The sequence below is a fragment of the Nannobrachium achirus genome (genome assembly GCF_963921795.1).
Source record: "Nannobrachium achirus genome assembly, chromosome: 16".
Classification (NCBI taxonomy): Eukaryota; Metazoa; Chordata; class Actinopteri; order Myctophiformes; family Myctophidae; genus Nannobrachium; species Nannobrachium achirus.
The window spans coordinates 61,069,280-61,141,368 of record NC_137823.1 but is presented as its reverse complement, the minus strand read 5'-3'; the positions used below and the strand labels follow the sequence as shown (position 1 = coordinate 61,141,368).

At 42.5% G+C, this 72,089-nt stretch overlaps 3 protein-coding genes across 6 annotated transcripts in view; 2 read left to right on the top strand and 1 right to left on the bottom strand.

The window, feature by feature from the left end:
• The first annotated feature begins 5,229 nt into the window (after positions 1–5,229).
• Positions 5,230–29,793, top strand: max (myc associated factor X). 4 transcript variants are annotated; one of them, XM_080745230.1, is made up of 5 exons: positions 5,230–5,377; positions 5,741–5,767; positions 21,509–21,616; positions 26,580–26,718; positions 28,207–29,793. In XM_080745230.1, the coding sequence occupies exons 1-5, from the start codon at positions 5,342–5,344 to the stop codon at positions 28,392–28,394; spliced, it is 498 nt and encodes a 165-aa protein (XP_080601356.1). In that variant the 5' UTR covers positions 5,230–5,341; the 3' UTR covers positions 28,395–29,793. The 4 variants fall into 4 exon arrangements, with proteins under 4 accessions (XP_080601356.1, XP_080601355.1, XP_080601358.1 ...); XM_080745229.1 differs by having other exon boundaries at positions 26,580–26,730; XM_080745232.1 differs by lacking the exon at positions 5,741–5,767.
• A 2,236-nt stretch (positions 29,794–32,029) lies between these two features.
• Positions 32,030–63,458, bottom strand: fntb (farnesyltransferase, CAAX box, subunit beta). Its single transcript, XM_080745105.1, has 12 exons — positions 63,242–63,458; positions 61,974–62,038; positions 57,623–57,695; positions 55,525–55,616; positions 51,564–51,710; positions 47,542–47,625; positions 46,039–46,125; positions 45,366–45,495; positions 40,172–40,307; positions 37,926–38,037; positions 34,192–34,306; positions 32,030–32,511 (listed from the first exon to the last, which is right to left on the bottom strand). The coding sequence occupies exons 1-12, from the start codon at positions 63,338–63,340 to the stop codon at positions 32,320–32,322; spliced, it is 1,332 nt and encodes a 443-aa protein (XP_080601231.1). The 5' UTR covers positions 63,341–63,458; the 3' UTR covers positions 32,030–32,319.
• A 3,212-nt stretch (positions 63,459–66,670) lies between these two features.
• The window catches only part of rab15 (RAB15, member RAS oncogene family), a gene marked incomplete at both ends in the record, with an annotated part of 19,107 nt that continues 13,688 nt past the window's right edge, over positions 66,671–72,089 (top strand). The window contains one exon of the mRNA XM_080744427.1: positions 66,671–66,794. Within this exon, the coding sequence (XP_080600553.1) occupies positions 66,671–66,794 (124 nt within the window). The remainder of the gene's footprint in view (positions 66,795–72,089) is intronic.

The window sequence follows — 72,089 nt, the reverse complement described above, 5'->3', positions numbered from 1 at the left end:
TTTCCCTGGATTCCTTGGGTCATGACGCATCTCCCCATATAGGCCACGCCCATTTGCGCCATGATAGATTTTCCGCCATCTTGAATTTTCTCCAAAACACACTTTTTGCTCCTTTTCCTACATATTTTCTTCAAATGTCACAAAAATCGGTACACATGATCCACACACACACACACACACACACACACACACACACACACACACACACACACACACACACACACACAGCTCCACTTCACACGGGTGTGATTTTTCTTACTTCTCTGTAACTTGTAACCTTAACTGCTGTGCTGCCTCTGGGCAACTGAATTTCCCCTGTGGGATAATAAAGGTGTCTATCTATCTATCTATCTAAACACAGGACAGATACAGATGGGGTTTTCACCGTTATTTTGGTCCGTTTTCTAGCCCAAAGAATGTTTTTCATGCAAAACAAATGCTTGCAATGGATTCAGAATCCCCAAGAACCCCTAGTTTGACCCCTCACATGCTACTTAAAGCATATTTTTTTTGGTGTGTTCCTTTCCTGTATATTGAAGTCGACGGAGTGAATATACAAATGGCCATAACTTTTTTTCGCAGAGTTTCCGGCAGAGCAGGCCTCTAATTCTGTGTACCTTAATGACCAAATGAATAGAAAAAACAAAAATAAAAAGTATGTCATGACGTCACAGGTAAAACCCCATTCTTTGAGCTTTTGGGCCTGTGGCTCCCCGGCTATCAGTGTATTTTGGATTCATGTCAATTTGTGTTTTCAGATATAGCAGACAGCAGCTCACAACGCCTCGCAGCGCGAGGCGTTGTGAGCTGCTGTCTGCTATTTTTTTGTGTCTGCTATTTTTGGTTACAGTTCTCAGAATATGGACACTAGGGTTCAAGTTGTTAATATAAAAAGGATTGGAATATTTGGAGGACCCCCTGTAGTAACTCTGAGGACCCCCTAGGGGTCCCGGACCCCCTGTTGAAGACCCCTGATTTAGAAATAAGGTTACACATATACACACACAAAAAAAACATTGCAAACGAAAGAGATGCTAATCTCTTTTATTATGCAAGAAGAAAACCTTTACATGGTTCAAGTCCATGAGTTTCAAGTGACCACCCTCTGCTAAAGCTCAAGGAAGACAGAGGAGGGGGGCTTCATGTCACGGCTGTGAATGCATTATTGAGGCCCAACCTTATTGTGTTGTCATGCCTTAAATAGGCTATACTGTTACAGACCTAATTTCTAACGTGACCCTGTTTGTCTGCACAGCTGCGGGACATATAGCTATGATAATAAAGGGAATGAGAGAGGGGTGGACGGACGGACCAGAGGAATGGAGAGGGAGAAAAGGGAGACGATAAAGACAGAATGACAGAGGGATACCGCCATGGGGTGTCGCACCAAATTCTGGGCCCTGGGTACAGGGATTCACTGTGGGGCCCCCCATGAATGTTCTTCATAGGGGGAGGGGGTTTAACCCATTTGGGGACCGCATTATTAGGCATTATTTTGCGCTTTAACTATTGAAAAATAACAGATATACAAGCTTACAGCGCGGCACTACGAGCTTGTAGATCTGCAATTTTTGAAAAATCTTGGAAAATGTGTGCAAATCAAAGAAAAACCTATACATGTTTCTATGTCAGTGGTGCTCACACTTTTTCATGTCAAGGACCCCCAAAAGGATATGTATTTGGCCACGGACCCCCATATCAAAATATTTAATTCCAGGGACCCCCAGAAGCAAATATTTTCAGTGCGGCACTCGGTGCCGCGCTGTGAGCTTACAAGTATATCTGCAATTTTTCAATAGCTAAAGTATAAAATAATTAAGGCCCCTCCACCTTGGGCCCTGGTAAGCCAGTCCAACTCCTCCCCCCCTTGTGACACCCCTGACACCGCCAGCTAATAGCAGGAGGAGGAGGGTCATAGCAGGTCGCTATTATGTACTGGCTGGGTGTCGGCAGCAGCTGCTGTGGCCCGCTGACCTGCCTGGGGAAGGGTTGAGGCAGCTCTAGGCTTTGTTTTTACGCATTTGTTGATCCACTGTTGCAGGGCAAATAATCCACTGTGTAAGCTCCTTATGTACAGCATGAATTTTGAGGAGAGAGGAAGGGGGAAGAGAAAATAGAAAACAGATTATTTGCTATTTGGTCCAACACCATCCCCCCCACCCCCACATGCGGTTGTTGAGCTACAAGCAAAAGGGGAAATATAGTGTAATAGAGACTAGGAGGAGAGGCTTAAGCACGATCTATACGTTGTTGTATGATGGTGTTGTACATTTAAAATAGCAGAGCTACAAGCAAGCGTATAGGTATATCTGCTATTTTATGACAGAGATTATATTAGGCATAATACATGTTGAACCTAGCCTGAATGCATGGGCTATCCAGGGTTGAAGAATAATTCAGAAAACAAAGATATTGTATAAAAATGGCCACTCAAATACAACTGTGAACTGTCTAGGTTTGGTCTGCATAAAAATACATTTATGATAGTCTTCCAAGGCCTAGTGTGTGTGTGTGTGTGTGTGTGTGTGTGTGTGTGTGTGTGTGTGTGTGTGTGTGTGTGTGTGTGTGTGTGTGTGTGTGTGTGTGTGTGTGTGTGTGTGTGTGTGTGTGTGTGTGTGTGTGTGTGTGTGTGTGTGTGTGTGTGTGTGTGTGTGTGTGTGTGAGAGAGAGAGAGATAGAGAGTGTGTGTGTGTGTGTGTGTGTGTGTGTGTGTGTGCGCGTGTGTGTGTGTGTGTGTGTGTGTGTGTGTGTGTGTGTGTGTGTGTGTGTGTGTGTGTGTGTGTGTGTGAGAGAGAGAGAGAGAGAGAGAGAGAGAGAGTGAGAGTGAGAGTGAGAGAGAGAGAGAGAGAAAGAGATATGTCTTCAACAACCTAGAGGGATAAACTACATTCCTCACTGAATGTCCTGTCCTGAGCAATCCAAAAATAGGCTTTTCACCAAATTAGCTTAATACCAAAAATAGACAAACAAACAAATAAAAAACATATTTCCACTCTCAGCAGCCTAATTGACAACCAAATAAACAAGAGACTACGTGATCCACGTCTATGGTCCTTCTGTCACACAGTGATTTGAACTACAATTTCCGTGGTGCAGCGGAATGACGCCTAGCCTACAACACAACAGGCTCCTGGGTCTTGTAGTTTTTGATTGATTGAAGAATTTATTAGAAGTTTGCAATAGAAAAAAGTACAGTTTCATGACAGTACAAATCACTGGTACAAGGTCAACTAAAAGGAGATCCTAGAAAGCCGAGGCTTATTTCCACAGGAACCACACTTTAAGTATCTCATATAACATTGAAAGACAGACGGATAGAACATAGTACTTTATCTAGGATAATATCAGTTTCAAAAGCATAACATCAAATACAAAAGGCAGAATACAAAGAAAAAGGGGGGGGGGGAGCATGGGGGCTTAGTCTGTTTACAAGTCACGGGTAGCTGCTGTCTGAAGGTGACTTTTCATACCAATTTTGAAGGAGGCTAGGGATTTGCTCTCCTTTAGGGCTTGTGGAAGGGCGTTCCACATGTTGATGGTATAGCAGGAGAACGAGTTAGCGCCTTGTTTAGTGTTAAATCTACGCTGATGATGATTAGTGGAGCTGCCTCTGGTGTTATGATCGTGAACATCCTTGACCTTTAAGAAGTAGTTTGTCAGGTACATGGGAATCTTGGAGGTGTAGTGTATCTTGTACACCAGGCCCATTGCAAGATGCTGTACTCTGTCAGCTACTTTGAGCCACCCCACGCTTTCGTGGTGATGCTCGGTAAGGTGGGTCAGAGGAGGGAGACCAAGCACAACCCTAATTAGTTTGTTTTGGGCTGTTTGGAGCTTTAGCTTTAAGGCAGCTGGGGTGTCGCGATACCAGACAAGGACTCCGTAATCAATGAGGGGCCCAATAAGAGCACCTCCTAGTGTCTTTCGGGATTTAATAATTCTAACTTAAAGATACATTTTAAGTAAATATTAAACATACACCATTTCAGGAGTTGCCCTTTTTTAATCCGCGCTTCACTTGCGGCTAAACAAAAGACAAACGGGTATATGATGTCAACAATATCGTCAAATTACGTCCCAAGTGAAAACTAACAGCGCAACGAAACGAAACTCAAAAGACTACAAGTCCCGGCGGCCGCGCGGCGCGGGTCGCACAGGCGTGTCGCGGAACAGTGTGTGTATTAGAGATGGGATTTATGGCTCTTTGAAGTGAGCTGGATCTCTGGGATCCGTTCCTTTCAAAGAGCCGTTCAAAAGACTGGCTCGTTTTAGTTACTAGTAGTTAGTATAACGTTGGAGATTTTGATTATAATTACAAATCAATTCAACCCTATATACATTTCGGCCATATATAGACCTACATTTACGCCATTTGAAAATAGCCGATCTAGTCTACAAGCTCACAATGTGTCGCGTTGCGACGCATTGTGAGCTTCTAGATCTGCTATTTTCAAATGATTTTTCAAATTTTTATTTGTTGGAAAACCTGTGAAATGGGACATTCTGCTTCTGCATAATGAGTAGGCTACTTTAGTTTCTACTATTGGTACTTTTGGTACATTTTGATACCAATACCAATACACTTGTACTTTTACTCAAGTAGGTCGACCGTCTACATTCTAATTCCGCTTCTACTTCTACTTGTTGCACAGTATTAATACATTGCAACCACACCCTAGGTGCATGGGGTTGGCTTTCTGTGTGGAGTTTGCATGTTCTCCCCGTGTCTCCTAGGGTAGATACTCTCACAAAAACATGCAGTAATCCTAATCTCCATACTGTCTCCGTCTCCCCCTGGCCAGCCGGGGCGCCTGATGGAGGGGAAAGGAACTGGTTGGAATAACGTGTTCCTTCCATGCGCTACGTCCAAACCGGGGAAATCCCCACTGTCAGGTGAAAAGAAGCAACTTGGACTACTCATGCATGAAGGAAGCATGAGGTCAGTCCGTTGTCTCCCCAGGCGCGGCAGAGGGAGAGCAGAGCCCAGGATTAGGCTACATAGGCAATTGGCACTGGGTGGTTACAAACGGATGGGATAAATGTTAAATAAAAAAAATAATAAAAAAAAGAATTCACTCCCCCTCCTCAAAAGAAGGAACGACCGGATCCCATTTAAAGAGCCGTTCAAAAGACTCGACTCGTTTCACGAACCGTCCCACCTCTAGTGTGTGTCCGCGTGGAGTGAAGTCACGTGTAATCCATCCCTGCTCTTGGCTGTCTAAACACAGAACGGTGAGTCTGCCTGCTGCTGGAGTAGAGCGCTGCAGCTCGCTGTTAGAACGTTGATTCATGTTGTTTTCCGCTCGCCCGTTCCTTTTAAAATAGACCTTTTCGCCGAAGAATGAGTGATAATGAAGATATCGATGTCGATAGTGACGTGAGTATATCCAGAGATAGTTTATTTCCTATGTTTCTCCCTCCCTTTCCCTTCCCACCGTTGAATGTTATTTTCTGTTTTTTTGAGCTAGCCTAGCTGGTTAGCTTGGCGTTAGCAGCCAGCCTTTAGGGCAGAGTAGTAGACTAGCTTTTGCTGTTGTTTTCTGTGCTGTGAGAGTCAAGTATTTCTTCGAGGTTTGCAATTTTGGAAGGCAATGCTAATTTGTTTTCGCCCCCCAAATCCTTTTTGCTTAAATTTGCTAAACTGTTTTTAGAATCTTGGTTTAACTGACTGTAGTGTAGGTTGAAGTGTGGAGAAAAATCGTGGCTACAATTGCACTTTTTTGTTCTGTTTTCTTTGCAGGAAGACTCACCGAGATATCACAATGTGGTGCGTAATAATGATGGGGGATTTTAATGCCCCCCGACGTCGAAATGTTTATTTTTTTCCTCCTGTACATCATGTTGCATTTATATCTCATTATTTCTGTTTTATTCAGTTGCTTTATAATCAAAGGTTGAATCTTGCTGTGTGTTGTTGGTTGGTAGAAATGTGACGTTAGACTCACGAGATATGGAGACGTGACAACTACTGCTGCGTCTATAACTGAAATATGAGAAGAGAATAACTGAATTCATTCATGAAATCGATAATAATGACTGCATGCCAAGTTAATGTGTTTATTTGCGTTGCATTTGCGGGTGTATCTATGCAATTTGTGCCGCGATTTGAACAACTGTGCAAAGCCCAAAGCCAAGCTCAGTGCAATGCAGGGTATCCCCCATCCGTATGTGTGTGTGTGTGTGTGTGTGTACGCGGCCATAGGATAGGGAGTTAGAGTTGGTTGGTGACACGAGATCTATATTTAGACCAAAGCTTTATAATGCTGGAATAGCTGCTGCATTGCTTTAAGGAATGCACAATAAAGCATTGCTGTGTCTGGGAGGCTGTCCTCCCGATCAGCGTTCCCTTTTCACGGGGATTCCGTTCATATCATGATCAGATGCGCCAAGCACATTATTATTAGTAGTAGACATCTAGGTCATCTCGGTACAAGAAGATAGTCACCGTTTAACATTCGTGTTCCGTCGATGATTTTGTTTGTTTTCTACTAGAAAACTGAACGTGTTGTAAAAAGCTGCAGCCGCGCCTGCAAACTCGTATATTCTAAAGTGTCGTGTCAGGAAGGGTTGCTGCATGCAGGATGTTTTCCTGTGTTGCAGCCAGTGATTAGAGCCATCTTCTCTCTCGACAGGCCACTGAGTCCTGGCAGGCTAAATGAATGACGTAGCCTGCATCGCATACCGGCGAGAAAAACACCCTGCACGACATTTTTTTTTTTTTTTTTGCACAGCCCCAGAACGTAAAGCCATATAAACCACCCCGCTCGAATAGATAAATCATATGCACACACTGTGAATGCCAAGGGGCATATAAGGGTAGGCCATCATCACCAGTGAGTGTGCTGCTTCAGTGCTTGCAACTGATAACTGATTGTTGTTTTAATCAAACCTGTGACTTTTATTGCCCTCCAAAAGGCATGATGAGGTCATTCTGTCAGCTAATGTTGGGCTTTTGCATTCTTGGGTATGAAAGCACATTTGGAGAACATTAATTTACAGTTAATATTATAAATACAAGAACTACCAGCTTTCAGTCTTAACAAATACGTTACAAATTATTTATTTCATTTGCGAATACATGACTATAATGCAGGGGTCTTCAACGTTTTCAGGCCAAGGACCCCTTAGTTGAGAGAGATATGAAGCAGGGACCCCCACAACCTTATCATAGACTCCATATAGTTTCATTGTTTGACAGCACAATCATCAGTGTATTTTGGATTCTTGTTAATGTGGGTTTTCAGATATTTAACCACTTGAACCGTACTTGATGAACTTGACGTTTCACTGTACTGCTCTTTTCCCTCTCCAAAGCTCTTTGCCAAAAATAGCCGATCTACAAGCTCTGCGAGGTGTTGTGAGCTTGTAGATCTGCTATTTTTGGCTAAAGTTCTCAGAATATGGACGCTAGGGTTCAAGTGGTTACTGGTTAATATAAAAAAGGGGGAAAAACAAGTTTCTATCACACAAAGATTTGGAGGACCCCCTGTAGTAACTCTGAGGACCCCCTAGGGTTCCCAGACCCCCTGTTGAAGACCCCTGCTATAATGTATGCAACGTGAGACTCACCACTACAGTATAGTTGAAAGTCAGGCAATCGCGTCTAGCTTGGCCCACCTAGTCCCCTAGGAATGCTGCTGTGGAATAAACACTTGGCTTACACACAATCGAGATGAGAGAGGAATCATTAGTGCAGTGGACAGAGAATTGCAAACATGGGTGGGTGGATGGGCATCTAAAATGGCAATTGGTTCAAACCAATAAAGTTGTCTTCATATGGTGTTTATATCCACCAGAAGAGTCTTTGGAACAGCATTCCAACAAAATATCGTCATTGTCGGGTGGAAACCTTGTATGTCCAAGACCTTCAAGTTCAAAAATGAACTAAACTAGTGAAAATAGCAGATCTACAAGCACGCAACGCCTCGCACCGCGAGGCGTTGTATGGTTGTAGATTGGCTCTTTTCACTACCTTTGTGCGACAGCCTTGTATGATGAAGCAAGGCTTTACTTGGTGAAAAAACATACAAACTTGGAGATACGAGATTTCTGCCCGACAGTGACGATATATACCATCATTTGGTGTTTTGATGATGGAGGTGGAGAGCACTGTCTTAACTCGTCAGTCCAAAATCTGTAGGTGTTCATGTGAGTTGAGAACTGGTGACTGTGAAGGCCGTAGCATATGATTCACATTTTCATACAACCATTCAGTGACCCCCACCCACAGCATAATAGAGCCGCTGAGCTGCCTCAATGACGGTGTCAAGCATTCAGGCATGTACCGTACAACACGTACAACACGCATGCACTCACCCACTTGTGGAGAATAATGTTGGAAAGATTACTCATCTGACAATACCACATTTTCCCACATTTCTCTGTAGACCAATGTGACGTATGCGTATGGTTTTTGTATGTTTATTCACTGCACAATGTACCACATCTTATGTAGTTGTTATTGGACTCTTCTTACTAAAGCAGTCTGATCGCATCTTGCTTTGACATCTTGGTCACCTGAGGAAGAGTTGCTCTTCTTTTTTCCCATCACATATCTCACAAGCATCATGGTCATCCAATGTGGGCTTTTTTGGCCACAATTTCCGACTCCATTTACTGATGTCTTTCCCATAGATGGGATTGCATACATCACATTCCTTTTGAAACACTACCAGTTGAGCGGCCTTTGTGCCTCAATCATAAACCATTTTTCATAGTCTCTCTTCCCTTCTGCTCAGTATTTTTAGGGGGGAGGGATGTTAATTGCTTAATTGCATCATGCAGTACACCTGTATGGAAGCATCTGCATTTATTGTTGCTCCACTCAATTGCAAGCTTTTACTTTTACTTTACATTTGTCAACTCAACTGTCTGTACTTCATTTATCCGTCTGTATACAGTACATGTCATTAGAGATATAATTATTAATTGTATACATTTTAGTCAGAAAACATATTTGTGTCTAAATACTTGTTAGTCAGCAAGATACTTACTTATCTGTCTTGTATTGGAGAGAATTAATGTAGTCTAATCAGAGATCCTGTATAGTTATAAGACACTTAAAATAGTACAATTCAGTATATTGAGAAAATTTAAACCACCATACATTAGGGCAAATATATATATATTTTAATATAGCGAGCACAAGACCATATTCACACCGTGGCCATCTTGGATCACATGACTTCCTGGGGTAGCAGCCTGCACAAGCCTGCATTACAAACCATTGTGAACAATGGAGCGATGGTCCCAAAATATGACTTCTATTCAACCAATTTATTTTTACCAAATTGACAAATGGGCAGATGACAACATCAACATCCCCAAAATTATTAACTCATCCTGTGCCGATCCCGAACTAGTTTGGCTTTATTTCAATCCAATACAATTTATTTTTATTAATTCACTTACCCCGAGCTGCTTGTAGAGTCGTGGGTGGTCCTGGCTCGCTAGCCGCTAGCCAGCTAGCCATTCTACTCTGTCCGACGATATATTCCATTAAAAATGGTTTAAAATACATTTTTGAGCTCCCCAATGTTCACCCAATGTTCGGCGCCGCTTCCGATGAGTATACGAGTGTGCCGATCCCGAAGTAGTTCGGCTTTTTTTAATTAAATGAATAAAATGATAAGAGGCCTTCTGAAGCCTGGCCTGATTTTTCTAGCTACTAGCCGAAAGCTAGCAACCTCCCGGCCGGCCGTTATTTGCGAACGAAATCGCCAATCTCCGCCTAATCCAATGAAAGACCACATCTTTGAAGGCTTATATCTCTGGATTGTGTCTTTAGGGAAGCGGCGCGAGGTTTATTTACGGCGAAATCGCCCAAAAATGATCTTTTAGATGACAAAATGGGAATAGCCATTCTGTTAGCATTATCATCCGGGACCTTTCCATGACGTGCATGAACGTGAGCACGTGAGGTCCTGGAAGGTGAGGTCCTGGAAGCTAAAGCGCTCGCCTATGAGAGATACCCTGGCATTCTATGGCCCCTAGAGGGCGCTGGCACTAAATGAGTTAAATAGAAGGGTATTATCCACAATATTCATGGTAGTTAGGTTGCAGTGTTACTCTGTACAAAGACTTGCTACAGTATGCAGACTAGTGCTTGCTCTGCCTTCATGTTGTTAATATTACAACTTTTTCTTGAAAAACGGATGCTAAAATAAAAATGTTTCAAAAATATTTTATAAAAAAATAAGATTCATACATGTGTTTCTATTCAAAAATGACCACAAAAAGCATAAAATAATGATAAAATAATCATTTTGGCCGTTATCGGACCGACACTTAGTTTAGATTCTAGTCTTTTAGACTAGCATCCTTTTTTCAAGAAAAAGTTGACCATAGCTCCTTTAATATGATATAGTGGAGCAAGCACTGCACAGATAGCTTTGTACACAGTAAGGTTGCAGCCTAACTACCATGAATATTGTGGATAATACCCTTCTATTTAATCATTTTGGGGATGGTGATGTCATCTGCCCATTTATCAATTTTGTAAAAATAAATTGGTTGAACAGAAGTCATATTTTGGGACCATCGCTCCATTGTTCACAATGGTTTGTAATGCAGGCTTGTGCAGGCTGCTACCCCAGGAAGTCATGTGATCCAAGAAGGCCGCGGTGTGAATATGGTCTATAAAGATTGGTTATGGAAGGTATATTGCAGTGTTGTTGTTTAACAAAATAAATACATTTTTGGGGAAACCAAAAGTTAACATCTTCGATATTTAAATTTTGGTACTAAACTCAGTCAATGTAAAAAGCTTTCAAGAAGATTGCAAGGAGCCCACTGTTAGCTGGGAAGTATAATAATAATATTAATAGTTGCTTACTTCCTCCCGAGAGGGAAATTCAGTATTTTCAGCCCAACCCAGCTGATTCGCTGCTCACAAGGAGCTCACAAGGTACTCCCTAATCATTCAGCTATGCCGCCGCCCCTAGTCGCTATGAGCTCCTCCATTCAGCACCTGGAGTACAGGAGTAGTAGTTATATAATGTCTCAGCCAGGTATGAATAGAATGGAAAGGCAGGTTGGCTACCCTTCCCTCTGAGACAGCCAGTAAGAGGGATCAGTTTATATGATGGCAGGCGTGATAATGGTTGCTCTTAGGAAATGTGACACTTGTTTTCGAGGTGCTTAATGACCCAGATACCATATCCCACTCACAACCCAGGTAGCATGAAGAGGCAAGTGTAGAGAGTCATTGAGTAGAGACTTGACACCTGTAGTAAAGTTAACCTGGCAGTGGCAGTATACAAAATTCAATTTGGTGTGTTTGAATGGGGCAGGGGTTCCCAAACATTTTTTTGTCTCAGGGCACCCCATACATATTTGTTTTAATCCAAGGCACCCCTACATTATAATTTTCACTCCCAGCATCTTATATTTATAGCATATTGTCCTTCTTGTATGTCCAAAACCGTTTGTTTTGTATTCATCTATAAAATGTACTAAACTAGTGAAAACAGAAGATCTACAAGCACACAACGCCTCGCGGTGCGAGGTGTTTTGTGCTTGTAGATCGGCTGTTTTCACTAGTCTTGTGCGACAGTCTTGTATGATGAAGCTTTACCAAAAGACGTACACATTTGAAACTTGAGATACGAGGTTTCTGGCCAGACAATGACGATATTTTAGTGATTATGTAGCGAGGAAAACGTTGAGATAATAGCCATTTTGGTTAGAACTGACTGAAAATAACTTTGTACTTCAAGTTTAAAATTATACTAAATATTTTTTCAAGTGTTCAAATAAATTCCAAATATTATCGAATGATCTTGCGGCACCCCTGGACTGCCGTCACGGCACCCCAGGGTGCCCCGTCACCCACTTTGAAAACCCCTGGAATGGGGCACTTCGAGCAAATGTCTGTATTTGGATTGACACTGTAAGGCTTGCCCACCTGCCCCCGGCAGGTAAATAAAATTATCATTTAGATTGAACCAAACGTCGTCGGTTGGTGGTTTGGCTATAACTGTATCTTACTTGGTACTTGTAAAGAACTGAGGTAGGGCATGATTGGGACATGTACTATTTACTTTCGGGCAGGTGAAGTTTGCTTTCAGGTTGCCCGACTGGGCAAGTGCTCATTTGAGAGGGGACGCAACCGTCTATAACACAACACGAGTTATCTGTCTAAACACTTAAATGTGGCCAGCGTGCTCTGTCTTCTGGTCTGTGGAATGTAAAATAAGAGCACTGTTTACCTATAATGTGCTGTTTTTATTGTTGCTACACATAAAAAATGTAAATAACAAGGGTGAAACCATAGACATATTCAATCATAGCTATGTAGGTATTAGGTATTTGTATTTGGAAGTATTGAAGTACAGTATACTATGACATTTTCATCACACAGACCCAGAAAGTAAAGAAGTGTTAAATTGAGCGGTTATTAAAATCTTTTTAAACATTTTACTTTTCGGGCAAGTGGGCATGACCTTTGGGCAAGTAGTAGAACATGACCTGTACTTGCCTGACTGGCAAGTGCCTCTGAGACCTTAGTGTCAACCCCTGATGGTATACTGGGGTGCTTACTGTTGATCTCACTGCACCATTTACAAGGTTGTAAGTCGGCTGAAATTCACTAGAGCCCATAGAACGTTCACTTTGTATGAGGTTTTCAGTCTGAAACGGAATAGCCACCTTCAAATTGAATTGTTATAACATGATGTTTCTGCAAGTATTGCAAACAGAAAGGCACATTATTTAATTCCAAAAATGTATTTGAGAAATGTTCTGATGCTGAATTGATTTTATAATTAATGGACCATTTCACCTCTGGGACAACCAAATCTTATTTTATTGTTGTTTGGGACACAATCAACACAATCCTCAGTTATGTTTTGTGTTCAATCTGTGTCTTTAGATATTTTAGTATTTCAGCATGCTACAAAGCATCATATGATGGATGCATCATATGATTGTGTTGATCGTGTCCCAAACCACAATAAAATAAGATCTGGTTGTCCCAGAGGTGAAATGGTCCTTTAATTGTTTGTATATCTACAGTACATGACAGGGCAGTTCAGCTTTATGGCGGATTGTTTATTTACATATTTCCACCTGATACCAGTTGGGACGTGAGACAACCATCTACCTCTCATAGCCTCATATCAAAATGGCTGCCAGACTCATAATTGCGCATGCCATCGATACCAGTCAGTCATCTGTTTGTTTACAGCGGGGTTAATGGAGGGAGAGCGGTCACGCCTCATGGTTGAATTTGTGTATATTATGAAGAAGAGGAGGCACATGGCCCTCGTAGTGGAAACGCCTCTGCTAAATGTTTTCTTTTTACTCTTGTGCAATAGGCAGCAGCAGCTGTCTCCATACTTGCATTCCACAATCTAGTGCCTTGTCATGGAAGGCATGGTGACTGGGTTTTGCAGATCAGCAATTATTATTTTTTGTCTGCAGGCCACAGTGGGTGGTAAATGGCAAAAGTCCTCTGGTCTCAACTCTGATCCTAGGCGCCCAGAGTATAATATAGGCCTACTACTCTGTAGCTGTTTTTCATTGCTGCCCTATAATGGAGTAAAGCTTCATTTATAGTACTTAATAGGGGTGGGTGATATGGTGATAATTATCGTTGAGACGATACAATGTCTCCACGATATGCCTTTTCAGAGGTATCGTATATATCTACTATTACATTTTTCTTAGAGCCGCATCCCACTTCCAAGCCCATACACGCCCATTTCGCCTCCACTTCAACTCATAGCTAGAGCAGATGTCGGTAGAGCGTAGGGAATAAAACCGCCCATAACTCTATCATTGGCCCCCCGTTGCCATGGTGACCGCCGTCCATTGGCTCGTATTCCCAGCTATGGGACCGGCGGATCCAATTTCAACCGAGGGGGGCGTAGCTAGAACACACACACACACACACACACACACACACACACACACACACACACACACACACACAAAAATAGCTAATAGTTAGCTCACAAACTTCCACTTTTCTCTTTCACCTCAATCGCAGTAACATCCGTATACACCACGTCAGCGCATCACCAATACGTTTTATTTATTATTATTTTATTTTTTTTCTCAAACATTTTTTTTTCTCAAACATTTTTTTTTTTCTCAAATTTTTTTTTTCTCTAAAATTTTTTTTTGAGAAAAATTTTTTTTTCTCAAAAAAGATTTTTTTCTCAATTTTTTTTTTCTCAAAAAACTTTTTTTCTCTTTTTTTTTCTCCAATTTTTTTTTCTCAATCTTTTTTTCTCAAATTTTTTTTTTCTCAATTCTTTTTTTTCTCAAAAAAATTTTTTTTCTCAAATTTTTTTTTTAATTTTTTTTTCTCAAAGTTTTTTTTTTCTCAAAAAATTTTTTTTTCTCAAAAAACTTTTTTCTCAAAAAAACCAGCAGATCGTGGCCACCCTGTACCTCAGGGATTTGTTTTCGACGAATATTTACTCCTATAGACGCAACGCGACGACCTAGAGGGGAGGCCGGCGTAGCCGGCCGACCTTCTAGTCGTGATACAATTGAGGGAGCCTTGTAAAACATCCTGTTTAATTAATCGTTAATACAGAGATTCGTTGCAGAATTCAATTTAAACCTGCATTTTGGTCTAAATCAGTAGTTCTCAAACTTTAAAATGTTAAAACGTCTCCACTTAACTCTTGACGGGTCCATTTGGTTTCATTTGTATACTGTCAGAGAGTTACATACTTGTAAAGTTCAATTTAGACCTCCCAAAAGGAACCCAGAGAGTCTAGTTTTTGTCAAGTAACTTGAAAAATAACCATGAAAAACCAGTGTGAAAAAGAATCGTGATAAAATCGTGTATTGTGATACAGCTTGGGAAAATATCTTGATATTGTATTTTTCCATATCGCCCACCCACCCCTAGTACTTAATCGTACGATTGTTTGCATGAAAATCATTTAGTTTTGTTTGGTGACACGTCATACAAGGAAGTATAAATGGGCTTAATTGAAACTTTAGGTAACCAGGTGAATCACTGACTTTAATCATAATGCTGAAGTTCTGCATCCTCCATGACTGCATAGAGCTGCATATCGCCGTTGTCGGGTGGAAACCTCGGATCTCCAAGTTTCAAATGTGTACGTTCTTTCGCAAAGTAAAGCCCCGCTTCATCATACACGGCCGTCGCACCAAACTTGTGAAAACAGCAGATCTACAAGCACACAACGCCTCTCTGTGCGAGGCGTTGTGTGCTTGTAGATCGGCTGTTTTCACTAGTTTAAATCATTTTTAAAATGACAATTGCAAAATGAACAGTTTTGGACATGAACAGTTTTGGACATACATCCACCCGACAACGACGATATGTTTAGCTATAAAGTCCCCAGTGGTGTAGTTTAATGTGAACCGTGAATCTGCATGGAGACACCGTTTAAATGTTCCTACCTGGCTGTCCTTGTCGGACACGGTAGGATGATGATGATGCTTCATAAGTGGGTCATCATATGTTAGAAGTATCGCTAGCATAATCCATGAACTGTATGTTGCACAGTGCATGTTTTATCCACCACCTTTTGTCATATGAAATACTACATCTGTAGAGCATGATTTGTTGTGTGATGGTGGTGTTTGCTGAAAGAAGTAGATCTATAACAAGCTCACAATATGTTTAATATGTTTTTTATTTTATTTTATCAGTCTACTTCACAATCCTGTTTTAATATAGAGGTACGAGAAGTGTATTAGAGCAACAGTATGTGGATATAACATTTAATAAAAGTAAATTCAAATTGCATCCTACACAACTGTAGATTGTGAGGCTGTAGACTGTAGTGAGTCTGTGCTTTGTCCAGAGCATGTAATCAATTAACCCATTAAGGACAGGAACCCCTTTTGGGGTTTTTACTTTCAAGATTGGAACCGTTGTAGCTTTTATATCTGCTATTGTTGCTAAAACTTATTGCCATTCCCAGAATCGGGACATTAGGTTGTGGTTAAACTCTACAAACAACACTTGAGTTTAAATGCACACAATATAGACATGAACTAAACGGTGGCACTTTTCTGTCATCAAAAAGTACTGCTAAGCCTTGTGGCCTAGAGATTGAGTCATACCAGGCCGTGGTCCTTTTCATGGTAGACTGAAGTGCAGCTTTTTCAAGTCCTTTTGTGAGGATATTCACAAACACGTTATGATATTCACCATTATTCTGATAATGAAATTCACCACGATTGATAGCATTATCTTGAGTGTTTTTGTTGCGATAAAAGATGGAATCTTACATCCTTCCATCCCTAGTTTTGCCATGGCAGTCAAATATTAATGCAATCAAAGCACAAATTTAGGATGTCGCGTGACTTTTAAAAAGTTACTTCGACACCATAATTTGAAAATGATTTATGACGGCACAGATATGATTATAATGGTGCAGCAGCTCCTTGCTTTGGAGGGAGTCTTGCTATGGGAATAGGATTTTTTACTTCCTGGTCTTGTTAATCGGACTGTACAAACTGTTAACTGGGTCAATTTCAGTCTGCTGTTGTACTTTCAGTTTTATTATGACTATGGAAATGACAGACACTGAGTGTAAATATAATTGAACTATTTTATGCTTATACCTTAAAGGCAAATTTAGCCTATACTTTAGAACGGGCAACAGTTTTTGTCGTACAGCATGGTATATATACTTAAGTGGTGACACACAAGACTTGTTTTCTTATCTCTTGTACTGGTTGTGGTTAGTTAGGTTTTGTGATACAAGGGCAAAGTATGAGACATTGAGAAATTGCCACCAGCCATATGCTGTTATGCCAGTAGCTTGGTCAGATAACGCATGCACACACACACACACACACACACACACACACACACACACACACACACACACACACACACACACACAATCGACAATCCCTAATGATGGTCATGTGACTTTACCATGTCTCCCCAATGCTTTAAGATATGACTTGAATGCTTTACGATAGTTACTAACTAAGCTTGTTGGGAATGTATTATCATTTGGATTGGACCAAAAAACGTTGGTTGGTGGTTTGGCTAAAAGTTTGTATCTTACGGGGTTTAAAGGAGGACTTAACCACTTTTCAACCTATCTTCATATAATTGGTCCTCACTAAAGAATAGCTTTTATTTATTTATTTTTTCTCAAGAGGGCTGTGGGCAGGTCAGAAACCCATCGTCTTGTGACTTCATCGATTTGGAATCCAAGCTAATAGAAACTGCAGGCTCTCCTGAAAAGTTGCAATGTTAAAGTGGAAGCCATTGTTCTCGCCATAATAAAAATCTAAATATATTTTTCAAAAATATTGATACTTTTTTTTTTTTTTTTTGAAAATGATGATGTCACAAGACGATGGATTCTGAACTTCCCACAGCTCTCCTAGGAGACTTGGACCGAGTAGAAAATAATTGCGCTATTTTATTATGAACATTAGTGAGGACCTATTATATGAAGATAGGTTGAAAAGTGGTGAAGTCCTCCTTTAAGTAAAGAACTGAGGTAGGGCATGATTGGGACATCAATCTAGTGTTTTCTTCCTAGCTTGGACTGTCTGCAGTCTGTCTGTTTAGGCCTTTATTTATAGTTTTACAGTAGAGAAAGATAGGAAACGGGGAGAGAGAGATGGGGAGAGACAACATGCAGCAAACATCGTTGAGAACGGGACTTGAACCTGCGATGCAGTGTCGAGGCTACTTTGGAGCCTGGGAGCGCTGACCGCAAGCAGTCCGGGCCAGTAGACCATTCTATTGTCTCATGGTGATGGTCAAGTGACTTTGACAGCCATGTTCTGCCCTTATGCTCAAATTGAAATGCAAATGTCCTGTATGTTAGAAATAATGTGGTCACTTGGACACTGTGGATATAGTAGTGTAGTTGGTAGTTACACATCTCAGTGAAGAGCTTTAGAAGTGTGGATTTGTTTACTGTATTATATTGCATTGAGCTCCAGGAAAAAGGAAGCTTAATTGGTTAACCCTGTGACACTAAATACAATGCATACTGGAGGGGCCAAGTGTTCAAACATTATACATTACAACAGAGCTGCTGGGAAGGCTTGGCCAAACCAAGATACTCTATTGAGAAACCATAAACTCCACTGAAAGAGAGTAAACATGGCTTTTAATCAAATACCATTTAACTACTGTACATTCAATATAGCCTCCCTATTTGGGGCTTGCCATTAAGTAATTATAAGCGAAATTTGTAAAGAGAAGTACTTATAATAACTGTAGGCCTACTTATTTACTCATAATTGTCAAAAATGGTCAATGGTGCTAACTGAACTCAATATATAGCACTACAGGTTGGCACAGGAATATGTGAAACGGCTGAAAGTGAAAAACGCTAAAAATACTCAAGGGGGGCTTTAAGAACATTGCATAAGCGTTCATTCCATGTGCAACGGCCTTTGCAGTTGAGTTAGCCAACCGGCTTGCTGCTTTATTCAGTTGATGTAATCCTCAACGAGGATCTGGCAGCCTCCAACTCCTCCTCTGAGTCATCTCCATAGCTTTAGTGTCTTCACTTTGACTTGACCTTGGCTTAGAGCAGCCTCTCCTGCTTGGCCCGTCATGAAGCGCAGTGGTGGTGGTGGGTACTGGGTAGAGACAAATAATTCAGAAAGTAGGCTACGAACATGTGACAATAATAAATATTAAACTAACCGAGACAAGTACAAGGATGTCTCTCTTGCTTACTGTTAACCTCGTCACCTTGAGGCCACAATGGGCACTGACTGAACATGCCTTTGCTAGTTTGAAGTTGGTAGCTTCTCTGGTAGAATGTAAAACACTTTATTTAAAGGACAACTTTGTTTTTTTACAACAAGGTTTCATATTTTAGATTGTAATTAGAGAAAAGAAAAAGTGAGTGTTAAATTGTTTTTTACTTCATTCTATCGTTTTAGCACGTTTAGCGTGCTAAAACGTGGAGCATGCGTACACATGGGGGCATGTGTACAAGTGGCTAAATATGTAATTTTAGACACAATAAGCCTGCAATTTCTTTATCGCTATTTAGTCACATCTGTCCATGAAAGATTGCAGTGCATCTTGGAAATGGGCTTATTCTGTGTAAAAAGACTATATATTTAGCCACTTGTACGCATGCCCTCAGCCACTGAAATCTAAATCATTAAAATCTCTAAAACGAAAGAAAGAAGTAAATGAAAACCTTTTAACTCATCTTTTATATTCTTTAATTACAATCTAAAATATGAACCCTTGTTGTAAAAAAAACAAAGTTGTCCTTTAATCACCAAGGCTTGGAGAATCCACAAATTCAATAGCTATTTTAGTAGCAAAATGGATGTGTTCCTTTTTTTTAATCGTTTAGCCTAGTAGAGTATAACATGCAACACAACTCTTTGTCAAGTCCAGCGACCGAGCTAGCATCCCCCAGAGGTTGTTCTCCACATTTGAGCAAGGTTTCACCTGATCAGGGCCCCATTGTCTTATGTTAATACAACATTATTCAATTAACATATTTCAGTTTAAAATGGAAAAATAATAACTAGTGGAGGTATGTACTTCTATAGCCTACTGGCTGTGTGCACAAGACATTTGGCAATGATTGGTCCAGCGTTTTGCGGGATTAGATCCGGACACGACACACATGCACACAGGCCCAACTCTCTTAAAGGGATATTCCACTTTCAAAAACACTTTTTGTCATTGTATGGTCTAATCAGGCTTGTATGAACACCCTGAACAGTTTTTAATTTTCTTCATTCAGTATTTAGATATTTGATGTAAAAGTTACCAGGCCCGACACGCCCATGCCTCTCCCCACACACACTCATTGTAACTTCAAACTCCATTTTAACCATGATAGATTCATTAAAAATACCCATTATTTTTTCTGGTGACTCATAATACCCTCCTAGTACGTGAGCAGGCCGTGTTTTTTCCATAACGTTTTTCATGTATTTTTTATATATTTTTATTGTATTTAATTTTTTCCATTTTCACAAAGAATTATTAAAAATACATGAAAAACGTTATGGAAAAAACACGGCCTGCTCACGTATTAGGAGGGTAGTTTGAGTCACCAGAAAAAATAATGGGTATTTTTAATGAATCTATCATGGTTAAAATGGAGTTTGAAGTTACAATGAGTGTGTGTGGGGAGAGGCCCTGGGCCTGGAGGGCCAGATAACTTTTACATCAAATATCTAAATACTGAATGAAGAAAACTAAAAACTGTTCAGGGTGTTCATACAAGCCTGATTAGACCATACAATGAAAAAAGTTTTTTGAAAGTGTAATATCCCTTTAACACATGGTGTTGTAAACTCCCCCTGGAGTGCCGCAGCCCCTTTAACCCATTCAGGTCGGGTACACATTTTAGTGTATGGGAGGGGCTTACAGTACATGTACAGTATGTTGCACAACATATTTGTTTTTGTAGGCTAAATTCTGATTTAGGCCTAACTATAGGTTAGGCCTAAATTAAGACATCCACAGACATCTTAGCTGGTTACCATGGTAACAAAAAGCCCCCACAAAAAACTCAATTTCCCATGATGCCTTGCAAAAGCCATTTCCGGCAACTTCCGTTTGGCCATTCACATTCAATGGCTGCAGAAAAATTGACATCTCTCCGCTTCTTTTCCCGTTTTGGTCAAAACAGCCTGTTTTCTATGGACGATAACTTACACACTTTCTTCTCCGTGCGAAAGAAAAATACTTTTGCGTCCGTGAACGGGTAATACATGTAAATACAATAGGAAAAAGCCTTGGCAGTTAATCTACTGTACATGAGTTATGGCAAAACTATGTTTTAGACAGCTAGACTACTTTCATAGCCACGCTGTAAAAATCACTCAGACCTATAAAAGTTGCTTGGACATTTCAACATTTGCTGTCAAATTTCTGATGTCTTAACTTTTGAACATGCTTCCTAGTTTATCTAAATTATATTGATATCACGGATTTACAATGGTTCATTGGATTATTATGGAAGTATAAATGCTGACCGTAAACTGAGATGTAGACTGCAGGACCACCCGATCTACTATGAATCTACTATGAATCTACTATGAATCCCTCCATTCAATGGGGAGAAATTGCACAAAAATCCACTCATTCAAAGGTGTGGAATTGTACAATTTCTGCAACCCAGCTCACCCAGATTGCAGGAATTACTCTCTGTGACATACAGTCACAGAGACATCATGATACTGTCTCTGTGACATACAGTCACAGAGACATCATGATACTGCGCTGCGCTTGCCTACAGGATTATAAAAGCCCGACCCAACCCAAAGCCCGACATATACGTGACAAATTGAGCCCGGCCCAGCCCACACCGCGCCGACCCGTCGGGCTCGGGCTGAACTTTTAAGCTCTACTCCCAAATGGCAGGACGGTATAGGTGTTGTTTTCTCCTGTCTTGTCCTCATGGTATATGATGGGTCTCTGATGTGAGCCAGTGCAGTGCAGGGGACTCGGAGGCGGTCGGCTGTGTTGCTCCAGCCCTCCAGCCCCCCCCACGCTGGGTCTGCTGCCAGGCTGAAGGCCCCCCCCTTGTGACTCTTCTCATTGCAGGCAGACAAACGGGCTCACCACAATGCTCTGGAGCGCAAGCGTAGGGACCACATCAAAGACAGCTTTCACAGCCTACGGGATTCCGTGCCTGCCTTACAAGGGGAAAAGGTTGGTTAAAAGCCTGCGCAGGGTCGCTGTAACCCAACAGGAGGTCAACCCAACCCAACCCCGTTTGGAATAAACCTTTGGAGCGGTTTGGGATTTGTATAAGATGTTTTTTTTCTCAATTGTGTCTTGTTTTTTCTGTACTGTTTGCATATTATGATTGTTTGAATGCTTAAATTTGCTAGATGATTTAACCTGTACATTTAGTTACAAAATGTAATGCATTGTCTAAGTAAGTTGATTTAAAGGTTAACTTTGTTTTTTTACAACAAGAGTTCATATTCAGAGAAAAGAAAAGATGAGTGATAAAATGTTTTCATTTACTGCTTTCTATTGTTTTAGCGGTTTTAGTATTTTGATTTCAGTAGTTGGGGGCATGCATACAAGTGGCTAAATATATCTTCTTAGACACAATAAGCCGGCAATTTCGTTGTTACTATTTACACCTGCCCCCATAAGTCACATCTGCCCAGGAAAGATTGCAGTGCATCCTGGGAATGGGCTTATTGTGTCTAAAATGACATATTTAGCCACTTGCATGCATGTGCCCAACCTGGGGGCATGCATGCAAATCAAAATTGTTAAAATCACTAAAACGATAGAAAGAAGTACCGTATTTTCCGGACTATAAGGCGCACTTAAAAGCCTTTAATTTTCTCAAAAAACTACAGTGCGCCTTATAGTCCAGTGCGCCTTATATATGGATCATTCATTGACATTAACATTCCCTTTAGCACAGCTCCATCTGTTTGATGCATAACACAACGGTAGCGTCTATTATGTGCGCCTTATAGTCAGGTGCGCCTTATATATGAAAACAGTTTGAAAATAGACCATTCATTGACAGTGCGCCTTATAGTCAGGTGCGCCTTATAGTCCAGAAAATACTTGTAAATGAAAACATTTTAACACTCTTCTTTTCTCTAATGAATATCTAAAATATGAACCCTTTTTGTAAAAAAAAACTAAGTTGTCCTTTAACCTGTACATTTAGTTACAAAATGTTATGCATTGTCTAAGTAAGTTGATTTAATTCTTCTGGTGTTCACTGCTGTTGTTCCTGAATCTGTATGTCAAACCCTGAGTTATATTTAATTGTGCGCTGGTGGTGTCGCATACTGAAAATAGCGGATCTACAAGCTCACAATGCATCGCGACACAAGCGTGTAGATTGTGGCAGTTTTTTAGTGCGCAACACCAGCGTGCAAGAAAGTATATAACCCAGGCTTGAGACCCACCCAGCTGCTTGTTGCTGGGTGCACTTTGTGCTCGTCCGTGGAGAATAGGTGATGGAAACAGGAGACTAGGAAGATGAGGGCAGATGGTAGAAGAAGGGTTCAGAATGGAAGCCAGCGACACGGTGGTGATGTGGTCTGAATACTTGGCCCGGCACCAGGAAGTTATCATGAGGACATGTTGTTGGTGTTTTCCTGTTTTGACATTTGACAGTACAGTAGATGTGGAGAACAGGCGTGGGGAGATATATAGTGTTTCTCAATAATGTTGCATTAACAACACATAATACATTATTTTATTATGTTACAGTATTGTCTGATAATGACGTCCAGAAATCCCTCAAATTTACTGCAGCAGACAAATACATATTCCACCAAAAAGAGAAACTTTATAGAGATAAAACAAAAACATTATAACACCTTTAAATATTTCAAGTGACAAAATAAAAAATAAAAAAACAGTTTTTAGTTTTTCCTTACTTTTTGGGTTAGGGTCACAGAATATTTGTCCATTTTTCAATCGATCACCTACACGTGTTCTCTGCTTCTGTGAAGAAGAAAGCTCCACTCATTTGACCAATCCATAGTTATTGGTGATTGAATACTCCACCACCGTCTGTTACATAACGAGACGCAGAGAAAATGGCGATTCTGTGAAAATAATAAACAGGAAGCGGGCGGAGCTGCGGTTTCCGCTGTGATTCTAATGTTTGTACACTAGATGAGGCTGATCGCTAACTTGTGGAAAATGCAAAAAAAAATAAAACTAGTGTCCAGCGGTCTGGGACCTGGAAAAAAAGATGTGGGGAAACGTGTACGGCAGTGAATGAGTTAAAGTGTCAGCACAGGGCCAGATAGTGAGTGGAGGTGATGAGATAAAGGTCACATATGGACAATGGCATGTAGTCGGGGGCCCTAGGGAGATAGAATGGTAATTTCGTGCTAATCGGTCATAAAACGATGTTTTTTCTGGGTATTTTCCTCCTGTGTAGAAAGTCGATGGGAGCCCAACTTGATTTGGCCACTGTGGCGACCCCGAAGGTCGTCAGCTTGGGCGCCCTAGCTAAATCATTAGAGCATGCCCTGGGCTACATCTGTGCAAAATTTGGCGCTTTTAGACTGATTAGCACGAAAAAACCCTAAGGCCTCAGACTAATGGTACAGATGTGCTTTATTGGCATTGATTAGAAATCTTGCAAGTGTTATACAGTAGCTGCTGAATCAAACCGAAGAATCTCAAGGAAGCGTGATTTGGGAACTAACCAGAGGTTTCTCGCTAAACGCCCCCACGGCCTCCTGATTGTATGCTGTGAGAACATAGGCTAACGCAGTTACTGTATATAATATATGATGGCGATGACGCAACGCAATATATTTATACTTAAATAATATATAAACGTTACGCCAGGTCAGCTGCCACACTTAGTTATTTCAGATGGCCTTTTAAAACTCCCTTCTGTTGGCTGCTGCCTTCAACAGTCATTATTTCCCCCCTTTCTCTTCTGGCCTTTTTAACGCGTGAAGTGAATGGTAGTTTGATCTCGCAAAAGTATAGGATAACAGATTAACACGCTATCCATACTACATTATAGCAGTAAGACTCCTAAGGGCGACAAGCCCATGTCTTGGCCATCTGGTTAGTGATGTATCGGACCAGTTACCCATACATGGAGACACCTGGTACCCCTATATGGAGATCCATGTACTGTATATGGACGGAGATATGCTGTGAAACCCCAAACATGCTTACTCAGTTATTTTTGTTATGTGAAAGTCCTATGACGTCTATGACATCTGACAGCATACACACAATCCCTTTTATGCCCATATATGGAGATCCCTGTCTGTAGAACCAGCCACACAGATATGGGCCTCCATATATGGGCATATGAAGTCCTGTTAGATATATGGGCTTAATATTGATGACATCAGGGTCTCCATATAAGGGCATCAAAGGGATTCTGTTAATGTGGTTCCCCTGACATCATAGTGATGTCTCAAGACTCAAGGTTGTGGGGAGCGTGTTTTGTCCAAAACCTCCGGTTGGTTCCCAAATCATGTCTCAAGGACCCGTTGACCGCCTGTTGGCCTTGTAGTAGACATGAGTAAGCCAGCCCGACCGTTTACCTGGGTGTTCGCCTATAGAGAGCGCCGTCGCCATTTTCGCGGTGTAAACGGTGGTGGAGTAGAAGTAACACTTTTGAAAAATGGAAATAATCAAAATTGTACTTAAGTACAGTATTTAAGTAAATGTAGGCTACAAGTTGCTTTACACTACTGTTTCCACCGCAGCTAATGGCGGCGGCGCCCTCTCCAGGGTGTCGCTCAGGAAATCGCTCCATAGGATCTGTTCACCAAAGTGGCTGAATCACTATTTATTTGGTTAATGTGATGCATAAAGGCATTCAGAACAGTTGTGTCACATGCCTAATTTGGTGACATGGCATTGGTCCGACATCTCATTGTTCCTACATCCCATTAGTCTGAATCTGGTGAATGTTAACCTGGTGTAGGACCAATGAGATGTAGGACTAATGAGATGTAGGACTTGTGGGCAGTCCCCGCCTAATTTATACTTTGACGTTTGAAAGTGTCGCGTGCAGAAAACGGGCAATCTACAAGCTAACAACGGGTTGCAAATGTGGCACATTGTGAGCTTATAGATGTACTATTTTCAGTCCGTGATGCCGTCGCACGACGGAGCATAAATTAGGCTCTAGTCTGTGTCTGAAGAAGAAGCCTAACATCCTGAACTGTTCGGAGGCAGGTTGTACCAGGAATGGGACGATATGAAAATTTCATATCACGATTATTGTGACAAAAGAAAAAGCGATTTACGATAGTATCGCGGTAATCAAAATCCATTATCCTGGGGGCGGAACATTTGCCAAAAAAATTGCAGATCTACAAGCTCACAACGCTCTGCAACGCGACACGTTGTGAGCTTGTAGATCGGCAATTTTTTGGCAAAGACATTTGATAGAGTGAAAAAAAGACCGTATCAAGCACCTTTTACCAATTAGCCTTATTCACGGCCCGCCCACTCAGCATCCCCCGGGTGCTGAAGTCACGTTTTGAAGGGGAAAATCCTACTATAAGCCTATAGAGGTAACACAGAAATCGCAAATTTAATGCAATTTCCGAATAGTAAAGTATAAAATTCGGCTAGCATGATCAAGAACACAAGATAGTAAAAGGCACAAAGCATTATAATTTACTTTACCGTTCGAAATAATGATTTGTTGGCTTTAAGTCCAGCTATTTCTGTTATAGTTTCCCCTTCTAAATTGATGTCAGCACCCGGGGGATGCTGAGAAATTTGCTGAGTGGGCGGGCCGTGAATAAGGCTTATTATATGGAGCCGATATGCAGCTCGGCAAATAAGGTGAATTGATCCCAGTGCATGACGGAGGACGACATCATGATAAATTAAATCTAAATTAAAGTTTTTTTATTTATCACGATAAACGATAATATCGCTTATCGTCCCATCCCTAAGTTGTACACAACTTGCCTCTGAACAGCTAGATTATATTGTTGTCCTAGATTTTCTGCTGCAGTACAGTCAGTCGTCCCACCAGGCGGACTGCAGCCTTGCAGGCCAGCCTGTGGTTCTTTCTGTCTTGTGTTTGTGGCGTGGCAGAAAACAAGGGCTTAGTTTGTGTTGTAGAAATGTGATAAGGACACTGCAACCTTGCGTCATGCTTTAGGTTTTCATTTGTCGCTGACAGCAATCTATCAAACAGGCGTCCCGAGCCCAAATCCTAGACAAAGCCACAGAGTACATCCAGTACATGAGGCGGAAAAACCACACGCACCAGCAGGACATCGACGACCTGAAGAGGCAGAACGCCCTGCTGGAGCAGCAAGGTAAGGGCATAAGTAAGTAAGTCGTGCAGCGAGTGAAGACCACCACATACTGTAGTGTACACTCAGGGGGTTTCAGAGTGGGTGACGCTGACGGGGCACCCTGGGGTGACGGTAACAGGGTGTCACAATTATTACATAATCGTCTAATCGTGATTTTTTGAAATAATCGTGATTATTTTTCATAATCGTCATAATCGTTTCCACGTTGAAAAACGTTCATATATTTTTTTTTAAAAAGAGTAAAAAATAGTGGAAATAGCAGATCTACAAGCTCACAACGTGTGAGCTTGTAGATCGGCTATTTCCACTATCAAAGTAATTTTTTAAGTAGTAAGTTAATATGTCAGTAATTTCTTTGTATATTTAGGTTATGTGTCATATCTACCATGTACAACTTCAAAGCCTAAAAGCCAAACAGAAATGTAATTATCAACGTCAAAAACACATTAAATCGTTAATCGCCAATTATTTGAGTGACAATTAATCATCATGTAAAATGTCATATCGTGACAGCCCTAGCCGTGAGTAGTGCCAGTTCAGGGGTGCCGCGGCGAGATCATTAATTTGATCATATGGTTATTTGGAATTCTTCGGCTATTTGGAATTCATCAATATCACTTCACTATGCTTAGTAAAACAGACCTGATTTGCACTGTACTTTTTCCATCTACGACAACTCTCTTCACCAAAAATAGCAGATCTACAAGCTCAACGTGACACGTTGTGAGCATGTAGATCGGCTATTTTTGGTGAAACCCCCCCCCCCCCCCCCCCCCCCCGGAATGGAATGGGGATACTTGGTTTCAAGTGGTTAAATGTCAAGTATAAAGTTATGTTCGGTCAGTTCTGATGGAAACGGATATTTCCCCGTGACATAGCCTACCGTATCTCAGGTGGAAAGATGTGCATATTTGCATCGCTTATGTAAGATTCTAAAAGATTAACAGTGTAAGGTGCCCTACACACTACAGGCGGTTTCCGTCGGGGCTGCCGCTAGGATCAGCGGTGGCCGCACCGCGGTGAGACACAAACACGCTCGCTCGGTGAGTAAACGCTGCACGGTATTTCACAAAGATGAACAAAATCCATCTTTCACCGCCCGCGTACGCATGCACAAACGAGCACGCTCGTGGGGGATTTCACGGGGCCGCGCCCGCTCTCCTCGCCGCCCCCAAAACTTCGCTGCGCCGCTGAAAAAGCCGCCCGCCTCCCGTTGAAAATGAATTGCTAGGAGGCGGTGACCGCGGCTAGTGTGGAACCCCCTTAACTCAGGGGTGACGTAGGATGAAAAAGTTATTTCCAGGGGTGCCCTGAGTCCAAAAAGTTTGAAGTCCCCTGATGTACACCCTAATGTTCTTGTTTTTCTGCTTGATGAAAGTTATCTGTGTGACCTTAACCTCTTCCCCCACCTTGGGTGGTAGTTTTATCCTCTCTCCCTTTGATGGTCTCACCGCCGCGTCCTTTCCTCTTTGTCTCGCTGTGTTGCAGTGCGTGCTCTGGAGAAGGTGAAGGGCTCCACCCAGCTCCAGGCCAGCTACTCGTCGTCCGACAGCAGCCTCTACACCAACCCCAAGGGCAGCGCCGTGTCGGCCTTCGACGGAGGCTCCGACTCCAGCTCCGAGTCGGAGTCGGAGGAGAGGCCCAACAGGAAGAAGCTGCGTGGGGAGACCAGCTAGAGAGAGAGAGAAGAGCACACAGCTGAACCAACCTGAACCCCGTCCTTTTTCTCTCTTCTCTTCTTCTCCATCTCTTGTCTGGGGTGGGCTCGCACTGGAGACTGTTGATACCTTCAATCCCTCCTGAGAAGTACCGTCTGTCCCGACCCCCCCCCCCCCCCACCCCCCCCAGTCCTCCACACAATCTCATAAAGAGAGGAGGGGGGGAGCCAGCAGGGTGGTAAGAAGACGACTGCAGAAATCCTACATACAGAAGTAGAGCTTTGGTTTTTCTCTTGATTTTATCAACCCCTTCCTCTTTATCTCTCTCGTTTTCCCCCTCGGTCTCTCGTTGACCGCCCCCCCCCCCCCCCCCCCCCCCCCCCGACCGACATCAACAATCCAAAACCCAAAATGAGGCAGCTTGGCTACTTAAGGACTTGATGCTTTTTGTACCCTCGTCGATACGCTCCCCTCTCGTCCCAATGAGGGGCAGAGGGCGAGCCAGGGGTACTCCTCCAAGCACTGCTATATATATATTTTGTTTTGTTTATTATTTTGTTGATTATTCTTGATAAGAAACCAGTTTAGAATTTACACACACACACACACACCTAGATGATGATGACATGTCCTGGAGAAGTTTACCTTTTTAAAAATGATTAAAAAAAAAACACGTTTGTAGCCTAACTTTTCCACTTAAAGAATGTGAAGATGCTTTGAAGCAAAATGTCGATGTTAAAAAGTGACAACCCACCTCAGGCCCACTGGATTGCAGATGTTTTCCATTTTGACACGTTTGTTAACAGATGACAAAAAGGACGTATAGCTCCTTTGTTGAAATTGATGTTTTGGAAAAAGAGGAGGAAAAATCTCCTAAACTTGTATTGTATTTTGTCCTTTAGCTTGAACTAGTGAATGACTTTAGATGGCTGAAAATATGTTAGGCAATATCGGTTTTATATATTCTACAGCATTAATTGGATGTTTTCAAGTTCTCTCTAAAAAAGTATGTTATGCATTTTGTAGTATTCTCACAAATAACGGGGGAAAATACCAATTTGTCACGTGTTGTTTTCCTTAAGGGTTATAAAATAGGTATTTGAATGTTAAAAAGTAGTTCCCATTTTTCAGTACGAGAAGAAAAAAGTCTGTTAATGTGTTGTGCTTTACAAAGTCAGATCTGTAATGTTGCTGAATCCCCCCCCCCCCCCCTCCCTCCCACCTGAGGAAAAAAAGGAAGCATTTTTTGCTTGTCTAGGAAATGTGTGTGTATGAATATCGTTTCCATTTTATTTCCATTTAGGAGGATATAATTAGTGTTATATAGTCTTTGTTTGTCCGATTCCATTCCATGGAAACTACAGGTATGTTGTACATACTGCCAACAATTGTCTTGCAAGTTAAGGCCTACCTTTACTATGAGACTATAAAATAAACTATTTTATCCTTTAAGATGATTTCTGTAGTTATTACGATCTTTTTTTGGCTATAGCAGTAAAATCTTCAAAAACGAAGATTTACCTTCAAAGACCTGGAGTCGTGTTAGATTTTAACCACTTTAACCATTATGTTATGCTCTAACTATTGAAAAATAGCAGATATACAAGCTCACGGTGCCGCGCTGTGAGCTTGTAGATCTGCTATTTTTGAAAAATCGTGAAAATGTGTTCAAGTCTTTGAATATCTTTGACCCGACTTCTAAATCATTCCTCTAAATCAGTGGTTCTCAAACCTTTTCATGTCAAGGACCCCCAAAATTAAATGTATTTGTCCGCAGACCCCCCCCCCCCATCTCAAAATGTGTTGTTCCAGGGACCCCCCAGAAGCAGAGATTTGAGTTACAAAAGTTTCCTTGTGAAAAATGTGCACACATTTTCACGATTTTTCAAAAAGAGCAGATCTACAAGCTCACAGCGCAGCACTGTGAGCTTGTATATCTGCTATTTTTCAATAGTTAAAGCATTCAATAATTCTAGGCCTTAATTTGAGTTGGTGGGAACGCTTTCTAGTCTCTAATTGCCACTTTTAAAGGTGCCCTTTTTTCATGAATGTGGTGACAGATATTGAGAAACCCCACAGAATCAGTAGTTGCCACCGTTTCCCCCTGTTGCTTTCATAGCCTCACCGTTGAGCTCAGTTGGACTTTGAGGCTATCTGAAATGTGATCGTCACCTGCGTGCTACGGTGTGTTGTGTAACTACGGCGCACAAACAAGAGGCAGGTTTTTCTGGTTTACATCGAAGCCCGACAGGTCTGTGGTTTGGAGAACTGAGGCAGACCGACGTACTTTGATGTGTGATTGTGTAATAATATCTCCCCTTAATGGTATGCATTTAAAGATTGTAAAGTAAAGAAAAACTGTTTACTTCGGGTCAGGTTACCCATCCACTCTTATGCATCAGTTGTCAGACAGAATGCCCTCTCCATCATTGTGTCACATGTCTAATTTATACTTTGTCGTTTGAAAGTGTCGCGTGCAGAGAATAGGCAATCTACCAGCTAACAACGGGTTGCAAATGTGGCACATTGTGAGCTTGTAGATGTACTGTTTTCAGTCCATGATGCCCCATCATTTCCTTCAGATTGTGCTTTCATCCCTGGAACGTGGCACTACCATGGCAGTTATTTTAGGTCTCTGTCCAAACATAACTGAGTCGATTCAAATAATGTCCAGAGCAAACCAAGGCATCCTGGCCAGTAAAACATCAGGTCTGGTTTGCATCTCCACGTGCAGTCTAAGGTAGTGGCCTCTTGGTCATTAATGTCTGGGCTAAAGATTTCATTCATATTCTCTTTCAGAACATAGAGGACACAAAGTCCATTGAGTTTGTGAAGTTGATCCACATTTTGGGGTTAAAATGCCTGGACTGGGCCTTTCCTGTCGCTCTAACCCATTTTGTTCAATCTTTGACAGTACCTGAGACGAATAACAGTAGTCCACATTTGAATTTAATATTTTTTGATTTGCCAGACTGTAAACCACATACTAGTCATTTTTAATCGGTTAAATTGTTAATGCACCCTCCCCTCATTTTGTTCAATTCTGTTTTAATGTTATCTGCTCCCTTTGTCTGCTGAATATTGCTTGTACGGACTTGTACTTGTTTTTCCACTTTCCATAAGTGTTGTGTCTTATTATTCCTAATATATATGAGTTAAAGCTAGTTTGTGGTTTAGTCTGGTAAATCGAAAAAATATCTATATCCAAAATGTTAAAATATGGACTTACAGACTTTTTCGTCATTGTTGTAATGAGGATGTGTATATGCAAGTGTATCACAATGACTCAATACTAATCAAATCACAACGCAATGCTGTGAAACAAGTTGATATCGTCTGACAATGCAATTTAGTGGTCAAGGTCAATTATCCTTAACTTCTGAACCAGTCTTCATAGGATGAGTCACGACTGCAGTTGAAAGCACACGTGTCACCAGCCATTTAACTTCTGTTTCCTTGACTGTAGAAGTTTAGCACTTTAGCACTAATCACTACCAGACCCTCCCAAAGGAAAGATGAGCCACGCCGCTCAACAACACACCTTTTCTTCATGCTCAGTTTGATCATTTACCTTCTCACACCATTCTGAAAAAGCACAACATAGTTTATTACTACCATCGTTTGTGGTCAGACTGAAACACTGTACATTTTTAACTCAACACAGCCTTACAAAAGAGGCCCTTGATGAAACCTTTATGGCTTTACAAACAAAAATGCAGTCAAACAGAGTTTCCCCACACAATTCTACTCCTTTTTATTCAGACCGCCCACCACCACCCTACAATCCCGACCCTCTGGTCTGCCGACGGCCATCCCAACATTTAGAGGCTTGTTGTCTACACCTTAGGCCTGACCGCTGCCTGTAGGAGGCTTCAGGACGGTGCACGTCCCCAGAGCTAGCTGGCCAACAGCACGGTCACACAGCCTACTGGTCCCTCCCTCCCTAGGACTGTCCTTCTGCAGCAGAGCCACAGGCAGCTTCTGATGTCTCTGATGGTTTGTGAGCGTTGGAGGCTTCTTGTCTCCGGTACGACTTCTCGCACCACTTCTTGTCGGGGACAGGCAACTGGTGAAAGTGCTGCAGGGCCTGCGCCACCTTTTCCGGGCAGATGTTGTAGACGGGATGGGACGGGGCCTGGAGGCGGGAGTCCAGGTAGAGAAGTTTAACCCATTTAGGCCTATGATTATTGAATGCTTTAACCAGTGAAAAACAGCAGATATACAAGCTCACAGCGCGGCACCGAGTGCCGCGCTGCGAGCTTGTAGATCTGCTATTTTTTGAAAAAGTCATGAAAATGTGTGCAAATCTTTGAACATATGTATTTTCAAAGCGAACCTTTGTAACTCAAATTTTGCTTCTGGGTGGTCCCTGGAACTAGATATTTTGAAATGGGGGTCCGTGGCCAAATAAATATAATTTTGGGAGTCCTTCACATGAAAAGGTTTGAGAACCACTGACATAGTAGTCTCTCAAGAACGGACTAACTGAGCTCCAGTTAAGTGAAAAGGACCTTTTCTTTGACGATGGCTGGCCAGATTGCTGACATAGAAACATAGGTTTTTTCCAAAAATCTTAGAAGGATTCAAAAGACACTTATAGAATCGGGTCAAAATTCTAGTTTTCACGATTTTTCAAAAATAGCAGATCTACAAGCTTGTATATCTGCTATTTTTCAATAGTTAAAGCATAACATATTGCGTCATAATGTATTCAGGCCTAAATGGGTAATTCGTTACATTTACTATAATCAACACAGTGACAGTGCTGAATACCAAGTCTGACTGAAACCAAGGCCTCCAATTATAAACTTGGTACAAAAAGAAAGGAAACTTGACTTCGGTCCATTATATCTCCCCTTTAATAATACCAAATTGTATTGTGTTTTATATCATTTGTATCGTTGATTCGTCACCTTTACAACGAGGTACATCTTGCCATTCGTGGAATGAGCAACACAGCCAAACGTGTGGGTAGCGCCCCTCCAAAAAGCATTGAATGATTGCACTCAACACATTTTGGCAATTTTTACACTTTGTTAATTAAGCTCAGTGTCAGGGAAGCCCAAAACGAGAGTAAATGCCAGAAAAACAGTATTGCAATTATGGTCCACATGTTTGGCTGTGTAGCTCATGCCTCGAATGCCCGATACTTACAAGTTGTACATCGTTGTAAAGGTGACGAATCAATGACAGAAATGATATAAAAAAAACACCATACAATTTGGTATTATTAAAGGAGAAATATAATGGGGAAATATAATAGACCGAAGTCAAGTTTCTTTTTTTTAGTGCTGACTGCTGAGTTTATCTTGCAACTCGGTCAACCATTTCTATGTGCTGATCCATGCCTCCGTCCAGCTATTCTCTCAGGGGTCTTCAACAGCGGGTCCGCGACCCCTAGGGGTCCGCGGAGGTACTGCAGGAGGTCCCCGAAATTATTGCTTAAAAAAAAAAAAATCTACGTTTTTTTTTTTCACATTTATTTTAAAAAATAAATCACGATTCTATCCATTTTGAATAGCTTGACTACATGATTATATGCAATTGACAGATTGTTGATATTATTGACATTGGTTCTCAGTTAATAAGTAGTATGTTTAGAAATGGTAGTGGTACGGCCCACCCTGCTCGCTGTAACTTGTACATGTTTAAAATAAAAAAATATGTCGTAGCCCCGACCCCCCCACCCTACGAGGTGGTAGGGGGTCCCTGCTCCATCTCCCCATCAGTTTGGGGGTCCCCGGCCTGAAAACGTTGAAGACCCCTGCACATCCATCCATCCCTCCCTCCAACCCAACCCCTGCTGCAGCCTCACCAGTCTGTTCTCCTCCTTGCCAAGGATCATCTCGTGGTGGAGGTCCATGTTTCCAAAGTGCTGCGCTACAGAGAGGCCACTCAGGCAATAGCAGGTGTGATAAAAATCCCTGGACCTGGAGGACAGTAAGACGAGAGCAAGACACCTTTAAGCAAGACCATCAACACCGTCCATCACTACTGATTTTGTCTGAGTTGCTGACAGCCAGGGTGATGTTCGTCTACATGAGCCAAGTGTGGAGCATTTACTGGCAGCAGGCATCAGTTCTGAAAAAAGTATGTGTTTGTGCCATCCATAATGTGTCTATAGGAGCTGGGCAATTAACCAAAAGTATCCACAAGTTTCCGCGGGAGTTTACTGGAGACTATCGGGACCAAACTTCCGGGTTTAACAGCAGACATACAAGCTCACGTCGCGTCGCAGATGCAACCCGTTGTGAGCTTGTAAATCGGCGCCGGAAGCTCGGTACAGACGTCTGCGCAATGCACTATGGGGCGTTGGAAACTCGTGGATAGCAAAATCGATATTTAGAACCAATAACCACCTGTATAATAACTAGATAATCAGGAAGCAAGGTTTTGCTTAATTCTTGTATACATTTTGTTCGTATACATCAACAAATCAACTAAATTGATTAGTCTGATTAACCACTTAACCTTGTATTATACTTATTTTTATGCAATGGTGGCATACAACAATAGTCGATCTAAAAGCTCACTCTGCATTGCACATGAGAGCCTGTAGATCTTCTATTTTCGCGGTAACCTTTTTGCGCTCATATCGTAAATCAAGGCAAAAGTTTGAACTAATGGCATAGTGTCCCATCATCCAGCCCTAGTCTATTCACCATATTCCTGGCCCCGCCCCCGGCTTCCTGTTCATATCCTGAAAGAGGCGGAGGCTGAAAAAGCTGGCCTGAAAAACATAATTTGGTTTCCTGTTGTCCTTGCATTAAAGTGTCAGTAGTTGGCATTCTGGGCTCTGGGCTCTGAATGTACCTGGGTTGCCATGTCTGCAATGCATATAATAAGCAATTTGTGTATTTAAAAAAAATGGTATAGTTGCTTATTGGGCTTACTTTCTAATATTTTTTAAACCAGTGGTTCCCAAATCTTTTCATATCAAGGACCCCAGATTAACATATTTGTCCGCAGACCCCATCTGAAAATATGTGGTGCCAGGGACCTCCACACAGATTTATGAAATTGAGCGGGTCTATGAAAACAAATTCTTAGGTGTTGTCTTGGATCACAGGATCTGCTGGAAACCCCACATAAAGCATGTGGGAGTCAAGCTGGCAAAGAGCATTTCTGTCATTAACAGGGCGAAACACATACTAGACACCAAATCACTACACATATTATACTGCACCATGATATTACCATATTTATCTTACTGCGTAGAAGTTTGGGGAAACACTTACAAGACAGCAATACATTCACTAACTATCCTACAAAAAAGAGCTGTACGAGTCATACACAACACTGGATACCGTGACCACACAAACATTCTCTTTTATAACTCCAACATTCTAAAGTTCCCTGATCTGGTCAAACTCAAAACAGCCCAAGTCATATACAAAGCAAAACATAAAGCACTTCCGTCCAATGTACAACATAGATTCCCAGACAAGGAGACAACCTATGACCTGAGAAATCCGTCAGACTTCATACAACCGCTAGTCCATACCACCCTCAAGTTTATGTGTATTTCGTCTTGTGGAGTGTCACTGTGGAGTGGGCTAGCCGATGAAATTAAACAAAGCACAAACATTTATCAATTCAAAAGGAAAATGAAAAAAAACTTTTTGGACACTTACAAACAGCAAGAATCATCTGATGGCTACTAGAATGAGCACTACTTATTGTTATTATTATTATTATTACCCTTATTATTATCATCATCATCCTAGTCTAACATCACATCTATATAAATAATACCTATTAAGATATAGGATATATATTATATAACATAAAATGTATAATCTTATTATAATTGCGACCGTAGGTCGCAGTTACTTGCACACTATCCAAACCTCCACCGGCTGTCCCTCCGTCACTCCGTCACTCCCTCTGTCACACGTCACACGTCACACTTTTGCCCTGCTCATATCTCTGCAACCGTTGCCCCGATCCATGCCAGATTTTGCACACACACTCCTTGCCTGCCAAACTACAACCTCCAAGGACCCCCGGAGTTTCGGGGACCCCCAGGTCCCTGGGGGACCCCCAGGTGTAAAAAATTACCAAATGTGCAAAAATGACCAAATGACCACCCCAACGGGGCTGCTCTCTCTGTGTCACACACACACACTCTCTCTCTCAAACATGTGTGACCTGCCAAGTGGCAAGGAATGTTGCCACTGTCCTCTCTCTCTCTCTCACACACACACACACACACACACTCTCTCAAATATAATGTGTGACCTGCCAAGTGGCAAGGAATGTTGCCACTGTCCTCTCTCACACACACACACACACACACACACACACACACACACACACACACACACACACACACACACACACACACACACACACACACACACACACACACACACACACACACACACACACACACACACACACACACACACACACACCAGGGAGTCCAGGAAGGATGAGCCTCCATGCTTAAATAAACAGACCTGGGTCCACTATCAAGATCTGCCTGTGGGTGTGTCTACTTTTAGCAGGAGAGCTTGCATCTTGCATGCTAGTACACAAACCACTACACAGTATCTCTACAGTCACCCTGCTCCTACAGATTTTGCCCTAAAATCATGCACACCAGTACACAGTATCTCTACAGTCATGTAATCACAACGCATCTGTCCCATCTAGCGCCACCATCAGGACGATTTTGCACAAACTACTTTTTGGCCTATTTATGGAGATAAGCGACCAACGGTCGCTTATCTCCCGATTAGGGAGTCTTACTGGTATATAGGTAATTAATATTGTCATACTCCTGCCCAGTCCACAGTGACACTCATTCTATGTGGAGCTCTTTGCCATCTTGACTCTCACATGCAAGAGAGTGAGTTGTGTGTGTGAGAGAGAGATAAAATGTGCGGGAGTACATGCTGTATACAGTACGTAGCTGTAAAAGAACAAAAAATATATATATTGTATTTTCTTACTATTTCTTACCTATTTTTCTACTATTTATTACTTTTGTCATGAGAATGAGACAGGGGTAGGGCTCGATAAGCAGTATGCTTCTCCCTACTCCTTTTTTTGGCACCTTGGACACTTATTCATGTCAAACGAACTCTTGAACTTGAACTCTTCTATTTTTTATTCATTATCTCTTGAGACTATTCTATGTTCAGATGCACAGATATATTTGTATTGAACTGTCCAAAAGTGCTGAAAAATAAAATGAACTGAACTGATGTTGTTGAAATGTTTCAAAAATATTCAAAATATTTTTTCCCCCCTCAATTATGTTTTAAATAGCAAATATACAAGCTCACAATGTGTTGCAATGTGACACATTATGAGCTTGCTGATCTGCTATTTTCAAATGTAAATGTAAAGTAGTATAGCCTACTGTAGTTGCTTCTGTTGGGCTTATTTCTTTTGCAAAATCTGGCAACAGACAATTCCATGTCACTTCCTTACTTGGGAGGAAGTGAAAAGATGCTTTGCCCTCTGTAAAAGAAAATGGCAGCCTCCATAGAGAGGCCCAGGAATATGGTGAATAGTGTGTCCATATGGCGAGGTACTGACTTGCCAGGTTTATCCAGAAGGCCTCCTGCTGGGTTCTGACAACACAGGAGGATGTACTCCTGCAACGCCTGCTGCTCAAACATCCACTTCTCTCTGCTCAGCTCAGAACCCCCTGCAGACGGACAGGTACACAAAGCACTGACCTGTGATAAAGGTTGCTAACTACGCATAGGGCTGTCACAATTATTACATAATCGTCTAATCGTGATTATTTGACATTATCGCAATTATTTTGTCATAATCGTCATAATCGTGACTGCTGAAAAATGTCCGAAATAGTGGAAATAGCAGACGCGTTGTGAGCTTGTAGATCGGCTATTTCCACTATCAAAGTTATTTTTTAAGTAGTAAGTTGTCAAATATGTTGGTAATTTCTTTGTATATTTAGGTTATGTGTCATCTGCCATGTACAACTTCAAAGCCTAAAAGCCAAACAGAAATGTAATTATCAACGACAAAAACACAATTAAATCGTTAATCGCCAATTATTTGAGTGACAATTAATCGTCATGTAAAATGTCATATCGTGACAGCCCTAACCTGTCATAAAGGTTGCTAACTACGCATCCATTCTTTTCTTCAACATTATTCTACAGATTACTTCTTGGATCCATTGAGAAGCGCATAAATAGGACAGTCACTCTCACTGTATGGAGAAACGGGTCTCAAGATCAAACTTTTAGCACAAATGAACACAGATGAAACAGATTCAGATAATATGAAACAAAACGCGATGGTGTGGACTGACTGTATCAATGTTATATAATCCTTAATGGAAGTTCTTGCAACATCAGTTAGTTATCCGTTTTAGTCAGCATAGAACAGGGGTGGGCAACTTAAATGACTCTAGAGCAGTGGTTCTCAACCTTTTCAGGCCGCGACCCCCAAAATAATCATATTTTAACAGGGGACCCCCACCACCCAGACGAGCACTTGGAATTTTAAGAGTTGAGGCATTACATTCTGTATAAGACGGTTCTATTGTGAAAATAGCAGATCTACATGCTCACAACGCATCGCGTTGTGATCATGTAGATCTGCTATTTTCACAATTTCTGTCTCTAATATTATGGTATTATGGCCAATGATCGAGTATTAAAAGGGTCTTAAAAGTCCTTCAATTGTCACTTTAGAAATGTGCAGATACCCTCTATACACTTACATTTTATATTGGGTTGTTTACTGTTGAGTGAGAAAACAATGTTGCACGTTTAGTCAATCATCTGGGGACCTCCCAAAATAATTTGGGGACCCCCCTGGGGGTCCCGACCCACAGGTTGAGAACCACTACTCTAGAGGGCCATATTGTATCGGGCAGTTATCTTGTGTTTTAACTTTTTCATAAAAGAATGCCCTACTCCGTCATTCTACATTCATATTCTACAAAAGTAGCAAAAATAGCCGATCTACAAGCCCAAAAGCATGTAGATCTGCTATTTTTCAAATGGAATCCAGACAATTTTTTTGCCATTTGAATTGGAATTCTGAAAGTAACATTTTCATTTCAAATGCATTTAGTTATACTTATGTTAACTTTATGAACTTAAATCCATTTGACATAAAATACTATTTTTATTCATGTTCGCATGTTTGGAATTGTAACAGCTGAAATGGATAATATATCAGTATTCCAATATTAACCTGCGGGCCGCATTAAGTTAAGGTGGGGGGAGCATGTGACCCCCAGGCCGTCAGTTGCCAATGTATGGCACAGAGCAGGGGTGGGCAACTTTGATGATGGCGAGGGCCACTATATTTCCACCTTCACTCCAGAGGGCCACATTGCATATTGCTACGTTCTACTTTGTAATTCTAGTATCTCATACAAAAGAAGCAAAAATAGCAGATCTACAAGCTCAAAACGCATCGCAGCAGATCGGCTATTTTTGCTTCTTTTGAATTGGAATCCTGAATTATTTTTTGTTGTTTTTGAATTGGAATCCTGAAATGTAATCTTTTATCTAATTTCAAACACATTCAGTTATATACTCATGTTAACTTTATGAACCTAAATACAAATACATAAAAAAACAAAGAATACATTTGAATACTACTATACTGGTCATTAAGCTACTAAGATAGACTGACGTAATTAAAGCAGGTCGTGTTTGGAATTGTAACAGCTGAAATCGATAATATATCAGTATTCCAATATTAACCTGCGGGCCGCATTAAGTTAAGGTGAGGCCATCAGTTGCCCACCCCTGGCATAGAGGTACCACAGGTCCACAACCCTAGCTGAGTACCTTCAGTTCTGAAGACAGCTCTGTGGAGCAGAGGCAGGAGTCCAGCCTGCCAGAAGGAGTAGCAGCCGTCCACCAGTTTGTTACAGCGGCCCTGGAAACCTCCCTCGAAGCGCATCTGTCTGCTGACCACCCACCCCTGAGGGGACACGCATACCATTTAATGTGATGCTAAAAGACTGTCAAAAATCATTTATTTGTCACTACAAGTAGTGAAATACTAATGTAGTAAGCTTTGCAGTACTATGCTAAATCACAGCCTTACCGAAGGCCATAAAGGATTGTGGATCACTAGCATCCTTTAAAATTGCCCTGAAAAACCACTTACAGGCAGCAGCCGTTCGCAACTGGTAAAAAAAACTAACCTAGCCCAACCCTACCCTCCCCTGCCCCTTCTTTGTATATACTTACTGTTTGTTTAGTTTTTTTCTTTTTCTTTACATATCTACTCTGTCATTCAATGTTATATGAGATACTTTAATGGTTTCCTGTGGAAATAAGCTTAGTCTTTTCATGGATCTCCTTTTAGTAGACCTTGTACCAGTGAACTGTACCGTCATGAAACTGTACCTTTTCCTATGCAAACTTCTAATAAAGTCTTCAATCAATCAATCAATCAAACCATCTCTCCATGGCGGCCATTTTGGATGAAGTCGTTGGTATTCGACAGAGTCGTAGCGATGGCGTCACACACACTCGACACATATCGACATGGGTATCAGGGTTACTGATATCACACTAGCGTCCAACATCTTAATCCTCTGTCTAGTCTAAAGTCCAGGTCGGACCAAAGATTGGGAAAAAGTTGCCGGCACTCAAGGAATCTCCTTTTCACATGATTTTATTTACCTCACTGGACAGGAGCAACGTACGCGTTTCCACCTTGTTGGTCTTGGTCAGCGTTGTGACAATGCTAATTTAGAGTGTTGCAGGCTTTCTGCTCTGTTGCAGATATCTTTTAACCTGACTGCGCCAGATGATAGCAGCAGTGCGTTTGCCTGGCTGCATACCGCTCTGCTTTACTATCATCTGGGACTGCTCCGGCAGACTCGATGTAGGGGGCGGGCCATTTTTTAAAATTCTTTAGCAGGTGATTGGATGGAGCCGTCTCTCTATCACAGTCTGGGAGTGCCAACTCCAACCACTCATATTGGCTTGTCTGCATGACGTTACACCCAGAATCCGCCTCCTGGGTTTCCACGTGGTCTGCAATCAGACTCTATTGGCTCAGAGCCGCTCAGAGCCCGCCCGTAGCTGCCGCTGATTGGTCCGGCCCGGGACTTTACGAGTGTTATCAACTCTCACCGAGAGATCTCAGATGGTAAAGTAGGGCGGTAGCCTACGCACTACTGCCACCATCTGACGCAAGTCAGGTTAGATATCTTTCTCTACCAGACCAAAGATTCACAACGAGGCTAAACTGTGCTAAGCCCCCCTTATACTTTGTCATATGGCACCGGTGCAGAACAAGGACAGTCATTTTGTATTTTAAAGTAAAATAAATGCCTGACACCAGGGGGGGTTACATGATATTAGAACATTGCAGAGAAAAATCACACCAGTGCTAAGTGAGCGGTGCAACCAACACATGTACTGCAATATCTCCCTGTATGGGTCGTTCTGTCCGTGACCTAAGTAAGCAATTTACCCCGAGTGAGAGGACATTATGCTCTCATAATGTCCGCAGTGAGGGTGTTATCGGACGAGGCGCAGCCGAGTCCGATAACACCCTCACTCAGGACATTATGAGAGCATAATGTCCGACCCCGAGTGGTAAATAGCTTTTCTACCACTTTTTCCCGTATACATGAAAGAAAACACATAGTTGTAACTTGCAAGGATCTTAAGTTACAATCATTATTGCCTATAAAACTTCCGCGAGACAGCAGATAGTTCCACAAACAACATCTTCTACTCACCAACAGATGGCGCCAACTCCATACTAATCCATGCGTCTAGCTTACAGCTAAGCTAACGTCAGTTAGAAGTACCGTTCCGGCCGTAAATAGAGGCTGTTCGCTTCCAGAAAGGCATAGGTTCAGAGAAAAGGGGCTTTAAAGTTGGCGGATTGCATTGGATCCAAATAAATCGGCGACTATAGCATGCACGTTAGTAAACATAGGACCGTTGCCACCGTCATTTGTTGGTTGGGGGAAAGGTGTTCCGACTACCTCCTGAAGTCCCCGGATGTACACTGAGGTGCATTGATCTCGGACAAGTCCTCATACAACTTTGCGGCAGTTGTTTTGTCATAACCTCCGGAATTTAGCCAATCAGAATCCAGTATTTGAACACGTGACTAGAAAAAGTGGTAGAAGTTACATTATTTGTATGAGCACATATCTCCATACATGGAGATCTGTACTAATACATGGCTAATACATTGTATGAGCACATATCTCCATACATGGAGATCTGTACTAATACATGGCTAATACATTGCGTACTAAAGCACAAAGTGAAACGTGGGAGCGGTTTGCACCACTCAAAAATCACTTCTGTCTGTAGCAAAATTGCATGCGCATGTAGACACCATCAAGTGGTGTGTCACCACCATCAGTGCATGTGAAAAACAAAGTTTTATTTTCAGCTCTTAATCTCACTATGATTAGGATTGTATGCAAACCCCCTGAGGCTGCCGTTCCAACAGGGCTTCTCTGTTAAAACAAGGCAGTTGAAACCACATGAGGCCACAAAGCACCAGGATTACAGAGGAGGAATAGGGGGAATTCATTAAACTATTTAGACCGGGTTCGCATTATTGCGTATTATTATTTTATGCTTTAACTATTGAAAAATAGCAGATATACAAGCTCACAGCGCGGCACCGAGTGCCGCGCTGCGAGCTTGTAGATCTGACATTTTTGAAAAAATTGTGAACATTTGAATTTTGACCCGATTCTATGAGTGTCTTTTGTCAGTGGTTCTCAAACTTTTTCATGTGAAGGACCCCCAAAATGATATGTATTTGGCCACGGACCCCCCATCTCAAAATATTTAGTTCCAGGGACCACACAGAAGCAAAATTGGGGGTTACAAACGTTCGCTTTAAAAATACATATATTCAAAGATTTGCACACTTTTTCAAAAATAGCAGATCTACAAGCTCGCAGCGCAGCACTCGGTGCCGCGCTGTGAGCTTGTATATTTGCTATTTTTCAATAGTTAAAGCATGCAATAATTCTATGCCTAAATGGGTTAATATGAGCAAAATAGAGGGGAATCTGTCATATTGTCACCATAGCAACCGCTAATTGGAGCCATACCAGTCTGTGTGGAATGGACTGACTCATTATGGGATTGAGTTTTAAAAGCAGCTGGGGTCCTCCTGACTGTCTGTCTGGAAGGAGGAAGGAACTAGCCCATGAAATCATTTTAGCACAAAGATACTGTGGTAATGGTAAAAACCAGTGTGAAAGATTCCACACCAAGGAGGGTCAGTGAACACTGGGCGCTTGCCGTTGTCACGGGTCTCTCGTGGAGCGCAGGTCGGTGTCACAGTACCGTCACCTGCCTCATGCACTTCGCTGGATGTGGTGGACATGGACATCGAGCCACATCACAAGAAGGTCACACTTAAAGGTGATACACCATGCATTTAAAAAGTATTTATGTCATATTGTTTATGTCCCAAAAACGTTTTTCAAAAGGTTTGAGGCTAAATTACCACTCCTGAATAGAGAGCCTCTCTCATTTTTGAAGGCTCTGAGCATTTTCAGCTGCAGTACCACAGTATATATTTTTGATTATTATTTTTTTGATGATGACGTCACAATCGGCAGATGACGTCACAATCGGCAGCAAATCTGGACAGCATGTTTTGAGAACCCGTGGGATACTTTTAACCTTCGCCTTCTCAAAACCAGAGAAAGACACAACGGTCAGAAATGGGACTTTGTGAGGATAGAAGGTGCTAGTGGGACCCCCAAAAAAGGTTTTAAAATAGGAAAAGTGAAATTTCATGGTGTATCACCTTTAACTAGAAAATACCAATACCAAACAGAAGTTTAGGTTCTATACATTTCAGAACCAAATTTAAATGTCTTGTTAGTCTGTAGAGTAGACGGCCATGTGTGAATATTTAGCTTTGGTTTCTTTTGTAAACAGGGGCAAAATGTGTACTTTTAATATTTGTCATAGACTCATAGGCTACAGCCAAGTATCTAGCGCTAGAGCGGTGATCTGTAGTCAGTCTTATTGGAGTGCATTAAGGCATGTGACCTGACCAGAGGTCCTCACTAATTCAATTTATTAAAATCTTCTATGCATGTGGACTGTGAGCTTAGGGTGGTTCTTGGCAGATGTGACCAGGTACACTTGGACCACTAACAGCAACACTGGTGTAACATATTACTGTATCTTAAACACTGGTGTAACATATTACTGTATCTTAAACCATCACTATGTAGGATAGGCATTTATAAACTTTATAGCTTCAGCCTATTCCTTTTGATCACCTCAAGCAGTGCTACTTTTATGCCTTTGTGGATGTAAGACTTGTATAAATGTATGCTTGCTACTGTGAGTTGATCACATAAACTAAACTGGTAGGTTGCATTATATGGCTGCCCTTTCACTGCAGCAAAGATCTATTAGCAGTTTGCGTAAGATACGCAACACCTTCTGCAAAGGTCCTCTGTGGCACATTTTTGACGTGACTTTCGTCGTCGTTCGAAAACGTCCTGTGGGTGGTGCTCGTTTTTTTTTTTAATGGTATGTCATGACAACTAAGTTTAACTTTAGCCGGCTTATTTTGTCTCTGGTGAACATTCTGAACTGAATCCCAGATACACATCTAAATGAATACACACTGTTCACTTTAACCTGGTAAAAACATTTGAGGAGTGGTGTTAGCTGGAGTATTGGTTGAGCTTCACATGACAGCTAGCTTGCTGCAGAATATAGACATGTCGGCAACCACACTTGCAATTTCCAATTGCATATTTCTAGATCATATTAGTGTGGTTGCTACAGGCAACACTATTCTAGATCTGAACCTGCTTTTTGTTAACCTTTGCACAACAGAAAAGTGAAGCTTTTGGTCATGCTCCACATGACATCACAATATATATAAGCCGGAATTCATTTCCCAGTGGATTCCTCGCGACTTGCGTCCGTGCACGCACACTTGCAATTTACCAGAATCGCTCCTTTCTAGTTATTATTTTGAAAGCTACATGATGAGGACCCTCCTCACCAGCAGGGACTTGAGGTCCAGCATGTGCTCCTTGCCCAGAATGACCATGGCAGCTGTACCACAGAAGGTGTAGCCTCCGTGGGCCTCCAAGCCTGGCACTCCTCCAAGACCACCCTCCCAGTTCTGACACCTACAGGCACACAAGGAGAGCCATTGAAGGAGGAGAACCAATTCACTGCTTCACCAAAACCACTAAATATCTGCTGTCGGGCCGAAACCTCCTCACTCCAAAATGTTCATTTTCGGGGAAATGAGCTCAAGTGGAGTTAGGAGGTTTTGACCGAAGGGCTTTTTTACTACTTTTCATTGGTTCAATATTATTTCAACCAACACACAGACATAAAGGGTGTTCAATAGCACATATTTATGAAAAAAAGAGAGGGCCAATCGGGTGGAGTTAGCAGGTTTGGCAGAAAGTGTTAAGTTAGGAGGTTTTGTCCCAAGCACTTTTTACTACTTTCTATTGGTTCAATATTATTTTAACCAACACTTAGATGTAAAGGGTGTTCAATAGCCCTGATTTATGCCAAAAAATCTAAACCTCAAAAATGGAGTTAAGAGGTTTTGGCCAGACAGTGACAAAATGTTTTTTTCTTTTTCTTTCTATTAGACAGGAGTATTCTGGTTGACTGTAAAATGGGAGAGTCAGGATGCCACTGTTAGTGTTGTGTACCTGAGGATCCAACTTGGTGTGTCTTCAAAGAGTTTGGCCGAGAGAATGTTGGTGAGCGATGCCACCGATGCCGCGCAATAGGCGCTCCTGTGGAAACAAAGTAAAACCAGACTCAGACATGAGGTAAGTATGGCGAGGTTGGCATAAAAAAACACAGTGCTCATTCAATACCAAGTCTAGACAAATAGTGTTTGGCCATGTGATTCTTTAAATGTCCCACAGACTGACATTACAAGAGCTAATAACGTAGTAATACATGTACAGTATGTACCATGTAGACATAGAGAATCGTATCATGCCGGCCATGCTACATGAAAATTAGAGCTACCCTGCGAATTCCTGGGATGCTTCTGTCTACTGTATGTACAGTAAATGCCATCACTGGCCCCACGCTGGCCAACAAGAGCTGTCCCAGTGGGAGACGGGCGATTTTAATTAAGATAACGATGGGTAATTTGAAGATACTTTCAGTGAGAAGGAGTGTCACCGATATGCCCTTATTTGTAAGTTATGTCTTTAGACATTAGTTTAAGAAAGCACCTGTCTGTAGTACTACTGTCACTACTGTACTTTTGCATAATCATATTGGGGCAGAATCTTTGCACAGAAAAAGGCCTGTTTTCATTATGCATACATATATCGGTTGCATATCGGTTATCTGTGACTGTCCCCTCTCTCCAAATCGGTTATCGTATCGGGACACAAAAAATGCCTAAGTATCTGTCGGAGACTAGTGAGAAGCATTTAATTTCTTTCAGGGTGAAACAGAAACATATTTTGACATTAACCATCTGTTTGAATCGCCACACACACACAAAAAAAAAAGGTCTTATTGTACATTGTAGAGAGGTGCAACAAAATGCACACACACACTCCTATTCCCGGAATAATGGAGTCACAGAGGGAGAGAAGTGAGAAGAACAGAGAGGAGGGTGGTAGTGTTATCTCCGTGTGTTTCCTAAACCCACCAGGATTGAGCTAAAACCCGCCTCGCGGAAACGCCTCTCTCAATAATCTTAAGTATGAAAGTGCATATAGTGCTCTTAAAGCAATACAATAGGCCTACCTACTACCTACTGATCCATTACAATAATACACGCAGCATAATATGCCCAAAGAAAGCCATATCCAAACTATAACAATTTAACTGATAATCAGTAAGAGTTTTTATTTTGAGCACAGTAGTGACAAATTAATAGCTTTCTCAGTACATTTTTCTCTTTAGCAAAGTTACAAAGTTTTCCCTTTTTTAAGCACAGTACAAAGTAATTTTTTTAAGCACAGTTTATTTTGAGCACTGTAGTGACAATTAAATTAATAGCTGTGCATTGTGCAAATGCAGGCTTTTCTCAGTACAAGATTGTCTTCATGCCTTTACTAGGTCTGACTTTATCCACCCTCCATGGAAGTTCTCGCGTTTCCGCGAGGCGGGTCTTAACTCAAGCCTGGTGGGTTTAGGAATCACGCGTTATCTCCCAGTGAAACCATGGCGATGGCCCTCACCTGACATCCACCTCCCCGCCTATATGCATCACAAAGGATCCATCTGGCTGCTTCACTGACCACAGGAAGTCCAGCAGCCTCTCCCTGGAGACAGAAACGCATCACATGATGAGTAGGGCTGTCACAATTATTACATAATCGTATAATCACATTTATTTTACATAATCGTGATTATTTTTCAGAATAGTCACAATCGTTTCCATGTTGAAATATTTTCATATCTTTTTTTTATGTAAAATGTATTTTACAGAGTGGGTTGGGGTGCTGAGAGGTTTCCCACCGCGGAGAATAGACTTTCAACAACGCAAAACTACCTTTGGTTTGGTGAGTAGTGAAGTAGTTTAGTTTATTTTGACAGAAGTTGAGCCCTCGTAGGGGCTGAGAAATCCTGGTTTATTCTTTTAGCCAGCAGTCTGTCAGAGCATCAGTGCTCTGGAGCAGAAGCGGAGATGCTTCCTGTCCGGTGTTTACTTCTCCTCACACCAAAACAACACACATCACTATTACTAGCGTTGCCTTGGAGTTGATTAGTATGGGAAATTGAGAGTTGAGATTGTGAATATGCTATTTAGTTAAAATGTGCAACGGGAAAATGTCTCTGTCTTATTTAGGCTTGGTTTTGCTGCAGCAGTAGCAAACTAATGGTCCATTACAACTCGCTACAATTCACCGACGTCCAGGGGCGACTCAACAAAACTGAGCAAGTCCAGTCTTCCAGTTTCCCGTCGATACTGGTCGATAGCGTTCCCGACCCGCTGCCGAAAACCTACCGATGAGCTCCCGTTCGGCAACAGACGCTTTCCGCCGCTATCCGCCGCCGATTCGGCCACAAATCTGTTTGGTTAAAAGTGGCCTTAAGACCCACCCGCGGAAGCTTGTGATTGGCTGAACCGGAGGTAGGGGACTTGGACCGCGCGGATATGCAGAAAGTCAGGGGGAGGCCGATTCTGGCCCTCTGGTTTAAACTTCTAACGGCGCTGAGTCGGCTCATGCGACCTTCGCAGCGCTCGACACGGCGACTTGCTCGCTACGGCGACTTGCTCGCTATCGTCGCTGCCTCCGTCATCTCCACCGAAAACAAGTGCTCCTTTACAAGAACCTAACTGTAGCGTGGTGGTTTTATAGCCTGGCGGGGCCCGACGTCATCTGCGTTCACTCACGCATTCCTTCCACAGTATAACGTCTGGACTTCCGTTGATTGGCAGCGAGTATACCGATTATTCTCTGATCGGGGCCAATCAGTGACTGCTTCCGCACTATGCTTCCGCACAACAAACGTAGTCTTCCTGACAACAAGTGAAAAGATTTCCCTGATTGGTCCATGTGTAGACGGTGACGTAGATGCATGCTGCAGGCTGCAGCATTTTCAAAACAACAATGGCTGCCCTCGCGATGCAAAAAGTGTAACAGTTAACGCTCTAACCATAAAACAACCAATAAGTGCAGTTATTTCAGAGTTGGAATCAATTACAACAATTAAAAAGCAACACAGAGGATGCGCTAGTGGAGTTTATCGGCCGAAAAGACGTGTTTGTTTGCCGTTCTTCCGACTGGCTGAGAGATGGTGATTGGTTAGAGGAGTCTGTCTGTCAAGGCAAGTACTCCCGCCCACTTTTCAAGCTGCCAATAGGCCAAAGGCCAGACGTTATACTGTGGAAGGAATGAACACAGATAACGTCGGGCCCCGCCAGGCTAGTGGTTTTAGGATTCACGCGAGGAAAAGAGGAGAGGTGTGGAAGCAGGAAATAGAGGGATGGATACAGACAGATAACGGTGGAAGGGTGAATCGGCATCAACATACTCAGTGAAATCCCAGTGTTACTGTACTTAAATTAACACTCTCCCCCCATTTCCTGACAGTAGACTGTCAGGAAATGGGGGGAGAGATGGGGAGTGACACGAGGCAAAGGTCATCCGGATTGGGAAATCGAACCGGGGACGCCAACAGGCATCCATGCCTATGTGACAATGCCTAAGTGGTATGCGCCTGGACTAGTAGGTCAGCGGGCGCCCAATATTTTTATGTTTAATGATTTAGACAATGTGACAGGGTGCTGTACAATGGACAACAATATCAATCAAGTTCAAAACAAGGCACATAAGCGCAATAGCCAAACAAGAAGTAAAGCAAAAACCTTGACCTGCACAAGTGGGTCAAGACAAAATGCTTACGAAACAAATGTGTTTTTGACAAGTTCTTAAAACCGTCAACTGACTCAGCATTGTTCTAATCACCAAGGGTAGATAGAGTGCTCCACACAGTGTAGGCACAACCAGCGGGTGGGGCTAAGGTAAGGCGGGCGGGGGGTGCTCACTTCTTGCCTGTCTATGGGAGAAGTGAACTACCTCCTTCTCTGGCCTCCTGAAAGGTGAGTTTTCACCTGTCTATGGGAGAAGTGATAACTACCTCCTTCTCTGGCCTCCTGAAAGGTGAGTTTTCACCTGTCTATGGGAGAAGTGATAACTACCTCCTTCTCTGGCCTCCTGAAAGGTGAGTTTTCACCTGTCTATGGGAGAAGTGAACTACCTCCTTCTCTGGCCTCCTGAAAGGTGAGTTTTCACCTGTCTATGGGAGAAGTGATAACTACCTCCTTCTCTGGCCTCCTGAAAGGTGAGTTTTCACCTGTCTATGGGAGAAGTGATAACTACCTCCTTCTCTGGCCTCCTGAAAGGTGAGTTTTCACCTGTCTATGGGAGAAGTGATAACTACCTCCTTCTCTGGCCTCCTGAAAGGTGAGTTTTCACCTGTCTATGGGAGAAGTGATAACTACCTCCTTCTCTGGCCTCCTGAAAGGTGAGTTTTCACCTGTCTATGGGAGAAGTGATAACTACCTCCTTCTCTGGCCTCCTGAAAGGTGAGTTTTCACCTGTCTATGGGAGAAGTGATAACTACCTCCTTCTCTCGCCTCCTGAAAGGTGAGTTTTCACCTGTCTATGGGAGAAGTGATAACTACCTCCTTCTCTAGCCTCCTGAAAGGTGAGTTTTCACCTGTCTATGGGAGAAGTGATGACTACCTCCTTCTCTGGCCTCCTGAAAGGTGAGTTTTCACCTGTCTATGGGAGAAGTGATAACTACCTCCTTCTCTAGCCTCCTGAAAGGTGAGTTTTCAGGGCAGTTTTGAAGGATGCCAGCGAGCTACATGTTTTAAGGGAGGTAGTCAAGGAATTCCACACCTGGGTGGCAGTGATGTAGAAGGAGAATTTTTACCCATGTTTGTCTTATGGGTTTGTGTTATCAGATCATTGTGTTGCTCCCTCTGGTGTTGTGGCTGTGGGTGTCTCTAACCTCTTGGAGATGTTTGATCAGATATGCTGGTACTGAGGGGATGGAGGGCAGATTTGCGTTGACTATTTTTAAAGTCAATCCCATTTTTGAGCGGTGGTAAACCACTCCTAAGAGTGGCTGTGCGTGTGTCTGTAGCCACTTTTCCTCAGCGTTTTGCCATAGCAATGTGTTTTCCTCAGCGTTTTGCCATAGCAATATGTGTGTGTGTAGCCATATTACATCATATTACATCACCAATTATCTGTAGCCACTTTTCCTCAGCGTTTTGCCATAGCAATATGTGTGTGTGTAGCCATATTACATCATATTACATCACCAATTATCTGTAGCCACTATCTGTAGCCACTTTTCCTCAGCGTTTTGCCATAGCAATGTGTTTTCCTCAGCGTTTTGCCATAGCAATATGTGTGTGTGTGTAGCCATATTACATCACCAATTACATCCTAGACCTATCTGTAGCCACTTTTCCTCAGCGCTTTGCCATAGCAATGTGTTTTCCTCAGCGTTTTGCCATAGCAATGTGCGTGTGTGTAGCCATATTACATCACCAATTACCAATTGAAGACGTTATGCAAGCACGACCACCGCTCACTTCACATTGGGTGTGATTTTTAGTTGTTTAACCCCGTCTTCAACGCTGAGAGGACCTGAGCGATCTCACAGTGGGGGCCAGAGGTTTGTCATCAGTCGTTGGTGTGTTACAGAGTCGTAGAGTAAAATACAGTGGATGTTGTACCTGTCGATGACGTTGTAGGCCTCCTCTGTGCCGATGATGCAGAGGGCGTTGACAGCGGCGTAGGTGGGGGCCAGGTGGGCGTGCTGACCCGGGCCCCCGGCGAACCCTCCCGTCGGCCTCTGGCACCGTGACAGGAACTGGCAAACACTAGAGCGAGACACAACCAAAGACGTAGACCACAACATGGTGAGAGAGAGACAAATACACACACAGGTTGTATAGTATCTTCATGGTTAGTGAAGGTCTGAGTTAAAACCCTACAGCTGGGGAAAAGGGATATAGTTAGTGTGGTTGCCCAGCAGATCTGTCCCATTTAGCGCCACCTTCAGGCCGATTTTTTCAAACACATTTTTGGACACTACTCCTACAGATTCTGCCCTTAAATCATGCAAATCTGTACACACTATGTCTACACTCATCTCATCAACATGGATCTGTCCCATTTAACGCCACCTTCAGACTGATTTTTTAAAACACATTTTTGGACACTACTCCTACAGATTTTGCCCTAAAATCACACAAATTGCTACACAGTATGTCTACACTCATGTCATCAACATGGATCTGTCCCATATTGCGCCACCATCAGGCCTATTCTTTCAAACACATTTTTGGACACTGCTCCTACAGATTTTGCCCTAAAATCATGCAAATCTGTACACACTATGTCTACACTCATCTCATCAACATGGATCTGTCCCATATAGCGCCACCATCAGGCCGATTTTTTCAAACACATTTTTGGACACTGCTCCTTCACATTTTGTCCTAAAATCACGCTGTGACCTGACGGTCGCTTATCTCCCGATTAGGGAGTCTTACTGGTCATTTGACACTGGCTGTTGAACAAAAGAAGTGAACATTTTGAAAAGCTTAACATTTTCATAACTACATGCCCAAAATGTGGATAGCAGGTTGAAAGTGGTTAAGTCTGTCTGTGGGGTTTATACATATTTAACAAATGAAAAGTCTTAAGGAGCTTGTGACTAAATTATAACAACATTGGAACGCTGCAGGTACATTTGGTTTCCACCCGATAGCTACGATAATAACAGTCTAACCTCATTCAGTGACTTAGTGACTTTACACTGAGAGACCCTTGAGCAAGAACAATGGAACAACACATACTGTAGTGCTGTTGGAAACCTCCTGGGGGTTCATGTGCGACTGAATGAGAGTAATGAGACCAGTTGTTGAACAAGAACAAGCGCACTCAGCAAACCTTCCTCTGCAAAGATCGAGTTAAAAGTATTTTATTGTGCCTTAGGAGAGAGATTATTTTAAGCCTTTTAGAACGGGTACGCATTAATGCGTATTATTATTTTATGCTTTAACTAATTGAAAAATATTGAAAATTGAAATTTTGACCCGATTCTATAAGTGTCTTTTGAATCCTTCTAAGGTTTTTAGAAAAACCTATGTTTCTATGTCAGTGGTTCTCAAACATTTTCATGTGAAGGACCCCCAAAATAATATGTATTTGGCCATGGACCCCCATCTAAAAAATATTGTATCAGGGACCCCCCAGAAGTAAATATTTGAGTTACAAATGTTCGCTTTAAAAAATATATATATATATTCAAAGATTTGCACACTGCTTATTGTATGTATATCTACTATTTTTCAATAGTTAAAGCATTAAATAATTCTAAGCCTAAATGGCTTAAACCTGAATTGATGTTTGTTCCCCCCCTTCTTTCAGAGACAAATCTGTTCATTATCTAAAATCACCAGCAAATGGGAGGTCAGAGGCTCAGAGCTGCATGTCTGTCCGTTTCAGTAAAGAGGAGGGGAGGCAACAGACGCCAGCGAGGCGGCGGCGGCGAAGCGCCGGCCAAGGCGACAGAAGCTTGCCGACATCCAGAGGGCTGCTAGTCGACGTGGCAGCGAGCAGAGACCATCTGAACCACAGTTTCCTGTCAACATGAGCCCGGGTCTGTGTGTACCAGTCTGCTGCCCTACTTGAACCCATTCAAAACGGGTACACGCTATTGTGTATTATTATTTTATGCTTTAACTACTGAAAAATAGCAGATATACAAGCTCAGCTAACAGAGCTTGTAGATCTGCTATTTTTGAAAAGTAGTGAAAATTTGAGCAAATCCTTGTATTTTTAGAGCGAGCGTTTGTAACTAAAATTTTGCTTCTGGGTGGTCCCTGGAACTAAATATTTTGAGATGAAAAAGAACCACTGTCCCTCAAGAACAGACTGAGCTCCAGTTAAGTGAAAAGGACCCTTTCTTTGATGGTGGCTAGCCAGATTGCTGAAATAGAAACATAGGTTTTTCAAAAAACCTTAGGATTCAAAAAACACTTATAATCAGGTCAAAAAAATCGGGTAAAAATTCAAATTTTCACGATTTTTCAAAAATAGCACATCTACAAGCTCGCATCGCGGCACTCGGTGCCACGCTGTGAGCTTGTATATCTGCTATTTTTTAATAGTTAAAGTTGTACCATGTAACTTTTTTTATAAAACAAATCTTAAAATGGTCCTAGCTGTTAAATCGCTAAAGTTTTAGAACCCCCACTCCGTTATTTTCAGCTTCTAAAGCCTTCTCTTTATATGTTTTCTATGATCCCTGCCCGGGACCGGTTTTCGCGCAAAAATTGCGTCATCACACTACCGGCCAATCACAGCGAGGGTTATACACTGCCAGCCAATCACAGCGCAGAACATACACTGCCGGGCTCTCTGGTGGGTTTAGGAAACACGCCTTCAGGAAGTACACTGCAGTGTTTACACTGGAGGAGTCTAGCATGTAACTCTCCAACCGCTGCTCGTAGAAGGACACGGGAGACCTCATTGAAAGCGTCTCGGCGAGGCGAGGCGGACGCGGTGGTCTGACGGCCCGGTCCGCGAGCGAAAAACGGACGAAAAAAGCAAACGCGACCGCGGTTTGCTATACTGCTACAGACCACCAGTTGAGCAACTTAGACAGTATAGCTTTAAAGCATAAAATAATAATACACAATATAGTGTACCCGTTCTGAATGGCTTAAACACACGTATGCTGGTCATTTAAACGCCAGTGCGGCGTTGTTAACACCGACACGCCTCGCCAATACCGATCCAGAGGCGGGCCTCGAGTTCAATGCACCGTGGGAGGAGGTGAAACGACTGGCGGTGTGACGATTGGAAACAGAGCCTCTGTGTGCAGTTCATCCCAGTGCAAGGGCCTAACCCTGGCACAGGGTAGTGCCAACCGGTGGGCTGGCATGCTTCACGGCTACTGAAAGAGCAGAAGCCAGGCGGCAGTGGGTTGGGCAAACCTGGCATGGCTGTACGTGCTCCCGTCTCTGCTTGCTGCTGTACTTTCTAGAGGCGCTGCCCGCTCAAACAGATGGGTGGCATTATGGTGGCACAACGGTGCCTTTTTGACATGGTTATGTTTTGGACCGGATTTGATTAAATAAAATAGATTTGCACCTAGAAACACGGCTGCTTTCAAGTACTATCAGGAGAGAGTCCGTTTGAGTGCATATGAGCTTCTACAGTACATTATATAAATATATCGTCGTTGTCGGGTGAAAACCTTGTATGTCCAAAACCGTTCGTTTTGCATTTATCATTTAAAAAATGATTTAAACTAGTGAAAACAAATGATCTACAAGCACACAACGCTTCGCACCGCGAGGCGTTGAGTGCTTGTAGATCGGCAGTTTTAACTAGTTTTGTGCGACAGTCTTGTATGATGAAGCTAGAGCTTTACTTTACAAAAAAAACATACAAATTTGAAACTTGGAGATACAAGGTTTCTACAGACGATATATATACAGTATATAAGCGGTATAACAAGTGCAGGACAGTCTGTGCCAGCACTATGGCAGTAATTATTTAAAGTCGTTAGCATGAGAGCACTGCAGAGGCGTTATGTGGGTACCGTATTATTAACATGTTACATTTTTCTAACACAGTGGTGTGAAAGAGAGAGAGAGAGAGAGAGAGACTATGACTCACTCTGAGGCCACAGCAGTGGGGATGGGCTCCTCCAGCAGCTCTAGACTGTGCAAGATCCAATAGCACAACCAGGGTCTGCTAGCATCCAGGCACTACACACACACACACACACACACACACACACACACACACGTTAGGATCACTCAATCAGAAAGACAGATGGACTGACATGGCGGGGGAAAACACAGGCCAGAGGCAGAGGAGAGGCTGAGCTGAGCTTACAGGAGGAAAATACTTGGGTCTGCACTTTACGGCCAAAATAACCATCACATCATGGTCTGGAGTGCTGGGATTCACCCAGGCATAGGGGGTGGGCGATAATATGGTGATAATTATCGTTGAGAGTCGACGATACAAGGTCTCCACGTTATGCCTTTTCGGACGTATCGTATATATCGTGATACAATTGAGGGAGCCTTGTAAAAAAATCCTGTTTGATCGTTGATACAGAGATTCATTGCAGAATTCAATTTAAACCTGCATTTTGGTCTAAATCAGTAAGTAGTTCCCAAACTTTAAAATGTCAAGGTCTCCACTTAACTGCCCTTAGTAGGGTCCATTTGGTTTCATTTGTATACGGTCAGAGTTACATACTTGTAAAGTTCAATTTAGACCTCCCAAAAAGGAACCCAGCGAGTCTAGTTTTTGTCAAGTACCTTGAAAGATACGGAAAATCCCGTTTGGCCGGTGTAGCGATAGGGCGGTGTAGTGACGGCGAAGTGGACTAACAGGGGCAAATGTACGAACGGGCTCTCCTACCGTACTGATGAGCAATACAATGGTTATATGTCACAGTTATTGTCCACGACATTGCAAGCGGCGTGAAGGCCAGCGGACCTTGGTCCTGCTCTTCGCGCCCGAGCGCCGAATGCAATCATTATATTTATGCCCAGCGCACGATAAACGCATGAATGGGATGAAGATCGCTTGCTTTACAGTCTGTTGGAAAGGACCGCCCTATCGCTACACCGGCCAAACGGGACTAGCCCGAAAGATAACCATAAAAACCAACGTGAAAAAGAATCGTGATAAAATCGTATATCGTGATACAGCATGGGAAAATAGAAAGTTGAAAGTTTGTTTTTATTTGACAGGGACCGTGCTCATTAATGGACATGTCAGTTTTCACTTCAATGTAAATGAGCCAGAGTTAGCCAGCCGTAGGCTAATTTTCATCTGTGGTCCCTGGACCCCCCTTGGTGGTGATCAACCCCCCAATCCAACCCTTGATGCTGAGTGCCAAGCAGGGAGGCATTGGGTCCCATTTTTATAGTCTTTGGTATGACCCGGCCGGGGAATTGAACCCCCGACCTCCCAGTCTCAGGGCGGACACTCTAACCACAAGGCCACTGAGCTGTGATATTGTATTTTTTCCATATCGCCCACGCCTACCCTGGCACACCTACAGTACCAGAACTAGACAACGAAAGGGGTGGCAGTCAATCCACTATTTATTCTAACGGAAACTGTGGGTGAGCTCAACTAACTATAATTTTACTGGTAAAACACCTCATGACCAAGAGCCCAGTATGTAATGTCATGGTGGGTCTGTTAATGATATCACGCAGCATAAAACTTATGTCTCTCATTTCTGTCCAGAGGAAATGCCAGGCACTCACGCAATAATTGACTGAATTGCCCTGGGGACATACAGTATGAAACACACTTGAGCGCCAACATTCCATGTAATGTCCCTTTAATGGAGTCTATGACGGACACACACTCACCAGCAGACAGTGAGCAGTGCTGTTTTACAGGCCCATCATTAGCAATAATTACAAACACGAAAAGTCTGATGTAACTGTATGCCATAATGTAGCGTGAGATCTTAAGGCAGACACCCGTTTGGGAGGGCTTGATATACATCGTTGCGCATGGTGTTGCGTGCCGAATATAGCAAATCTACAAGCTCACACCATGTCACGCTGCAACGCACTGTGAGCTTGTAGATCGGCTATATTCAGTGCACAACACTGGCGCACACACCCAAGTACAAATCTGGCTTAAGGACTGGGATGCAAGTGTGTCACCGGACACCGCCCTAAAACAGATCATTCAATAACTGTTTATATTGTTGACGTGAAGCGTGCTTCTGTACCTCATAAGCGTCTGACAAATGACGTAAGCCCTTCTTGAGATATTGGTAGTGTTGTTCTCGTAACAGAGTTGGCCTGAGGAGATATAAAAAAAAACAGCATTATTATTATTATTATTAGATGGCTAGCAGGCATCTAATAATCATCTTATGATCATAATGGTCTTAATAGTCAAAGGCAAAGAATTCTAGGCACACGCAGTGGAAATACCCTAGTTTTGTAAATGTGCTTTGAAACTAATTTGAAGCGGTCCTCTTTGAAATACTGTGTTCTTTGGCTTTATGGTGGCACATTTTCATACGGGGGCTTGATCGATAGCGTGGGTCATGGGACTCCTCCTGAGAAGAAGTTAGAAGTCCTTGCTTGCAGAAATAACACCTTGGAACAATGACTCATAGGCTTGTAGATAGCACCAAATTAAACTGTTTATCTTTCAATATGATCAACCCCCAACCTGCTGCTTATATCTCCCCATGCCCAGGGTTCAGACTTACATTAGGTATATCATATTTGACTTGGCCGAGAGAAAGAGATAGTTTTATTTACCCTTAATTATGTCTGAGGTGCAGGGGGATGATGGCCATAAATGCCTATGCTACAGTAAGGACAGTATATCGTTAACCTTGTATCTCCATATACGTTTTTTTTTTCATAAATGAATGCCCTACTTCGTCATAACTAAGGCAGTGTCAAGTAAACATTGCAACAAGTGAGCTTATAGATCAGCTATATCATCTATTCATGATCTTTTTTGTGGAAGTGATTTCACAGTGTTTAAGTATGTGTGGGTTTTATAAATATTGAAAGAATGAAAAGCATTAAGATCTTCACAAAAAAAACTACAATTGACAATTACAATGGTTCTTTTTCCCCAATTTCTTTAAAGGTAACAGTTTTGGACAACGGACACACAAGAGGCTTCCACCCAACGGCGACGATTTGTGAGTGCATTTGAGGGCTCTGAATTTCAGGCGCTAGTCTGCTAGTATAAGCGCAGGGAATGAGTCACACACAGCTGAGCTGACACTCCCCCGACTCCTAACATGTGGCGTTTGCCCTTTTCAATCTGTGGTGGGGCCAAGTCCCTGTAATTAGTGTCTACTGTCTACCTATGCTGGGTTTAGTCACAGATCATTGCCCCCAAAGGATTCACAGCGGCAGGACCACATCGTGGCGACAACAACAGCAGCTGAGAGGGCAGGATAGGACTTCAGCCCTGAACGGCCGTGTCCACAGTGCCCACACACCTCACCGCTGTGCTCACCGGCCCCAGCTTTTACTTTAGCTTTTACTTGAGTTTGGTAAAGGCAGACCAGGTTAAGAGATTTCAGTACAGGGGGTGTTCTGATCTCTAGGATTTGGGTCCATTCAACCCATTTTAAAGGAGTAGTTCACCCCCAAAATGACTTTTTTTTTATTGATTACTCATGCCATGGAGACTAGAGTTCAATAATATTTTTTGGTTTTTGTCGCATTCCTAAGACAAAAATGTGTTTCGAGTAAATTTACCCCCATTGATTCCGGATGGGGACCCGTTTCGAAACGGGTCACCATCCGAAATGAATGGGGGTAAATTTATTGTTATCACATTTTTGTCTTAGGAATGCGACAAAAAACTAAAAATATTATTGAACTCTACTCTCCATGGCATGAGTAATCAATAGAAAAAAAGTCATTTTGGGGGTGAACTACTCCTTTAAGCCAAATCAAATTCCAATTTTGTTGCAGATTTTACGCCATTGAACTCAATTTACTGTCATATATGCATTCACAGCATGTGTTGCCTTGTGTCAGGGAATCAAATCGTGTCTTTTCCACTTTAAACAACACATCACTCAATCGCTTGATGTGATGTTTGCTTTGACAGATGTGCCCGTCCTATTTTTTCATCATGCGCCGTCCTGGAAATAATAGCTAGTTGCAATGTATTCTACAATGAACGGACACCAAGTTTGCCTTAAAAAAGTACAGACAGACAGACGCTATAGACGTACATTAGTTCCCATAGGTTATGAAGTTTGCTTGGTAATGGTCAGGGAGGCACATTATGCTTCCATCATTCTCTCCAGACAAGAGTCATGATGGCTATGCCTCTTCAAAGGAAGAGGTGAAGACCGAGTTCTTTGACGATGGCTTGCCAGATTGTGCTTCCATTGACAAGTGGGACACAAACACACAATGCTCTGTCACTGTTCTTCCCACAATCACCGCTCAAAACATTGTGATCAGCAGAAAGATGACTTAGCACTTGGTTAACCAGTTCATTTCTGCTGTAATCGTCTAGTTATTATTGGTGTCATTGTCAGAGAGCATGCACTTGCACTTCTCATTTTTAAACGTTTTTTGTTTTGACATGCTGCTGCCTTGATGAAGGATCATGTCATGTGTGAACTGTACTGACATTCACGACACGTTATATCAGAAAACAGAAGTTAACCTGAACTTGTACAGATATGACGAGCGTGCAAGTCAGATTGAAAATAGCATGTTTTGGTTGATTTAGTGGAAACATAAGCTGCCAAACAGCCATAAAAGGCATGCACATCCTGAGCCATGTAGGCTGGGTGCTGGACTAAAGTTAATCAACAATAAAATAATCTTCTTCAGACCAGGTCTGAAGAAGAGCCACCAGGCTCGAAACGTCACCTGAGTAAAAACCAAGTAGGCCTATTGGGAACAGCAAATTTGGTGTGCGGACTTTTTCTTTCTTTTGGTTGATTTAGTGATCAAATATGTAAGCAGCCCAACAGCCTTAGATACATTAATGCTATTGGACCATTGAATACCAGGTTAAACTAGAGAAGCTTGTATCACATTTATTGATTGAATACTTTACTATTAGTCAAAATTAAATGTACATGGGACAGGACAGAGGTACAGTACAGTAAGAAAAACTGGGGAAATTATTACATTAAAATATTTTGTTGTATAATCCCAAACAGATATATACCGGTATGTAGGGTCTATGGAATATATTTCTGCAAAATGTTATTGAAACCTATTGTAAGAGCCATTTCAGCCATGTTCTTATTTTATTGTAATTGATGACATCACTTTAAGTCCACACCCAAGTTCATGCCAAGGTGGCCAGGTTATTCAAGGCTGATGGGCAATCAGTGACAGGTGTTGTCGTCGTCTGGAGAGACAAACAGTCTTTTGACTGTGTCAGTGAGAGGCTGGTGTTTATGCGTTTGTGTTTATTTTCTTTATTATACCAAAGTATAGGACTGAACGTATAATAATAAATAACGTGTATGCTGTAAATCTATTGGAAGGTTTGGACATCAGTTTATTATCACACACCACACGTCAGGACTTAAGAGAACTTTAGTCGGCAACCAGCAGCAGAGCTCCAGGTATTGGACCTGGGCCCTACACCTATATACCAGCAGCAGAGCTCCAGGTATTGGACCTGGGCCCTACAACACCTAGATAGTTTTGTACCTAGAATTATACATTGCAGTGAAAGTGGTAATATTGACTCCCTAACTCTAGCACCCACTACCAAGCCATGTTAACTCATACTCTGCGATCCCCGTCGAAACCGGAGATTTCCCGCTGTACCGCGGTGCCATGCCCGTAGATCCCGGAAGTTTAATTAGCTTTAATCATTATGAAAGGATTAAAAGTATTATCGCTGATTTTCGCTGATTCTGGCTCTTTAGGCCCGCCCCTTAACTGTATCCGGTCGTATTTCCCGTTTGGACCGGATCTAGCTTTCCGTATCCGGTCTGAGCCTGGGCCATAGTCCCGCCTCCATTGGTTTACATTGTAAGCTGAAGGAAGCTACTCGGCGATGGAAAGCTCGTTTTTCAATCCGATTTTTGCGTTTGGAAACTTTGATCCAGTCTCTACACGCCTGGATTATTATGATCCCCACACATATCGTGCGTTTTGTGCGCGAACGTGTCCACGTGTTACCATAGCGCACAGCTGGCTTTTTTCAATGTTTTTTCATGTAAACACTGGCGGATAAGCAGGGATACAGCGTGGCAACGGATATGTCTATTTCAATGGGGTTTTTTTTTTTTTTCGAAAGCTGTCACCGAGTCTACACATCTACTAGATGAGTCGCGCACAGATTGTGCACGATGCGTGCGCGTGCCCACGTTAAAAGGTAAGGACAATTTGGTAGCTGCTTACTACAGCTATGTTTAAAATGGCAGCAAAATTGTTAAGATAAGGTGGTGTACTGGTGTTCACTGCATGGAGAACCTACTATGGTCAATGCAACTTTTCATCAGTCTCTCCTTCAATTCCTGTCCTGGTCTCTATAGGAAAATGCATGCACACATTTGTGTTCATAAAGGTGGAGGACAACATTGATAAAACAACGATGCAGTCAGTACTTACTGCGGTAAACTGTGCATTTGCTTGTAAACACTGATGACTTCATCGATGGTGCTTTCAACTTTTCTCTATTCAGACATGGAAGAGAACGCGAAGACAGTTAACAGTTTGTGTGTGGTTGCAAAAGAACAAATAAATATTCTTTAACTTCTTTTGTGTTACATCAGCCCATTGCTTTAGATCAGGGGTCTTCAACGTTTTCAGGCCAAGGACCCCTTAGTTGAGAGAGAGAGAGAGAGAGAGAGAGAGAGAGAGAGAGAGAGAGAGAGAAGAGAGAGAGAGAGAGAGAGAGAGAGATGAAGCAGGGACCCTCACAACCTGTTCAAAGATTCCATATCGTTTCATTGTTTGGCAGCACAATTAGGGTATTTTGGGTTCAACTGTCAATACTTCTCCCATCTACACCAAATAGCTGATCTACAAGCTCACAACGCCTTGCAGTTGTGAGCTTGTAGATCTGCTATTTTTGGCTAAAGTTCTCAGAATCTGGTTAAAGGAGATTTTTTTTCTTTCTATCACAAAAAGGTTGGGAGGACCCCCTGTAGTAACTTTGAGGACCCCCTAGGGGTCCCGGACCCCCTGTTGAAGACCCCTGCTCAAAAGGTAGGGCTGCAAGTAATTGATTTAGTCCATTTAAAAATATATATATTAGAATGAGTTAAACAATCATGCTTCTTTATTATTTGATTAATCTTGAAAAATAAATGAAATTGAAGCTCCATCGTCTAGTCTAAATTCTTGACAAGCATCCACTGTCACAGATGTTGCCTGAGCCTGACTCAGTGACAGTTGCGACTACTAGTCTCACCCCCAGGACTTCTGCTGCTACTAGACTGCTTCTGTCCTCTATATGGCCAGTGTTCTTGTCTTGTGTGAATGAATGAAACTATGTATAGTATTAGTATATACATCTGGTACCGTTATCTGAGTACGTAGAGCAACAACAGCTACAGAAAGGCACTTGTCTTTGTGGTGGTGCATTCATTCATTCATTCAACAACACGCCTCCAAGTGGTCACCACCACAGCTCCCAATCCTGACAAGTCCTCATTAATCTCGTTAAATGCTGACAAAGCTAGCAAGCTAGTTCTATTCTAAAACAACGACTCGCCTGTCTGTGTTCACTAGTCGTTCTACACAACAACAGTGCAAAGGGACGCTCACTGTGTGTTCTGTGTTATTACACCATTATAACACTATATTCCAGAGTCGGACAAAAAGCCTTCATTAGCAGTTAGTTAGCCAACACGGCGGCTAGGCTAGCTAATCACCTGCTCCACAGAAGTCACCGTTTCCACGCCGTCGTCTCGGAGCAGCTCTGCGGGGTGACATTCTCTGAAGCATCGTAGAGGCGGCGGGCTGTCCTCCATGGCACGGTGGTCCCCGGTGGTCCCTGGACGCTGACTGACGGCCGTCTTTGTTTCTGCTTTGTGTAGTGTTGTGTGTACAGTTATTATGGTTAGCTCAGCTCACAGCCACTTTGACACACCGCTGTAGAAATGCTGCTTTGCTTTGCTTTGCTGCCCGCCTACTTCCTGCTGACTGTGCACTGGTGGGCGGAGACTACGTGCGCGCGCAAATACACACAGCACGCGCTTGTGCGCGCGACGCACTCGTGGACACAGGCTGCTGGCAACTTTAGTAGGCTAGACTAGTACCCCCCATTAGTCGGGGGCCTTAAGGGGAGAAAATGGTAGTTTCGTGCAAATCAGTCTAAAAGTGCAAAATCTTGCACATATGTAGCGCAGGGCATGCTCTAATGATTTAAGTAGGGCGCCCGAGTCGGCGACCTTCGGGGTCGCCACAGCGGCCAAATCAAGTTGGGCTCCCATCGACTACAGGAGGAAAATACCCAGAAAAAAACTGCTTTAAGTAGGATGTGAGGAGGGGTTTGTCATTATTCTGAATCCATTGCAAGCATTTGTTTTGCACAAAAAACATTCCTTGGGCTACAAATGGCCCCACAGAACGATGGTTTAGTGATGAGTCATCACTTTTCACAGTATTGTGGGTGTTTTGTGGGGCCATTTGTAGCCCAAGGAATGTTTTTTGTGCAAAACAAATGCTTGCAATGGATTCAGAATCATGACAAACCCCTATAGTTGGACCCCTCACATCCTACTTAAAGGGGGAGTGACACGGCCAAAACAGCTAATTAAGGCTATCAAATTAGCCAATTGTTTTATTGATGTCATGTACCCCCATGTTAAATGACCCAATCAAATTAATTTATTGTAGTTACTGTACTGAAAGTAGTACTTTCTGTACAGTAACCGAAATAAATTAATTTGATTGGGCTAATATGGGGGGAGGGGCGAAGTCGATTATCCATATCATTATCTTTTGAAACTGCCCCAAAAAAAGCTGTCCGAGGTGTGTTTCCGACTTTCTAAACCAACTTTAAAACTATCAGTTCTAGGGGTAAAATTACACCCGTGTGAACTGAGCGGTGGTTTTACCCCCCCCCCCCCCCCCGCGCCCCTCCCTTAACATGTGTGGTCAGAAAAGGTACTACACCACAGGCTTGAGGCTACATACAGACCCACCCACCCACCCACATACAAACAAACAAACATACCTACACACACGGCCACGCTATGGAGACGGTGTGACCACCGCTCAAAAATTATATAGCATTCGCTATAAAATCAATGGTTAGACCGATAAAAAAGTACATGTCTTCTTCAAAAAAGGTGTCAAAAAAGGTGTACGAGGGTCAACACGCTTCTACCCGTCTATGAGACGGTTTTGTCGGCCATACCCTGCTGTCTCTTGCCCTAACCTGACTGGAGCACCCGGGACACCGGAGCAAGCGTAGAACGAGGGTCCAGCGATCTCCTCCTCCTCCTCCACAGAGGAGGTCCGTGGCTCATACACTCTGTGTGTGTGTGTAGCCTGTGTGTGTGTGCTTTCGCGTGTGTGTGTGTGTGTGCACACACACAATAGCTCTCGCAAATAGCCGTGCGGTGCAGCGCTAGCCGCGCTACACGCTAACAACAAGGCATCACGTTGTGCGCGGCACCGCACGACGGACGAAGTATACATTCACTACTAACTGATACGGCCCCGCCTCCTTTTCAGACTGTTTGAAGAAACACCACGTGACCTACTGGATCATAATGTTAAATTTCGGCCGGTGTCGCCACTCCTTTAAAGCAGATTTCTTTCTGGGTATTTTCCTCCTGTATAGAAAGTCCATGGGAGCCCAACTTGATTTGGCCGCTGTGGCGACCCCGAAGGTCGCCGACTCGGGCGCCCTAGCAAAATCGCTAGAGCATGCCTTGGGCTACATCTGTGCAAAATTTGGCACTTTTAGACTGATTTGCCCGAAATGACCATTTTCTCCCCCTAACGCCCCCGACTACGTGACGCTTGCATGAATGTAAGCCTAGCATTACTAGCAATCACCGTTCTTCATACGACTGTCATGTTTCAGGGCTACCTAGTACCTACCCTACTTCTTCTATAATACTTTCTTGGGTTGTATTGGTTTATGAATACATATAAAAATGTTGATTGATTTGACAGTGAATAAAAAAAGGATGTATTAAAGGAGTAGGCCATTATAGTTCACTCCCAAATTATTATTATTTTCTAGGCTATTGATTACTCACTTCATGAGACTTGAGTTCAAGTAGCCCATTTGTCACATTCGTAAGACAAAGAATGGAATATAGTAATTTAATTTACCCCTATTGATTCCGGAGGGGTACATTTATTGTGTGATAGGCTAATTACTGCATGTGTCCTTCTTGACATGGCATTATGTGTGTTGGGGGTGTTGTGGCCTAGTAGCTTATATCATTCAGTGTAACTCTATCCATCTATTCTCCTCCCATTGGTGTGTGTTGTCACTCGTTGCTACGGAGCGCATCCTCTCCACCACCGCGCCCACTGAGAGGAGACTGGAGACTGGATGCTGATGCTCAGGGGCGTCACAAGGGGTAGGAAAGTGGGACTGAGTTACCAGGGCCCAAGGTGGAGGGGCCCTAGTAACTTTAGCTATTGAAAAATAGCAGATCTACAAGCTCACAGCACGGCACCGAGTGCCGTGCTACAAGCTTGTAGATCTGCTATTTTTAAGTCGTGAAAATGTGTGCAAATCTTTGAATATGTATTTTTTAAGCAGACATTTGTAACTCAAATTTTGCTTCCGGGGGGTCCCTGGAACTAAATATTTTGAGATGGGGGTCCGTGGCCAAATTCATATCATTTTTTTTGGGGGGGGGTCCTTCTCATGAAAAAGTTTGAGCATCGCTGACATGGAAACATGGGTTTCTTGCACACTTTTTCACAGTTTTTCAAAAATAGCAGATCTACAAGCTCGCAGCGCGGCACTCGGTGCCGCGCTGTGAGCTTGTATATCTGCTATTTTTCAATAGTTAACATTCATGGGGGGCCCGCAGTGAATCCTTGTACCCAGGGCCCAGAATTTGGTGTGACGCCCCTGGATGCTGATGCTGGAGGAGGCTGGAGCGCTTCTGCTTTGTTATCCACCGCCGTCCGTCACGTCACACACAACTGGCAGCGTCACTGATGATCAGAGAGAGGAGAGGAGCCGTCCGGGATAGAAGAACGAGCACACACACACACACACACACAGTCATTTGTATTTTCGAGCAGACATGGAAAGGTTCGGTGATTCATCGCTGCTGAGTTAGCCGGCCGTGCCGTGCCGTGCGTTATTTCTCAACAACACCATGGCTAAGCAGTACGACGTGCTCTTCAGACTGCTGCTCCTCGGGGACTCCGGCGTTGGGAAAACATGTTTGTTGTGCAGATTCACCGACAACGAATTCCATCCGTCTCACATCTCTACAATCGGTAAGAAGATCGCCCGAGTCTCTGCATATGTCAGCAAGCAATGCATGATCGTTTTTCGCAAATAATTAATCAGCAGTGTTGATCAACACAACATCATGCATCCATCTGACTTCTCCACAACTGGTGATGGCCCCGTTTGTCACACATACTGTTGGTAGGCTACCTCTCTCACATATCATATCAATGCCATACAAATTAAATTAGCCTTTTATGTGGATTTATGCAGCATATTCTTGTCGTGACCTAAATTAAAGTCAAGTTCAGGATTAGCATAAATGTGTTGTGAAGCCATTCCGGCTATAAAGATCAGACACAGGTGTACAGTCACAGCCAGGGTAGACTATAGATATGATGATGCTGATGTTACATATCATATCATTTGAGATGTGTCTAGAAAGGTGAACCTATAGCCTACCAGCCTACTTGAGCTATATAGTAACAGTGACCATGTATACAGTAAAGCACAATGTGTGATCACTTATCATTTATTTGGCAGATTTTTTTGAGGGATAGCCTACTGTACAATTTTTCTTTATACTTAAAAAAACTAAAGTTTCCAGACCACCACCGGCAGCATTCATTTAAGATTACCAGAATAGAACTAATTGATAGTATAATACTACCTGTGCCTCACCCTTGGACATGGATTAGTCTCCTCTCTGAAGGATGTATTAATGCAACTATGACACCTTAACTACATTTCCCTGAGCATTGTTATGATTCAAAGCAAGAGCCGCAAAAACAATTCACTGTAGGCCTACTTTCATTTTGAGATCAGTTATCAGTATGGGTTCCATATGCAATTATGCATGCATTGTGTTTTATCTGTTGACTGTCGTGTTTTCCCTTGCCTGTCCCCACTGAACGCCCAGGTAACTAAATTAGTATGACTGTGGAAGCCATGTCATCATTTGCAGTAATTGGCCTTTCCTTTCCTAATCGCTTTTTATCACCAATTTTGATAGATGCTAATTAGGCCTACTAGACAGATATGTTGGTTACTGGTTCACATATACTTATTTAGATAGGCATAATGTTTGCTTGACCACAAATGCTAAAATTGTTACTTAGATAGCGTTTATAATATCCATGTGCAATTTTCTTTTTAGCACTACATTTATTTACTTACTCTACCTACATGACCATTTTTACCCAGTTATTTTGCCATTTACTTGCACTTGTTAAATTATTGTGGATAAGCTCAAAAATGCCTAAATTGTAATTGTAATTAAAGTGTAGTTCTAATCTAAATGAAGACCTGACAGAAATCTGTGCCAACCATACAGCAGATGATCTGCTCCTTTAAACACAGGGATCACCAAAAGCAAAGTGTTTGTTTGGATCAGGGCTGTTGTTGTTTGTTTCCATCCCTGTTGTTATAATTGGCACACAAGCCTTATCAGAGAAACCCCACAGCTTTCATGATATGGGTGCAGAGACCGAACTATCAACACACCCGTAATATTAACACCCTGCCCTTAACGTCAACGCGCCCAAAGTCTGTACTAATTAAGATCAAACTTAGATTTTGACGCCACCATACTGTGGCAGGCTGTGAGGTGATCGAGCCTCCCGTTTCACAACTCAATTAATTGAAGCTGCTTCTACTGCATGTTAAACATCCCCACACCTTCTACTGGCCTCCCATGGAGAGACACATTCCAAGGTCTGAAAAGAAGGATATTCACCTGCGTTCATGTATTATTACCAGTAAGACTCCCTAATGATTTGTGTGATTTTAGGGCAAAATCTGTAGGAGCAGTGTCCAAAAATGTGTTTTGCAAGAATCGGCCTCATGGTGGCGCAGGAAAGGGGGCATGTGAGAAATGAGGGGTGGGGTCTCCGCGTTGCCTTGGCGGACGAATAGGTACCGGCCCCGGCTCTCCCGGACGCTCCTAGCCCGAGTTACTGCATTTTATGTGAGCTGCAGTGGAGGGGGTCCTCCACTGGGGGCGCCACCACTTTTGCATCCGTTCTGGAGCACCAGGAGTCGGTGGTCCCCGGGAATTCCCCGTGAGCAGCCCCGTTGGGGTGGTCATTTGGTCATTTTTGCACATTTGGTCATTTTTTACATCTGGGGGTCCCCCAGGGACCTGGGGGTCCCTGGAACTCCTGGGGTCCTTGGAGGTTGTAGTTTGGCAGGCAAGGAACGTGTGTGCAAAATTTGGCATGGATCGGGGCAACGGTTGCGGAGATATGAGCAGGGCAAGAGTGTGACGTGTGAGGTGTGACAGACAGACGGAGGGACGGACGGACGGACGGACGGACGGACGGACGGACGGAGTTACTTACACTTTGTGGTGGTTTTGATAGTAAGTGCGACCTGACGGTCGCAATTATTTTTTCTCCCTCAATGCTCTTTCTAATGCTGCCTCATTCACATACAGAAAAGCCAAGCTAATGGTTTGCTTGGTAATTCAATGTATTCTCTATGCAAACTAGCTTTTAAAATTTCCAAGCTGAAAAAAAAAAGCTTGGAAATGTTTAAAGCTGGTTTGCATAGAGAATACATTGAATTACCAAGCAAACCATTAGCTTGGCTTCTCTCAGTGTGAATGCAGCATTAAGCAGGGGTTTTCAAAGTGGGTGACGGGGCACCCTGGGGTGCTGTGATGTCAGTCCAGCGGTGCCGTGAGATCATTTACTAATATTTGAGATTTTTTTGGACACTTAAAAAAATATTTAGTATCATTTTAAACTTGATGTACAACATTATTTTCAGTCAGTTCTAACCAAAATGGCTATTATCTCAATGTTTTCCTCACAACATAATCGCTAAAATATGCTATAAATATAAGGTGCTGGGAGTGAAAATTATGAATACTAGACCTTACCCGTGTGAGATCGGTGTGGGGTTACAGATCCCATGGCCTGGAGGAACGGAGCGTTGCCCTGACAACAGGCTGAAGTTGAGTTGAACAGAAGTGGTATAAAAACGCGATTAAATAGCTTGAATTTGGTGAAAATGGAAATCGGGCTCCGTCAGCCTCTGTATAATGCTAATGGCCAATGCGCCATGTGAAAATTGGGATCAGTTGCTGAAGAGATAAAGGTGGAAATGCATTTGTGACTGAGTGACTGACTGACTGACCTCTCTCTAAAATTATATAATGGATAATGTAGGGGTGCCTCGGATGAAAAAAGTATTTAAAGGGGTGCCCTGAGCCAAAAAAAGATTGGGAACCCCTGTTCTAAAGTCTCACTGGCACGCTTGCATTCTCCTGGCAGTATGCACAGTGTGTCACGTCAATCCATTTGTAATTCATGGAGTGTACAAATAACCAAATGGACCCATCTCAAGAGTTAAATTAAGGCATACATTTACAGTACTCCGGATGATGTAAATAGGCCACTTGTGTAGGTGCAGGCAGCTTGGCTGGGATGTTTTTATTTTATTTTTTATTTTATTGTACTTTAGGGTTCTATACAGCATCCGTTCATAAACTGTGAGAAATACTTCCAGTGTCATTTTCATGAGCTGGTCAGTATTTCAGGGACCTCTCCTCTAGCAAATCTAAACAAAACCCATGAAGGTCCACAGAGAGAGAATGACCAACATCAGTATACGGCCCCCGATCAATAAATAATTTCCCAACCTTCAGGGAGACAGAGAGATATACTGTACATGTTCTTCCATGTCTCCTCATGGCTACCCTCTATAATTCATGGAGTAATAATAATAAAGCCCACCACCTTTGATGTTCATCTCAACTCAAACGGTTGCAATTTCTTGATAGTTGTGCTTGTTTCAACAATGTCTCAGTTTTCCCCATAAATGGTCGAGGCTAAAAAGCTGATGCACGTCTTGTTCAGCAGACAGACTTTAAATCTCATGCTGTAACTGTGCTTTTGTGGAATTTCCCAAGGCATTCACACATTAAAGGTTGCAGTGACAGATCAGGGCCAAATCAATGCTCTTTTCCTTTTGCTTACTCGCTAAATAATCAAATAAATCTAAGCGTATTCCCACCGAAACATTGCAATACACAGTATATGTTATATGTTAGGGGTGTCTTTTTCTATGTCCGCAATATTTCAGAAATATCATGGGAATACTGGACAATACTTGATAATATTGAATGTTGGTACATGCCTACTATGTGCTTAAAGAACATCACATTTATCTACTGTACATACTGTACAGTAGATAAAGTGCTCATGGAGACATCACTCCAAAGCCAAAGGAAAATATAATTTAAATATTTAATAGCTAAGACATTGAGCTATGTGGTCAGACCACACTGTGACATCATCAAGCATGATGAATTTACTGATTGACAATACTGTACTTGTGCTGCACAGACATCCTCTGTTTAAGGTGCCGGCTACATGAAGCTGGATATTTCTGAAGCTAGACATTTTTTGGTGCTGTTGGGGCTTGCAGCCACACGAAGCTGGATATTTCGGCCGCAAAACTGGATATTTTTGAATCCGGATAAATAAGTGGAGAGATTGAAAAATATCCGATTCACTGGATCCGTGTAGACAGGGAACCCGGATATCTCTGAAGACTTTCCTGTGTGTGTGCCTGTTAGACCTAGATATCTTTGTCGTGTGGACCTAGATATTTTTCTATGTGGATATCTGAAAAACCGGGATATATGAAATATCCAGCTCCGTGTAGCCATGGCCTAAAATGAACACTGCACTGTTACTGTACATCAAATCTCAAACCCCTGCCCCCATCGTCTGGGTTTTCCAACATTACTTCTGAGACTGTGCACACCCCATAACCCAAACTGCACATCATTCGGAGCACATAAGTTCGAACGGGCAAGGACAAGTTATATATATTTAGTAGAGTAAAGACAGACAGGAAACCAAAGAGAGAGAAGACGTGTGAGACATGATAGTTGGATTCAAACGTGTGTCCTTGCTACTGCTACTTATGTCATGTCCTGTCATACGATGGTGTCGTGCGCTGGTGGTGTCGCACAACAAAGGATAAATCTGACCTCATAACAGGAGTTTATGGTCAGTGCTGCTCTAGCTGGCTGAGCCATTCAGCACCCCAGAAGCTGTGTGTGTGTGTGTGTGTGTGTGTGTGTGTGTGTGTGTGTGTGTGTGTGTGTGTGTGTGTGTGTGTGTGTGTGTGTGTGTGTGTGTGTGTGTGTGTGTGTGTGTGTGTGTGTGTGTGTGTGTGTGTGTGTGTGTGTGTGTGTGTGTGTGTGTGTGTGTGTGTGTGTGTGTGTGTGTGTGTGTGTGTGTGTGTGTGTGTGTGTGTGTGTGGCGTGCGTGTGTGGAGGGTTTAAATACAAAAACAAAAATCTGTACCATTTTAGTGTTGTGGATTTC

Bases quoted from the DNA above. Each gene is read 5' to 3' on its own strand.
- max (XM_080745229.1), top strand. From the start codon at position 5,342: ATGAGTGATAATGAAGATATCGATGTCGATAGTGAC. The intron at 21,617-26,579 runs GTTGGTTAAAAG...TGTCGCTGACAG, and splicing joins CTGCCTTACAAGGGGAAAAG to CAATCTATCAAACAGGCGTC. The intron at 26,731-28,206 runs GTAAGTAAGTCG...GCTGTGTTGCAG, and splicing joins GCAGCAAGGTAAGGGCATAA to TGCGTGCTCTGGAGAAGGTG.
- fntb (XM_080745105.1), bottom strand. From the start codon at position 63,340: ATGGAGGACAGCCCGCCGCCTCTACGATGCTTCAGAGAATGTCACCCC. The intron at 55,617-57,622 runs GTACAGAAGCAC...GTGTGTGTGTAG, and splicing joins ATTTGTCAGACGCTTATGAG to TGCCTGGATGCTAGCAGACC. The intron at 38,038-40,171 runs GTACTCAGCTAG...GTCCGTCTGCAG, and splicing joins AGCTGTCTTCAGAACTGAAG to GGGGTTCTGAGCTGAGCAGA.